This window comes from Lolium perenne, chromosome 1, assembly GCF_019359855.2.
Source record: "Lolium perenne isolate Kyuss_39 chromosome 1, Kyuss_2.0, whole genome shotgun sequence".
Classification (NCBI taxonomy): Eukaryota; Viridiplantae; Streptophyta; class Magnoliopsida; order Poales; family Poaceae; genus Lolium; species Lolium perenne.
In genome coordinates this window covers 77,587,215-77,659,064 of record NC_067244.2, presented here as the reverse complement: position 1 = coordinate 77,659,064, position 71,850 = coordinate 77,587,215, and the positions used below count along the sequence as shown (strand labels likewise).

Sequence of the window (71,850 nt, the reverse complement as noted above, 5' to 3'; positions counted from 1 at the left end):
ACCTTACTTGTCCTTCTGGCTCCGTCAGTATTCTGGGAAAATAGGGCCTTCTGCATAAATTCCGAGGATTTTCCCGAAAGTTGGATTTCTGCACAAAAACGAGACACCAGAACAGTTCTGCTGAAAACAGCGTTAGTCCGTGTTAGTTGCATCCAAAATACACAAATTAGAGGCAAAACAATAGCAAAAGTGTTCGGGAAAGTAGATACGTTTTGGACGTATCAATTCCGAGGGCACTTCCCCGTCCCGGCGGCGTGCCGGAACAGAGACTTCTGTCCCCCGAACTTGGCTTCGCGATGGCGGCGGCTACGTAACTTTTCGTGGAATATGACTGATGTCCTTAGGGTTTTCGCATCTGGGAGAATATATAGGCGGAAGGGCGGCCTCGGAGGGGCCCCGGGGTGCCCTCCCCACCTAGTGGCGCGGCAGAGGGGTGGGTCGCGCCCCCTGTGGTGTGGAGGCCCCTTGGCCCACCTCTGGCCCTTCTCTGGCTCTCTGGGTCCGCCTCGGCAAAATATTGACTTCTGTCTTCGTGGGGTCCAATTCCGAGAATATTTCCTGTGTAGAATTTCTGAAACCAAAAACTGCAGAAAACAGGAACTGGCGCTTCGGCATCTTATTAATAGGTTAGTCCCGGAAAATGCATAAAAATGATATAAAGTGTGAGCAAAACATGTAGGTATTATCATAAAACTAGCATGGAACATAAGAAATTATAGATACGTTGGAGACGTATCAAGCATCCCCAAGCTTAGTTCCTACTCGCCCTCGAGTAGGTAAATGATAAAAAGAATAATTTCTGAAGTGACATGCTACCAACATAATCTTGATCAATACCATTGTAAAGCATATGAGATGAATGAAGTGACTCAAAGCAATGGTCTATAGTTTGCTAACAAATAGATAGTGACTAAACAACTGAATCATATAGCAAAAACTTTTCATGAATAGTACTTTCAAGACAAGCATCAAAAAGTCTTGCATAAGAGTTAACTCATAAAGCAATAGATTCTTAATAAGAGGTTTTGAAGCAACACAAAGGAAGATTTAAGTTTCAGCAATTGCTTTCAACTTTCAACATGTATATCTCATGGATAATTGTCAACACAAAGTAATATAATAAGTGCAATAAGTAAGCATGTAAGAATCAGTGCACACAGTTGACACAAGTGTTTACTTCTAAGATAGAAGAAAGTAGGTAAACTGACTCAACATAAAGTAAAAGAAAGGCCCTTCGCAGAGGGAAGCAGGGATTAAATCATGTGCTAGAGCTTTTAAAGTTTTGAAATCATAAAGAGAGCATAAAAATAAAGTTTTTAGAGGTGTTTGTTGTTGTCAATGAATGGTAGTGGGCACTCTAACCCCCTTGTCAAACAGACTTTCAAAGAGCGGCTCCCATGAAGGACGTTATCTCTACCAGCAAGGTAGATCATCCCTCTTCTCTTTTGTTTACACATGTACTTTAGTTTTATTTATGGATGACACTCCTCCCAACCTTTTTCTTTCACAAGCCATGGCTAACCGAATCCTCGGGTGCCTTCCAACATTTCACATACCATGGAGGAGTGTCTATTGCAAAATTAAGTTGCTTACTGATAAATGAGGGCAAAACATGTGAAGAGAATTATTAATGAAAGTTAATTAATTGGGGCTGGGCACCCCGTTGCCAGCTCTTTTTGCAAAATTATTGGATAAGCGGATGTATATGCCACTAGTCCATTGGTGAAAGTCTGCCCAACAAGATTGAAAGATAAAACACCACATACTTCCTCATGAGCTATAAAACATTGACACAAATAAGGAGTAATAAAGTTTTGAATTGTTTAAAGGTAGCACATGAAGTATTTACTTGGAATGGCAGAAAAATACCACATAGTAGGTAGTTATGGTGGACACAAATGGCATAGGTTTTGGCTCAAGGTTTTGGATGCACGAGAAGCATTCCCTCTCAGTACAAGGCTTTGGCTAGCAAGGTTGTTTGAAGCAAACACAAGTATAAACCGGTACAACAAAACTTACATAAGAACATATTGCAAGCATTATAAGACTCTACACTGTCTTCCTTGTTGCTCAAACACTTTTACCAGAAAATGTCTAGACCTTAGAGAGACCAATCATGCAAACCAAATTTCAACAAGCTCTACGTAGTTCTCCACTAATAGGTTTAAACTACATGATGCAAGAGCTTAAACATGATCTACTTGAGAGCTCAAAACAATTGCCAAGTATCAAATTATTCAAGACAATATACCAATTACCACATGAAGCATTTTCTGTTTCCAACCAAATAGCAAGAAACTCTCAAAACATATAAGTGAAGTAAGAGAGTACTTTCTATAAAATAACTAATAGCTCTGAACAAGAGATACATGAAAACCAAGAGCTAGAAGCTACACAGTGCGAAAACTGAATACTCAACAAATATAAGTGAAGAATAGGAGTATTCAAATGAAAAAGCGGAGCATGTCTCTCTCCCAAACAAGATAGGATCCAATTTATTCAGAGAACTAAGATAAAAAAAACAAAAATAAAAGCACACAGACGCTCCAAGTAAAGCACATAAGATGTGACATAATTAAAATATAGTTTCACTAGAGGTGACCTGATAAGTTATTGATGACGAAGGGGATGCCTTGGGCATCCCCAAGCTTAGACGCTTGAGTCTTCTTGAAATATGCAGGGATGAACCACGGGGGCGTCCCCAAGCTTAGACTTTTCACTCTTCTTGATCATATTATATCATCCTCCTCTCTTGATCCTTGAAAACTTCCTTCACACCAAACTCAAAGCAATCTCATTAGAGGGTTAGTGCATAATCAAAAATTCACATGTTCAGCAAGGACACAATCATTCCCAACACTTCTGGACATTACCCAAGGTTACTGAAATTTAATGGAGCAAAGAAACCCACTCAAACACAGTAAAAGAGGCAATGCGAAATAAAAGGCAGAATCTTTCAAAACAGAACAGTCCGTAAAGACGAATTTTTTTGAGGCACTTAACATGCTCAGATGGAAAATCTCCAGTTCAACGAAAGTTGCGTACATATCTGAGGATCACGCATGATTTTTTTCAGAATTTTTAGATTCTTATACAGAGAGAACAACTCAAATTCGTGACAGCTAAAAATCTGTTCCTGCGCAGAAATCCAAATCTAGTATCAACTTTCTATCAAAGACTTTACTTGGCACAAAAACGAAATAAACATGATAAGGAGAGGTTGCTACAGTAGTAACAACTTCCAAGACACAACAAAACAGTAGCAAAATAAAAACATGGGTTATCTCCCAAGAAGTGCTTTCTTTATAGCCATTAAGATGGGCTCAGTAATTTTAATGATGCTCTCGCAAGAAATAAGAGTTGAAGCAAAAGAGAGCATCAAAAGCAAATAAGAAACACTTTTAAGTCTAACCGACTTCCTATGAAAAGGAATCTTCTAAATAAACAAGTCATGTAAGCATAATGCAATAAGCATAGGAAAACAAGACAAGCGCAACTTCAACATTTTAAGCAAAAAGAGAGGCGTTTTAGTAACATGAAAATCCCTACAACCATATTGTCCTCTCTCATAAAGATTTTCAGTAGCATCATGAACAAACTCAACAATATAACTATCACATGAAACATTCTTATCATGAGCTACATGCATAAAATTATTACTCTCCACATAAGCATAGTCATTACTATTAATTGTAGTGGGAGCAAATTCAATAAGATAGATATCATTATTACTCTCATCACCATAATCATCATATATAGGAGGCATATTGTAAACATAATTAATTTTCTCCTCAATAGTAGGTGGACTGAAAATATGACAGTCATCATTGTAATCATCATATATAGGAGGTAAAGTATCATCAAAGTAAATTTTCTCCTCCATGCTTGGGGGACTAAAAATATCATGCTCCTCAAAACCAGCTTCCCCAAGCTTAGAATTTTCCATAGCATTAGCAACAATGGCGTTCAAAGCATTCATACTAATAACATTGCAATTAGCATGCATATAAAGTTCCATAGGTTTTTTAATTTTCTCTTCAAACACCTCATGTCCTAACTCAAGATAAATACTATAAAGATCTCTAATATTTTTGTTGTTTTCCATTAAGCCTAACTAGTGAAATAAAAACAAGTAACAAAAAGATTTAATTGCAGAATCTAAAGGAAATAGCTTCGAGCACTCACACACCGGCAACAGTGCTAGGAAATAGCTTAGTAGTCGGAGGATGTGAATACCTGATACGTCTCAAACGTATCTATAATTTCTTATGTTCCATGCTACTTTTATGATGATACTCACATGTTTTATACACACATTATGTCATTATTATGCATTTTCCGGCACTAACCTATTGACGAGATGCCGAAGAGCCAGTTGTTGTTTTCTGCTGTTTTTGGTTTCAGAAATCCTACAAAGGAAATATTCTCGGAATTGGACGAAATCAACGCCTAGGGTCTTATTTTTCCACGAAGCTTCCAGAAGACCGGAGGGAATACGAAGTGGGGCCCCCGCGCCGCCTCCAACCCTACCCTTCCGCCTACTTATAGCCTTCGTCGCAAAAACCCCTGTACCGAGAGCCACGATACGGAAAACCTTCCAGAGACACTGCCGCCGCCAATCCCATCTTGGGGGATTCAGGAGATCGCCTCCGGCACCCTGCCGGAGAGGGGAATCATCTCCCGGAGGACTCTTCATCACCATGATCGCCTCCGGATTGATGTGTGAGTAGTTCATCCCTGGACTATGGGTCCATAGCAGTAGCTAGATGGTTGTCTTCTCCTCATTGTGCGATCATGTTAGATCTTGTGAGCTGCCTATCATGATCAAGATCATCTATTTGTAATGCTACATGTTGTGTTTGTTGGGATCCGATGAATATGGAATACTATGTCAAGTTGATTATCAATCTGTCATATATGTTGTTTATGTTCTTGCATGCTCTCTGTTGCTAGTAGAGGCTCTGGCCAAGTTGATACTTGTAACTCCAAGAGGGAGTATTTATGCTCGATAGTGGGTTCATGCCTCCATTGAATCTGGGACAGTGACAGAAAGTTCTAAGGTTGTGGATGTGTCGTTGCCACTAGGGATAAAACATCAATGCTTTGTCTCAGGATATTTGTGTTGATTACATTACGCACCATACTTAATGCAATTGTCTGCTGTCTGCAACTTAATACTGGAAGGGGTGCGGATGCTAACCCGAAGGTGGACTTTTTAGGCATGGATGCATGCTGGATAGCGGTCTATGTACTTTGTGTTATCACCAGATTTTGGTCAAATCCGAAGGTGGGCCGTTAGAGAGATGGGCTTGGAAGATTACACGTGGAAGATCTCTGAAGCGGCCTTGCACGGAGAATTTGGGCTAGTTTGCCCGTGTATCTTTAATTATAGTAGATTGTATCGTAGATTGAAAGTTAGAGTTTGTCTCGTACACGGTGGGGATATTCCCACGTTAGAAAGTCCCCTGGACTATAAATATGTATCTAGGGTTTATGGAATAAACAACAACTCACGTTCAACCCAAAACAAACCAATCTCGGCGCATCGCCAACTCCTTCGTCTCGAGGGTTTCTACCAGGTAAGCGACATGCTGCCTAGATCGCATCTTGCGATCTAGGCAGCACAAGCTCCACGTTGTTCATGCGTTGCTCGTACTGAAGCGTCTTTGATGGCGAGCAACGTAGTTATCATAGATGTGTTAGGGTTAGCATAGCTCTTCGTATAACATGCTTACGTAGTGCAACCCTTGCATGTCTAGCCGCCCTCACATCTGTCTCAGGTGTGGGGGCGGCACCCCGCTTGATCTTTATTTAGTAGATCTGATCCGTTACGATTGCTCCTTGTTCTGCAAGGATTAGTTTAATATCTGCAATAGTTAGGCCTTACAAAGGGGGGGAGGATCCAGCGGCACGTAGGGTGGCGTTCGCAAGTCCTAAACAGGATGTTCCGAGGATCAACTTCATGTTGGTTTTTAGGCCTTGTTTAGGATGGAAACTTCCGATCACCGTGCGTGGCCGCGAGGCCCAACCTGGAGTAGGATGATCCGATTATGCGGTGAAAACCCTAAATCGTCGTAGATCTCATTAGCTTTATCTTGATCAAGCAGGATCACCATATATTCGTGCACCCCGTACGAATCATGGGTGGATCGGCTCTTTGAGCCGATTCACAGGATAACCTGAGAGCCGATCGAGGCTCGTATTTAATGTTTACGTGTATGCCATGCAGGAAACTAAGCGAGGCATCCCCATCACCTTCCTGACCAGGTATAGGTCAGGTGGCACGCCCTTGCACTTCGCATCGCCGCGTGTGACCAGAAGAGCATTGCGGGCCGTCGCTCGGAGGGGTCTCAGCCAGCCGCAGCTCTAGGCTCTTCCCGGCTCTACAGTGTTGACAAGCCGCTGCCCGCCGGTGGGTTTTGGCAGTCAACACATTCTGGCACGCCCGGTGGGACAATCATCTACATCAACCACATCGCCATCTACATCTGAGATGGCGGACGGCACGCCAGTCACCTACGAGGAGCTGCCTGACGAGCTCAAGAAGAGATATGACAAGATCAAGGTCACCCTCGAAGCCGACCTCATCGGCTCTTTTCAGAGAACCCGTTCCCATGGCATCAGATGGAAGGGATTCTCACCGCAAGGTGCACTCGATGGGATAGATCTCTCTGCCCCGTCGGAGGAACGCACCAGGGGCCTGCGGCAGGAGATCAACTACTTGGTGGCTCACTCGCTACACCGCCACTCTGAAAACTTGGTCAACGTGTTGGAGCGTCTCGCTCTGCGCGTGATCCAGGAGATCATGAGCCACCAGTACTCGCCGTCAGGACCAGCTCTCGGGACGCATCAGGGAGAGTTGCCACTCCAGTCCCGTCCACCGCTGCCATATGCGTTGGCAGCACCAGCTGAAGTGCCGGCTACACCGGCATTCGTCGTCTACAAGATCGGTGGTGACCCTAGTGACTACCAGTTCTTGGCTGAGGCGCCTAAGGAGATCCCTCAAGGATACGCGTGTACGTATGTGCCAGATTGTGGCAACTGGCCACTCTCAAACCAGGCCACAACGTCAGGGACTCCGGCGCAAACAGGAGGAACGTCAGCAACAGAGCTTGAGAAGCAGACGTGGCTAACTAAGTACGCCACCCCGACGAAACTCCCGAGCCCAGCTCCTGCAGTTGGCTCAGAGCTGGAAAAGCAAACATGGCTGGCTAAGTACGCCACCCCGGCGAATCTTCAGAGTGCAACTCCCGCAGCCAGCACAGCGGATCAGATCAGTACCATACTGAGAGACCAGTTCGGCATGGTGCCGAAGAGAAGGGCAATCGGCTATTCCAAGCCGTACCCCGACGAGTACGAGATGATCCCGCTGCCACCTAAATATCGGCTCCCTGACTTCTCCAAATTCAGTGGATCAGATGGCTCCAGCTCCATCGAGCACGTCGGCCGATATTTGGCGCAACTAGGACCGGCTTCAGTGTCGGATCAGCTACGCGTGAGGCTCTTTTCACAGTCCCTCACGGGATCGGCTTTTGGATGGTACACCTCTTTGCCAGCAAACTCCATCCGGTCTTGGAAGCAATTGGAAGAACAGTTCCATATGCAATACCATTTAGAAGCTTCCGAGTCTAGCATTGCCGATCTAGCACAACTACGTCAGAAGCGCGGAGAAACGGTGACAGAGTACATCCAGCGCTTCAGGAATCTTAGGAACCGATGTTATTCGGTTCGTATAACTGAAAAGGAAGCAGTCGAGTTGGCAGTAGCTGGTCTTGCAACATAGCTCAAGGACATGGCCTCCCAAGCAGATTATCCCTCGCTGGCGCACATGGTTCAGAAACTATCAGCATATGAACAGCGCCACCCGGACCTGTACCAAGACAAGTTCAAGCGTGCAGTAGTCCTGGTCGATGCAGAGGAAGACGAAGTTCCTGCGGGAGACCAAGAAGTAGCAGTGGCTGAGTGGACTCGGGGAGGAACCCCCGTATCCTGCAAATGGGTAAAGCCACCAGGGCCGCCGAGGGGATTTGATTTTGATGTGACCAAGACTGAACAAATCTTCGACCTCCTGCTCAAGGAGAAACAGTTGACGATTCCTGAAGGTCTCAAGTTCCCCACGGCGCAAGAGCTGAACGGAAAGCCATACTGCAAATTCCACAACTCGCTCTCCCATGCCACCAACGACCGCAGTGGTGTGGCGTCGGCACATCCAAGCGGCGATAGAGAAGGGGCGCCTAATTTTCAACCAGATCGCCATGAAGGTCGACACCCAACCCTTCCCCGCCGTTAACATGGTGGAAGTCACCTACTCCCCGAGGGTTGCCAGCCAGGTCCCTCGTTCAGCATCAACATGGTAGGACACAGGAACCACTCAGCAAAGATGAAGATGAGGGCAGCTGCTCTCATAGCAAGGACACAGAGGAAGCCGCTCCACGCGATCGGCTCCATCATGATGGCAAGCGCTACGTCACAGAGGGAGAGGTGAAGAATATAAGATATCAACAACCTCTCTCTGATCACCTCCTCAGCAAATATGTGAGTCAGTACGACCAACGCCGATGGTCCAACTATGATGATGAAGGAGATCGTCTGGCTAGAGAAGCCAGAAGACATCGTCGGCAGGATCGCGATGAGGAGGAGCATGAGCGCCGTGCCACGGACACATCAAGGGAGCAAGATGACAACGCCAGACACTGGGACTGCCCTTTCTTCAGACACTGCTGGGATTCAGGAATGAGCCGATTGCCCACAATCGGCAATTGCCCAGAATGCAACAAGAAGAAGAAGGAGGCAGCCAATGTGTCTGTGTTCGAGCGCTTAGGGTGTCAACACCCGGATTTTTAAGTCCGAATGCCTATTATGTCATACATCGCAATCCCAGGAATATTGTTGTTGCGAGGCATAATAGTTAAGTATCACAGTCATCATTCATTACAAACCATAAGTCTTACAAATTGGAATCACATGATCCATATTACACGAATAGTTGATCTATTGATCAACGAACAAACACAAGTTCATAGTTCAACATAGCGGAAGCGTAAGATACAAGGACTCTCGAGTCCACAGGCCAACGCTTGACGTCGGAAGGCGCTTAGTTGTCGTAGGCGTCCTGCTGGTCATCTCCTTGTTCATCTTCATACTCTGGCCATTTGAATAGCCAGGGACAAAGCCGTGAGTACGTTGAGTACTCGCAAACTCAAACTAATGTAAGTGCTAGACATCTAGTAGGGTTTGCTAAGCTCTAGTTTATTTGCATAAAGCTAATTTTAGTTCACAAAGTTTTGAGAAAAGCTGACTCAAGTGCTAACTAACTCAAGTGGGAACATTAGTGTCATCCCCACCATTCAAGTGGTGATTTCAATTCAATCCACCACAAATCATTTCACCATCATCTTTCAACATCATTTTCAAAGATATGACATCGGAAACTGTATGGCCTTTCCAACCGTCCGTAACCGTGGACGCGGCTATTCGAATAGGTTTACACTCTGCAGAGGTTGCACACTTGTGCCACAACATTTGATTTCATCCGTCGGGATTTCCCGAATGATCGTAACACAAGACGCGGATCATCAACCATAACCTTTCACTTACGAACCCTAGTATGAGCACCTCTCCCCATGAGCTTGGCCTCCCAGTGAAGACCAACTGTCAACCTGGGAACTGCACAGGGCTTGGGCCGGACATTCACCTCATTTCGCATCATATCGTATCGTTTCTTTTGTGGTAGAGGCAGCTTTCGGCATAACCCCGATGACGCTTGTTTAGAGGGAACCCATACTAAGATGCATAAACTTCCAGTTAAGCCCTACCCATAATCAGGTATTGTGGGGGTACTTGAGAATTGGAAAGGTATCGCATTCAAACCAACATCATGTTTTATCAAAAATCACCATCTTCTCTTGGTCATATTCACCTTCAAAAATCATTCAATGGAATGCATCTTCATTCCAAGGTTTCAAAATCCTTTCAAAAATCACAAGGCTCCCATCTAGAGTAGTCAAATTTAGTTTATTAGCACTAGCTCTAATTCATGAGGGGTGCTATCTTGCCTTGCTTGGAAGAGACTAACTCACTACTCTAGTACCCAACTTGTACTTCGACCAAAGTTAACTATAAAAGTAAATCGTTTAGAAAACAAGTAAAAACTTGGGATGGGTTCACATAAGAAAAGATAAGACACATGGTGCCATGCCCCAAGGGGCTTTGCACTTTGCAAGGGTAAAAGCTTGCATAGTAATTTAGCTTGCCTTGGTAGTTCTCAAACTGTTCCTCTTCCTCCTCCTGGTAGCAACCTTCTTCTTCGGCGTACTCTCCGGTGCTACCGTCTAAATTTGAATACGAGTATAATTACTCACTAATTCAATGGCTATTCCACACATCACAAATAAACACACAAACTACTCTATGCACACACATAAATAAACTAGGGTGCATGGGTGGTGGGATTTAAATAGAATGTGTATTCCATATGTAGATGATAGTTTCCATAGGGTTCTTGAGAAATAATTTCCTCTCATTGAAATCTTCTTAAGATTTAATTTCTCCAACAATCATGGATGAACTCATATTGACCTAAATCAAATGTTCATCATCATCATCATTTGGTAGAATGATTTAAATGAGGTGGATCACCTCATACCATTTAAATAACACTACATTTGATTTAAATCTCAAGAATTTCATATAAGAGAGTTTGGAACCAGGGGTCCAAACATCCCATGAATTCATGTGAGACAAGTTTAAATGAAGTATAAGACTTCACACAATTTATTTCTAATAGTTTTGGATAATATCAACTAGTTAAACTAGTCAAAATATCCATTCACTAAATCATGGCATGATCATGCAAAGTGACCACACCATTTTATTGCATAAACAATTAGTGTAAGTCAAATGTGAGCTATTAGAGTTGGAATTAACTTAATATATCTTTTGGTTGATTTTTAAGAATTATTTGAATAGGGAAAAGTCCCTGGCTTGTTATTTTTGTCACATTAATTCTACAAAGAATTTGACCAAGAGGCCAGTGGCATGTTGTAGAGAATTTCAGTGGCTTCCCAACAATATCAAATTCACTAAATTTGGTTTAGCCAAATTGAAACTATTTAATTTCAAAGTTTGTGCAGTATTGGATTGTTTGGAAAATGTTTAAAACGAATTTGAATTAAACAGGCCGGCGGGAAACGCTAACGGGCCGAGATGGTTTAAACAGAGAAAAACGGCCCAGCAGCGCATCCAGTGCGCGTGGGCCTGCTGACAGGGTGGGGGCCACCCGTCAGTGGGCGTTTAAACCCGAAGCGGTACGGGGTGACGTGGAGCGTAGGATTAGAAGGAGATCCAACGGCGCACGGTCGTCGTCTTCTCCGGCGAGATGCCGAGGTTCTGGCGGCGAGCCTAGGGGGTGGGAGAGCTAACCAGGGCTCCCGCGGTGGCTGGCAGTGTGCGTGACGTAGATGTGGACGACGGCGAAGCTCCTGGCACCGGCGGCGTCTCCTGGATCAGCTTCAATCGACGGCAATCTTCCGCGGCGTCCGGCGGCAGTGAGGTGGCAATTGGGTGGCTGCGGTGGGGAATGTCGATGGTGGAGTGGCTCAGGCGGTCAAGTGAGAAGAGGGGAAGGCGATGGTGTGCTCAGATCGACGAGCGGAGCTCTCCTTTTATAGGCGAGCGAGCGACCGTGGGGGCTGTGGCGAAGTCGACATGCTCGCGGTGATTCCGGCGAGCGGTTGGGCTCGGCGAGGGTGCTGTCGGGTTCTCCTCTGCCAGGCGATGCGTTTGGCGGCGACAGCGCGGTCGGGGGAGGCTGGGTTAGGTCGCATTGCTTCCGTGTCCGTCGCGTCCGCGGCGGACCAGGGTTCTCTTCTCCGGTGACGGCGGTTGCGGGTCTTGGTCGAGGGCGTGTCTGGGAGCGTTGCGGTGTCACGGTGATGCTCAACGTGCTCGCAGGGGGTCCAGGGGGTGCTCGAGGTCGTGGCGCGGCGCGTGGCCAGTGTGTGTCCGCGTCGGGCACACGCGCGACGTGAGCGGCGTCCAGGGCGTCGTGGACGCGTGCTGGTCTGGGCGTTGTCGAGCTCCTCCTCGACCAGGGCTGGGCTAGGGTGGCGTAGGAGAGGCGGTGGCATGCTGTGGCGCAGGGGCCAGGGTTGGGGAAGCAAGGGGAGAGGGGGTGGTGCGGCATGGCCGGCATGTGGCCGGCATGGCCATGCCATGCTTGCTCTCTCTCCCTCCTTAGCTCCATTATGTTTCATTTAGGGTTTAAGGGGACCAGGGAACATTGTAGTATAGTTTTGGTTTAAAATTTGGTGAGGTAGATCACTATTTGCAATAGTTGCAAATAGTGCCCAATTTTGGAAAATGCAAAATTATCCAAATTGGAAAAAGTTCAAAAGGTGAAAGTTTGTGATATGTGAAGGTTGAGATAAGTTGTAATTGACCAGAGATGAATTGAGGTGGTGGTGGAAAAATTAGATTTCAAAATTTGGCCAAAATGGCTAAGTGGAGATTGTTGAACTTGTTATAAAGTTGCAACTTTGGATGAGCATAGCTAGTGCTCAAAGATGAATTTGGCAGGGTGGTCTTCATCAAAGTTGTTCACCTTGATGTTGACTTTGAAATGGTGCAAAGAGTTAGCAAGAATTGGTTTGAGAAAATTGAATTGCAGGGGCTCAAAGTGGTGATCAGACTAAAATTGGCAGATTTGGTCATCATCACATGTGAGTGGGAAAAGTGTTTGAAATTCATTTGAATTGTGCAACCCTGGTTCCAAAAGTTGTAATAAGTGTTTAATAACATTATTCAACTAATGGTGAAGACCAAATAGGTCTAGGGTCAAAATTTATAAAAATGCCATAGGGCATATGTGAGGGTTTTTAGGGTTTTGCATTTTATGGATTTTCTCCTTCTTTGATTTTATTTGGTTGGTGATCTTCACAGGATCATCCTAGGGTTTTAGAGCATATCTAAAACAAGTAATAGCAATCATCATGGCATATCACTCAAATGCACAAGTCCTATGCATGGTACTATATGCAAAAGAAAAGTTTTTTGTTGGTTTGAAATTTTGTTCTCTGGAATTCTCTAACTTTCTTTTCATTGAAATTTGGGGTGTTACAAACCCTTCCCCCTTACAAAAGATCTCGTCCCGAGAACAAAAAGAAAGTTAGGTACTAAAGAGATCTGGGTATTCCTTCTTCATGAAGTCTTCGCGTTCCCAGGTGGCTTCATCCTCGGTATGATTGCTCCATTGGATCTTCAGAAACTTGATGCTTCGGGTGCGGGTGGTTCTGTACGCTTCTTCTAGGATGCGAATCGGCACTTCGCGGTAAGTCAGATCCTGGTTGATATCCACCGATCGGTGATCGATGTTCTTGAACACTTCGGTCTTCTCAGGGACTTCAAGACATTTCCGGAGAAGTGAGATGTGAAAAACGTCGTGCACAGCCGACATTTCTTCAGGCAACTCCGAGTTGATAAGATACTTCACCTCGGCGGCTGAGGACTTGGAAAGGTCCCACATAGCGAGGTGCAAGCTTTCCTTTCAGCTGAAACCTTTGCATCCCTTTCAAGGGGGATACTTTGAGATAGACGAAATCTCCGATCTCAAAGGTCATCTCCCGACGTCTTTTGTCAGCGTAGCTCTTCTGTCTGGATTGCGCAGTCTTGAGATACTCACGGATCTTGTGAACCTTCTCTTCGGCTTCACGAAGAACGTCCGGGCCGAAAACTTGACTCTCTCCGACTTCTGACCAGTTCAGGGGGGTACGGCACTTCCTTCCGTACAAGGCTTCAAAGGGGGCCATCTGTAGGCTGGCTTGATAACTATTGTTGTATGAGAATTCTGCGTAAGGTAGGCAGTCTTCCCACTTGGATCCGTATTCCAGTACGCATGCTCTAAGCATGTCTTCCAGTATCTGGTTTACTCTCTCTCGATCTGTCCGTCGGTCTGAGGGTGATAGGCGGTGCTGAAATTTAGGCGAGTGCCTAGTCCTTCATGCACCTTCTGCCAGAACCTTGAGGTGAACTGTGATCCTCTATCTGACACTATCGATTTGGGGGTTCCGTGCAAGGCGACTATTCTGGAGATGTAGAGTTCAGCTAACTTGGGGCCTTGATAGGTGGTTTTGACGGCGATGAAATGGGCGACTTTGGTCAATCTATCGACCACTACCCATATGGAATCATTGCCTTTGCTGGATTTGGGCAGTCCGGTGATAAAGTCCATTCCTACGGAATCCCATTTCCATTCTGGAATCTGAAGGGGTTGCAACAGTCCGGCGGGTCTTTGGTGTTCTGCCTTGACTCTCTGACAGATGTCACACTTAGCGATATAGCTACCGATCTCTCTTTTCCTTCCGTGCCACCAAAATTGTTCCTTTAGGTCCTGGTACATCTTGGTACCTCCGGGGTGGATTGAGTAAAGGGTGTCGTGGGCTTCTTGCAGGATGACTTGTTTCAAGTCAGAGTCCGATGGTACGCAGAGACGTTCCTTGTACCAAAGCACTCCGGCTTCGTCTACGGTGAATCCGAGGGCTTTTCCTGCGGCTATCTGTTTCTTGATTCCGTCAATGCTAGCGTTGTCTTTCTGGGCTTCCTTGATCTGACCAACCAAGGTGGGTTGCAGTTCTATGCTGGCTAGGAATCCTTCACTTACAAGTTCAAGTCTGAACTGTTCAAACTCTTGGTGCAAACTGGGCTGTTCGGTTGCGAGCATGGAGTTCAACTGGCACGGCAGTCGACTCAAAGCATCCGCTACCACATTGGCCTTGCCGGGGTGGTAGTGAATCTCCATGTCGTAATCCTTGATCAGTTCGATCCATCGGCGTTGTCTCATGTTCAACTCCTTCTGGGTGAATATATATTTGAGGCTTTTGTGGTCGGAGTAGATCTCACATCGATTACCCATGAGGTAATGACGCCAAACTTTCAGGGCTAAGACCACGGCTGCAAGCTCGAGATCATGGGTTGGGTAGTTCTGCTCATGTTGCTTGAGTTGCCTAGAAAGGTAGGATACAACCTTTCCTTCTTGCATAAGCACGCATCCAAGTCCAGTCTTGGAGGCGTCGCAATATACGTCAAAGGGCTTTGCGATATCTGGCATGATCAGGATTGGGGCTGTTGTCAGTCTACTCTTGAGCTGTTGAAAGCTCTCTTCACACTTGTCGGTCCACTCAAACTTTCTGTCCTTTTTCAGCAGTTGGGTCATTGGTCGAGCGATGCTCGAGAAACCTTCGACAAATCTGCGGTAATATCCGGCTAATCCAAGAAAAGCGCGGACCTCGGTTTGTGTGGTTGGGGCTTTCCATTCCATAACAGTTTTGATCTTGGAGGGATCTACGGCAATTCCTCCTGCAGACAAGATGTGTCCGAGGAATCCAACTTCTTCCAGCCAAAACTCACACTTGCTAAACTTGGCGTACAACTGGTGCTGTCTCAGGGTTTCTAGAACAATCTCCAAATGCTGTTCATGTTCCTCTTCGGACTTGGAGTAGACCAGAATGTCGTCGATGAAAACAACGACAAATTTGTCCAAGAAGTTCATGAAGATCTTATTCATGAGATTCATGAAATAAGCGGGGGCATTGGTCAATCCAAACGACATGACGTTGTACTCATACAACCCATATCTGGTGGTAAAGGCAGTTTTTGGAATGTCGGTGGCTCGGATCTTCAGTTGGTGGTATCCAGTTCTAAGATCAATCTTCGAGAAAACTCGGGATCCGGTGAGTTGGTCAAACAAGTCTTCGATCTTGGGTAAGGGGTATTTGTTTTTGATGGTGACATCGTTAAGCTTACGATAGTCTGTGCATAAACGATTTGCACCATCTTTCTTGTCAACAAACAAGACGGGGGATCTCCAGGGGGATGCACTTGGTCTAATCAAACCTTTGGCTAACATGTCATCTATTTGCTTCTTCAGCTCCACAAGTTCGGCTGCGTTCATGCTGTAGGCTCTCTGGGCGATGGGTCCCGTTCCGGGTATTAACTCGATGATAAACTCGATATCCCGGTCCGGGGGCATACCGGGTAGATCATCTGGAAACACATCAGGGTAGCGACAAACGACCCTGATTTGATCCAGAGTTGGCTTGGATACACTTTGGTTGCAGGTAAATTTTCGGGGTAGTTTTTCAGAGACGTGCTCAACTACGATACCGGTGCTGCTAGTCATGGTTATGGCTTTCTTGGCGCAGTCTATCAATCCATTGTGCTTGGACATCCAGTCCATTCCTAGGACAACTTCCAAACCTTTGGTTCCAAGTATGATTAGATTTGCAAAGAAATCTACATCATGGATTTTGATTGGCACATTTTTGCAAAATTTTCTGGCTTTGGTGGTTGATCCGGGGATTTGAACTATCATAACATGCTTCAAACTAGGGGTTGAATTTTACTTGTTGATGCAAAATCTTCGGTGACAAAGGAATGCGATGCTCCGGAATCAAACAACACTCTAGCAGGGGTGTGGTTGACAGAAAACATACCCAGCACAACATCTGGTGCTTCCTGGGCTTCTTCGGCGTTCATGTGGTAGAGGCGGCCGTTGCGGTTGTTGGGGTTGTTGGGGACGAACTTCTTGCCGGTGGAGACACGGCGTTGCTGCTGAGCAGGAGCAGCGGTGTTGCCGGCGAGCTTGGCAAGACGCTTGGGACACTCGTTGGAGTAGTGCCCCACTACACCACACTCATAACAAGTGATAGTGCTCTTGTCCTGCTTGTTCGCAACGGGAATGGCATTGCTCCCGGTTCTGGGGTTGGTGTTGGTGTTGGTGTTGTTGGTGTTCGGGGCTCGGGGTGGAGCGCGGTTGTAGTTGTTGTTGTTGTAGCCTCCTGGCTTGGAGTTTCCTCCACTCCGGTTCTGATAACCGGGGCGAGAGTTCTGCATCGGGGGTTTGTTGTGTCTCGGAGTGAAACCTCCGCTTGAGCTAGGGCGAAACTTTTGGGGGTGGCTTGATCCACTCTGACTTGCCATGCGGCGCTTGCGGTTCTCATTGGCTTGGTTTAACTTGCCCTCCATCTGGATGGCGGAGTCAACAAGGGCTTCGAGGTCGGCGAAGGGGATGTTGACGAGGACAGTCTGCATCTCATCATGCAGTCCGTTCAGGAATCTCTCCTTCCTCATCTCAACGGTGTCAGTCTCATCAGGGGCATACCTTGACAAAGTGAGAAACTTGTCGCGGTATTCAACCACCGTCATGCGACCTTGTTTCAGTTCACGGAACTCATCCCTCATCTTCTTGATAAGACCCGGGGGTACATGGTACTTGCTGAACTTGAGTTTGAAATCCTCCCAAGTCATGAATTGACCTCCGTTCATGGCACGGGTACTTGTCCACCAAGCGCGAGCTGGTCCAGCGAGATAGTGAGTGGCGAACAACACCTTCTCGTTGGCTTCCACTCCAGCTACTTCCAGATTGTTCTCCATAGTCTGGAGCCAATCGTCGGCGTCGAGGGGCTCCTCGGTCTTGCTAAACACCGGAGGGTTGGTGTTCTGGAAGTTCTTGAGCTTGGATCCGGGGTGGTCATGATTTCCATGGCCTTGGTTGGCGATGTTCTGCAAGGCGATGGTGTTGGCTTGATGCTCGGCTCTCTCGGTTTCCCGGTCTGCAAGCAAGGTTTGCAGAAGTTGCATCATCGCGTCGTTGGTGCGATTCGGAGGGGCCATCTGAGGATATAGAAGATCATGAGATAAGAGGGAACATTCTATGGTTCATTTTGGTTAAGTTTGCAAAACATTTGAAAACTTGTAAACTTTTCATGGCAAACATAACATTCATTCATTCATGCAACACATAGTACAAACTACACACATACTCCAATGGTTTTAAGAACCATTCACATGCTACGATACAAAGGACGGGATACAACTCACACCTACTATAAGTGATACTAGTGCAACTACTCCTCATCATCTATATCGATCGGGACGTAGTCATCCTGTCCGGCCTCCAGGAACTCGTAGTCCTCCTCCTCGGTGTTCTCGTCCTCCTCAAAGTCGTCGTCATCGCTCAGAAAGGCGTCTCCTCCCTGAATATCGATGCCTTCATCGTCCTCCTCCATGTGACGAATCTGATCCTCCTGGGCCGTGACAGTGGCCTCAAGTGACGCGATCCGGTCGCGAAGGCGGCGAATCGTAGCGTCCTTCTTGGCACGCTGCTGGCGAAGGTTCCTGCGGTCGTTGTTGAGTAGCTTGATCGCCTCACCCTGCTCGATGAGGTGAGCATGGGTCTGGTTCGCGTAAGCGCGAGAGGCGTCGAGGTCCCTCTGAGTCTGGTAGAGCATGAAGTCCAAGTGATCCACATGGTGCCTCAACTGGGGGTGGAGTGGCACATCCATGGGTCTTCCGTCAGAGTTACGCCGTGCGAGATGCGCAAAGCGTTCCTCACGAAGGGCTTCGGTATTCTGTCCGCACGAGACGAGCAAGTGCTTCCTGAAGAGCACGTGCAAGCCCGTCGAGCCAGTTGCTTTCCCTGAAAGAGAAAAGGATCCTCTCCGAGGTGGGAGGCTCCAGTTTGCCCCTCAAGTCGGCAGTGATAATCCACTGCAGTTCCCCTCCCGGCTGGTCGTCCACCTGAATCCCGTGAAACTCGGGGTGTGGGCGGCCAAGGTGATCCGACAGGGAGTCGAGGTCATGCTCGAAGATCAAGCTTCCTCCGTTTCCAAGCTGATAAAACTTGGTGTTGAGGGGTTCATTTGGCTCCATCTGAAAGAGAATTGGATGAGTAGGTTAGAGAGTGCAAAGTGTGGCAAGGTTTTAAGTTGATTCAAATAAGATAGAACATGATTCATCAAATTTTGGCAAAGTCTCAAGACAAGGGTGTAGTAAATTTTCACAAATAAGTTCTTTCATTTGATTTCAAAGTTAAATTTTTCAGAACGCCCATTCTAACTAAGGTCTTCTAAGGTCAAACAATGGCTCTGATACCAACTTGTCAACACCCGGATTTTTAAGTCCGAATGCCTATTATGTCATACATCGCAATCCCAGGAATATTGTTGTTGCGAGGCATAATAGTTAAGTATCACGATCATCATTCAAGTACAAACCATAAGTCTTACAAATTGGAATCACATGATCCATATTACACGAATAGTTGATCTATTGATCAACGAACAAACACAAGTTCATAGTTCAACATAGCGGAAGCGTAAGATACAAGGACTCTCGAGTCCACAGGCCAACGCTTGACGTCGGAAGGCGCTTAGTTGTCGTAGGCGTCCTGCTGGTCATCTCCTTGTTCATCTTCATACTCTGGCCATTTGAATAGCCAGGGACAAAGCCGTGAGTACGTTGAGTACTCGCAAACTCAAACTAATGTAAGTGCTAGACATCTAGTAGGGTTTGCTAAGCTCTAGTTTATTTGCATAAAGCTAATTTTAGTTCACAAAGTTTTGAGAAAAGCTGACTCAAGTGCTAACTAACTCAAGTGGGAACATTAGTGTCATCCCCACCATTCAAGTGGTGATTTCAATTCAATCCACCACAAATCATTTCACCATCATCTTTCAACATCATTTTCAAAGATATGACATCGGAAACTGTATGGCCTTTCCAACCGTCCGTAACCGTGGACGCGGCTATTCGAATAGGTTTACACTCTGCAGAGGTTGCACACTTGTGCCACAACATTTGATTTCATCCGTCGGGATTTCCCGAATGATCGTAACACGATCGCGGATCATCAACCATAACCTTTCACTTACGAACCCTAGTATGAGCACCTCTCCCCATGAGCTTGGCCTCCCGGTGAAGACCAACTGTCAACTTTGGGAACTGCACAGGGCTTGGGCCGGACATTCACCTCATTTCGCATCATATCGTATCGTTTCTTTTGTGGTAGAGGCAGCTTTCGGCATAACCCCGATGACGCTTGTTTAGAGGGAACCCATACTAAGACGCATAAACTTCCAGTTAAGCCCTACCCATAATCAGGTATTGTGGGGGTACTTGAGAATTGGAAAGGTATCGCATTCAAACCAACATCATGTTTTATCAAAAATCACCATCTTCTCTTGGTCATATTCACCTTCAAAAATCATTCAATGGAATGCATCTTCATTCCAAGGTTTCAAAATCCTTTCAAAAATCACAAGGCTCCCATCTAGAGTAGTCAAATTTAGTTTATTAGCACTAGCTCTAATTCATGAGGGGTGCTATCTTGCCTTGCTTGGAAGAGACTAACTCACTACTCTAGTACCCAACTTGTACTTCGACCAAAGTTAACTATAAAAGTAAATCGTTTAGAAAACAAGTAAAAACTTGGGATGGGTTCACATAAGAAAAGATAAGACACATGGTGCCATGCCCCAAGGGGCTTTGCACTTTGCAAGGGTAAAAGCTTGCATAGTAATTTAGCTTGCCTTGGTAGTTCTCAAACTGTTCCTCTTCCTCCTCCTGGTAGCAACCTTCTTCTTGGCGTACTCTCAGTGCTACCGTCTAAATTTGAATACGAGTATAATTACTCACTAATTCAATGGCTATTCCACACATCACAAATAAACACACAAACTACTCTATGCACACACATAAATAAACTAGGGTGCATGGGTGGTGGGATTTAAATAGAATGTGTATTCCATATGTAGATGATAGTTTCCATAGGGTTCTTGAGAAATAATTTCCTCTCATTGAAATCTTCTTAAGATTTAATTTCTCCAACAATCATGGATGAACTCATATTGACCTAAATCAAATGTTCATCATCATCATCATTTGGTAGAATGATTTAAATGAGGTGGATCACCTCATACCATTTAAATAACACTACATTTGATTTAAATCTCAAGAATTTCATATAAGAGAGTTTGGAACCAGGGGTCCAAACATCCCATGAATTCATGTGAGACAAGTTTAAATGAAGTATAAGACTTCACACAATTTATTTCTAATAGTTTTGGATAATATCAACTAGTTAAACTAGTCAAAATATCCATTCACTAAATCATGGCATGATCATGCAAAGTGACCACACCATTTTATTGCATAAACAATTAGTGTAAGTCAAATGTGAGCTATTAGAGTTGGAATTAACTTAATATATCTTTTGGTTGATTTTTAAGAATTATTTGAATAGGGAAAAGTCCCTGGCTTGTTATTTTTGTCACATTAATTCTACAAAGAATTTGACCAAGAGGCCAGTGGCATGTTGTAGAGAATTTCAGTGGCTTCCCAACAATATCAAATTCACTAAATTTGGTTTAGCCAAATTGAAACTATTTAATTTCAAAGTTTGTGCAGTATTGGATTGTTTGGAAAATGTTTAAAACGAATTTGAATTAAACAGGCCGGCGGGAAACGCTAATGGGCCGAGATGGTTTAAACAGAGAAAAACGGCCCAGCAGCGCATCCAGTGCGCGCGGGCCTGCTGACAGGGTGGGGGCCACCCGTCAGTGGGCGTTTAAACCCGAAGCGGTACGGGGTGACGTGGAGCGTAGGATTAGAAGGAGATCCAACGGCGCACGGTCGTCGTCTTCTCCGGCGAGATGCCGAGGTTCTGGCGGCGAGCCTAGGGGGTGGGAGAGCTAACCAGGGCTCCCGCGGTGGCTGGCAGTGTGCGTGACGTAGATGTGGACGACGGCGAAGCTCCTAGCACCGGCGGCGTCTCCTGGATCGGCTTCAATCGACGGCGATCTTCCGCGGCGTCCGGCGGCAGTGAGGTGGCGATTGGGTGGCTGCGGTGGGGAATGTCGACGGTGGAGTGGCTCAGGCGGTCAAGTGAGAAGAGGGGAAGGCGATGGTGTGCTCAGATCGACGAGCGGAGCTCTCCTTTTATAGGCGAGCGAGCGACCGTGGGGGCTGTGGCGAAGTCGACATGCTCGCGGTGATTCCGGCGAGCGGTTGGGCTCGGCGAGGGTGCTGTCGGGTTCTCCTCTGCCAGGCGATGCGTTTGGCGGCGACAGCGCGGTCGGGGGAGGCTGGGTTAGGTCGCATTGCTTCCGTGTCCGTCGCGTCCGCGGCGGACCAGGGTTCTCTTCTCCGGCGACGGCGGTTGCGGGTCTTGGTCGAGGGCGTGTCTGGGAGCGTTGCGGTGTCACGGTGATGCTCAACGTGCTCGCAGGGGGTCCAGGGGGTGCTCGAGGTCGTGGCGCGGCGCGTGGCCAGTGTGTGTCCGCGTCGGGCACACGCGCGACGTGAGCGGCGTCCAGGGCATCGTGGACGCGTGCTGGTCTGGGCGTTGTCGAGCTCCTCCTCGACCAGGGCTGGGCTAGGGTGGCGTAGGAGAGGCGGTGGCATGCTGTGGCGCAGGGGCCAGGGTTGGGGAAGCAAGGGGAGAGGGGGTGGTGCGGCATGGCCGGCATGTGGCCGGCATGGCCATGCCATGCTTGCTCTCTCTCCCTCCTTAGCTCCACTATGTTTCATTTAGGGTTTAAGGGGACCAGGGAACATTGTAGTATAGTTTTGGTTTAAAATTTGGTGAGGTAGATCACTATTTGCAATAGTTGCAAATAGTGCCCAATTTTGGAAAATGCAAAATTATCCAAATTGGAAAAAGTTCAAAAGGTGAAAGTTTGTGATATGTGAAGGTTGAGATAAGTTGTAATTGACCAGAGATGAATTGAGGTGGTGGTGGAAAAATTAGATTTCAAAATTTGGCCAAAATGGCTAAGTGGAGATTGTTGAACTTGTTATAAAGTTGCAACTTTGGATGAGCATAGCTAGTGCTCAAAGATGAATTTGGCAGGGTGGTCTTCATCAAAGTTGTTCACCTTGATGTTGACTTTGAAATGGTGCAAAGAGTTAGCAAGAATTGGTTTGAGAAAATTGAATTGCAGGGGCTCAAAGTGGTGATCAGACTAAAATTGGCAGATTTGGTCATCATCACATGTGAGTGGGAAAAGTGTTTGAAATTCATTTGAATTGTGCAACCCTGGTTCCAAAAGTTGTAATAAGTGTTTAATAACATTATTCAACTAATGGTGAAGACCAAATAGGTCTAGGGTCAAAATTTATAAAAATGCCATAGGGCATATGTGAGGGTTTTTAGGGTTTTGCATTTTATGGATTTTCTCCTTCTTTGATTTTATTTGGTTGGTGATCTTCACAGGATCATCCTAGGGTTTTAGAGCATATCTAAAACAAGTAATAGCAATCATCATGGCATATCACTCAAATGCACAAGTCCTATGCATGGTACTATATGCAAAAGAAAAGTTTTTTGTTGGTTTGAAATTTTGTTCTCTGGAATTCTCTAACTTTCTTTTCATTGAAATTTGGGGTGTTACATAGGGCCTCTCCCGCCACAAAGCAAACGTGCTGAGTCCCCTCGGTGGGCAGATCTTGAGGATTCCGAAGACGAGGGACCAGAAGAAGAAGACAGGTACCACCGTCCAAGGTGGTGCCCTGACGGACTCAGCCGTTCACAAAAACGCAGGGTTCAGCGGTTGCGCGGCCTGGAGGAAGCCGAAAGGTTATACCTGCATACGCTAAGGAAGGCACGGCCTGATCTGGCTGCAAAGGTTCAGTGAGCCCTGGATGAAGAGGGTCGTCCACGGAGAATGGAGTGGCGTCCCAAGCAAAAGAAAGCCGATGATGAAACATCGGCTGGCACAAACATGGTGCTCGTCTTGCCGACGAAGCTTAGTGCTCCACGATTATACGATGCACTCAAGGTGGACGACAGCAGGCGCATCAAGTCAGAGGTTGGGTTGGTTTTATCCAGCCTGACCGAGTAGCAAGATTGATCCAATGAGCAAACTGGGCGAGGCTGATCCTTGTGATCGGCCCCAAAAAAACTTATGGAGGGGCATTACAAAACCTTCATCGAACGAGCAATGTGGAGGCCGATTCCAGCAATCGGCCAAAATTATCCTCTGCACATATTCTGCTTGTATTCAGCAATGATCCACTGGGCAGCGGCCACGACGGTAGATGAGAGTCAGCATGAATCTTTGCGAAGCCGACGTGCAAGTGCAGTGCCCTGACTAACCATAAAAGCCGATATCTGCAGTCATTTGGCAGATTCGGCTCGGGGGGCATGTAGTCAGATGAACATGTGCAGATAAACATGTGCAAACATGCGTTGCAGTGAAACATTGGGGGGCCGATTAAGAAAAATCGGCCAAATAAAAAAAAAAAATTTCAGCCGATGCAAGGGCATCGACTTCAGAACTAAGAAGCGAAGCCAGACCGGCTGGTTATATGCTCAAAGTTCACATCGACGTCGACAGTCAGTGCAGGGGAGGAGCCGATCTGACCAAGGCGCGAAGTAGACTGGAGAAGCTCGGGGGGCAACTCACCCTGAAGGTTCTCTGCTTTGAGGAGCCGATTTGGTGAAACCGGCTAACTCTGCATAGGCGGCACATTCGGCTGATCCATTACCGTTCTCGCCTCGACTGAGACTCGGGGGGCAGCTGGCTGGTGGCTGCTTTGTTTTGGAAAGCCGATCGGAGTCGCATCGATCGGCCTGCATTGTGATCTCCTCTGAATCGGGATAGGAGGCCGTCAGTTTTTGTTTGTTACAAGTTTGGACCGTCCTGTCGCTGCAAGAGGAGGAAAGGGACTAGATTCTCAAAATAGCCGATGAGTAGTTATCGGCTAAGGGATTGCGAAAAATTATGGTCAGATACCAAATCGCAGCCTGAAATGGAGAAGTTCTTGGCCTACGAGCTAGTCGACATGAGAGTCCGGCTTCATAGGCGTCCAAAAGAAAAGAAATCCGATACGTTGCTATCGGTCTTGGCATGACAGGCAGAAGGAATGAAATTGGAGTAATTGAAGGATGAATCAAAAGAACAGTTTCATTAATTCAGAGGAGCGGCTTTACAAGAAAGAGCCGATGGCTCTCAAAAGAGGGATCTAGTGCCTAGTGCACTGCTACTACTAGTCCTATTCTACTAGTCGTCACTGTCCTCGTCGTCACCGCCGTCGATGTCGTCGGCGCTGCTCCCGGGGAGCTCCTCGTCGCTGCTACCCCAGCCCGTGGCCGGAGCTTCTTCCTCCTCGTCATCATCATCGTCCTCGCTGTCCGCCCAGGAGCGGAAGCGCTTGGTTGGCGGGTACCCGGCGGAAGAGGAAGATTCATCTTCCTCCTCTTCTTCTCCTTCTTCATCGTCGTCTTCATCCTCGCTATCCGCCCACATGCGGGGGCGCTTCTTCGGCGGGAGCTTGGCGGAGGGGAAGGCCTTGGCCTTCGCTACTTCTCCTTCTTTCTTCCCATTATTGGGGGAGAGGGGTTTCACCTTGGAGTGAAGGCTATCCTCGTTCTTCTTCTTCGGCGAGAATTGGGGGAAGAGGTTTGAGAAGGAGGAGGAAGAGGAAGACATGGCTGAGGGAGAAGAGGGTTTTTTGGTGCCGATGGCTGGAACAGAGGAAGGGGTGAAGGAAGCTAATCGATCGGCACAGTTAAATAATGAGGAGCCTGGTGGAAATTTAATGTCATTACAGTTTCCAAGGAGATGACGCCAGAGCTATCAAATTTTGCAGAGAAGCTGAGAAGACAGGGCATAATGATAACGGATACTGCAACAGCTTTGCTTTGCCACGACATGACCCGACAAAGGAAAGCATAATGATTTTGGAAATGATATTTCCAAAACCAGGGGGGCATGTGTTATCACCAGATTTTGGTCAAATCCGAAGGTGGGCCGTTAGAGAGATGGGCTTGGAAGATTACACGTGGAAGATCTCTGAAGCGGCCTTGCACGGAGAATTTGGGCTAGTTTGCCCGTGTATCTTTAATTATAGTAGATTGTATCGTAGATTGAAAGTTAGAGTTTGTCTCGTACACGGTGGGGATATTCCCACGTTAGAAAGTCCCCTGGACTATAAATATGTATCTAGGGTTTATGGAATAAACAACAACTCACGTTCAACCCAAAACAAACCAATCTCGGCGCATCGCCAACTCCTTCGTCTCGAGGGTTTCTACCAGGTAAGCGACATGCTGCCTAGATCGCATCTTGCGATCTAGGCAGCACAAGCTCCACGTTGTTCATGCGTTGCTCGTACTGAAGCGTCTTTGATGGCGAGCAACGTAGTTATCATAGATGTGTTAGGGTTAGCATAGCTCTTCGTATAACATGCTTACGTAGTGCAACCCTTGCATGTCTAGCCGCCCTCACATCTGTCTCAGGTGTGGGGGCGGCACCCCGCTTGATCTTTATTTAGTAGATCTGATCCGTTACGATTGCTCCTTGTTCTGCAAGGATTAGTTTAATATCTGCAATAGTTAGGCCTTACAAAGGGGGGGAGGATCCAGCGGCACGTAGGGTGGCGTTCGCAAGTCCTAAACAGGATGTTCCGAGGATCAACTTCATGTTGGTTTTTAGGCCTTGTTTAGGATCGGCTTACGATCACCGTGCGTGGCCGCGAGGCCCAACCTGGAGTAGGATGATCCGATTATGCGGTGAAAACCCTAAATCGTCGTAGATCTCATTAGCTTTATCTTGACCAAGCAGGATCACCATATATTCGTGCACCCCGTACGAATCATGGGTGGATCGGCTCTTTGAGCCGATTCACAGGATAACCTGAGAGCCGATCGAGGCTCTATTTAATGTTTACGTGTATGCCATGCAGGAAACTAAGCGAGGCATCCCCATCACCTTCCTGACCAGGTATAGGTCAGGTGGCACGCCCTTGCACTTCGCATCGCCGCGTGTGACCAGAAGAGCATTGCGGGCCGTCGCTCGGAGGGGTCTCAGCCAGCCGCAGCTCTAGGCTCTTCCCGGCTCTACAGTGTTGACAAGCCGCTGCCCGCCGGTGGGTTTTGGCAGTCAACACTTTGTCATAATGCCCTGATTAAATCTCATAGTAGTCATCGTGATATGTATGTGCATTGTTATGCTCTCTCTATTTGTCAATTGTCCAACTGTAATTTGTTCACCCAACATGCTATTTATCTTATGGGAGAGACACCACTAGTGAACTGTGGACCCCGGTCCATTTTTTTACATCTGAAATACAATCTACTGCAAACTCTGTTCTTTACTGTTCTTCGCAAACAAACATCATTTTCCACACCATACGTTTAATCCTTTGTTTACAGCAAGCCTGTGAGATTGACAACCTCACTGTTACGTTGGGGCAAAGTACTTTGATTGTGTTGTGCAGGTTCCACGTTGGCGCCGGAATCCCTGGTGTTGCGCCGCACTACACTCCATCACCAACAACCTTCACGTGTTCCTTGACTCCTACTGGTTTGATAACCTTGGTTTCATACTGAGGGAAAACTCGCTGCTGTACGCATCACACCTTCCTCTTGGGGTTCCCAACGGACGTGTGTTAACTACCATGCCAACAGCAAGGATTTTTCTGGCGCCGTTGCCGGGGAGATCAAGACACGCTGCAAGGGGAGTCTCCCACATCCAATCTCTTTACTTTGTTTTTGTCTTGCTTTACTTTATTTTATTTACTGCTTTTTTTGTCCTCTATATAAAAAATACAAAAAAATTAGTTACTAGTTTTACTTTATTTACTGTCTTGTTTGCGTTCTCTATATTAAAAACACAAAAAAATAGTTACTTGCATTTACTTTATCATGACTAGTCCTGTAGTTGTTATTCTATCACCTGAGGAATCGATCTTTACTTTTAAACAAGGTGGTGAAGAGAGTTTTAAAGAAGCTTGGTCTAGAATTTTTGATTCTTATAGTAAAACTGAACCTAAAATGACTCTAAGTTTGCTTCTTAGTAACTTTTATTTTGGGCTTATTCTTCGCTATAGATATGCCTTAGATGCTGTAGTAGGAGGAGATTTCCTTCACTGTGATGGGGATCAAGCTTTTAATGCCATAAGAAAAGTGGTTACATCATCTAGCTCCGCTAATAGTTTTGATTCATCTCTTGCTAGCATTCATAATAGATTAAACACCCTCGAGACAAATATATCTTGTTTAAAGGAAGGGTACAACCAGATTCGCGAATATTATGATTATGTTCCAGTAAGTTTTGAACCTTCAATGTGGGTGCCTACTATTAAAGCTACTATTTGTGGTGAAACTTTTCATGCTCGTTGTGATATTATGTCTGAGTTTTGCCTTATGCCTAAAAGAATTTATGAATCTTTGACAATTTGGGAACTTACTGAAGGAGGAGAAGGAATAACTCTTACTGAGAACTCTGTTATAATTCCCATGGGTATAGCTGAAGGGGTGTTCACAACCTTTCTTGGAAGAACGATATCCACTGATTATCTCGTTGTTGAATGTGTAGGGACAGGACAAATCACACTTGGAAGGTCCCTGCTGAAACTCGTGGGAGCAATCATAGATGTGGGGAAAGGCACTCTAAATTTTACCTCTACGCCCGGATGCGGTCATATATTCCCTAAACCAAAGAGTAAGAATAAGAGTAAGAAGAGTAGGCGCAAGGCCCCTGGTAAGAATGCTAATGCTTCATCTCTCGATAATACTTGATTCACACTTTCTGCGCCTAGCTGAAAGGCGTTAAAGAAAAGCGCTTATGGGAGACAACCCATTGTTTTACTTCTGCACTCTTGTTTTATATTTGAGTCTTGGAAGTTGTTACTACTGTAGCAACCTCTCCTTATCTTTACTTTATTGCATTGTTGTGCCAAGTAAAGTCTTTGATAGTAATGTTGATACTAGATTTGGATTACTGCGCAGAAACAGATTTCTTACTGTCACGAAATTTAGCAGCCCCGTCTGTAGGTAACTCAGAAAATTCTGCCAATTTATGTGCGTGATCCTCAGATATGTACGCAACTTTCATTCAATTTGAGCTTTTTCATCTGAGCAAGTTAAGTGCCCCAGAAAAATTCGTCTTTACGGACTGTTCTGTTTTGACAGATTCTGCCTTTTATTTCGCATTGCCTGTTTTGCTATGTTTGATGGATTTCTTTGTTCCATTAACTTTCAGTAGCTTTTTGCAATGTCCAGAAGTGTTAAGAATGATTATTTCACCTCTGAATATATGAATTTTAAATTATGCACTAACCCTCTAATGAGTTTGTTTTGAGTTTGGTGTGAAGGAAGTTTTCAAGGGTCAAGAGAGGAGGATGATATAATATGATCAAGAAGAGTGAAAAGTCTAAGCTTGGGGATGCCCCCGTGGTTCATCCCTGCATATTTCAAGAAGACTCAAGCATCTAAGCTTGGGGATGCCCAAGGCATCCCCTTCTTCATCGACAACTTATCAGGTCACCTCTAGTGAAACTATATTTTTATTCAGTCACATCTTATGTGCTTTACTTGAAGCGTCTGTTTGCTTTTATTTTTGTTTTTGTTTGAATAAAATCGGATCCTAGCATTCTTTGTGTGGGAGAAAGACACGCTCCACTGTTGCATATGAACACATGTGTTCTTAGTGTTACTCTTAATGTTCATGGCGAAGGTTGAAAACTGCTTCGTTCATTGTTATATGGCTGGAAACGGAAAATGCTTCATGTGGTAATTGGTATAATGTCTTGAATAATTTGATACTTGGCAATTGTTGTGCTCATATAGATCATGTTTAAGCTCTTGCATCATGTACTTTGCACCTATTAATGAAGAACTACACAGAGCTTGTTAAAATTTGGTTTGCATGATTGGTCTCTCTAAGTCTAGATATTTTCTTGTTAAGCTGTTTGAACAACAAGGAAGACAGTGTAGAGTCTTATAATGCTTGCAATATATTCTTATGTAAGTTTTGCTGTACCGGTTTATACTTGAGTTTGCTTCAAACAACCTTGCTAGCCTAAACCTTGTATTGAGAGGGATTACTTCTCGTGCATGCAAATTCTTGAGCCAAAAACTATGCCATTTGTGTCCACCATACCTACCTACTACATGATATTTCTCCGCCATTCCAAAGTACATTACTTGAGTGCTACCTTTAAAATTCTATTCTTTGTCTTCGCAATACATAGCTCATGGGAAAATAGCCTTAAAAACTATTGTGGTATTGAATATGTTGCTATGTATCTTATTTCTTATAAGTTGCTTGTTGAGCGGTAACCATGTTTCTGGGGATGCCATCAACTTTTACACCTTTGTTGAATATCATGTGAGTTGCTATGCATGTTCGTCTTGTCTGAAGTAAGGGCGATTTTCATGATCAAATGGTTTGAGTATGCATATTGTTAGAGAAGAACATTGGGCCGCTAACTAAAGCCATTAATCATGGTGGAAGTTTCAGTTTGGACACTAATCCTCAATCTCTTATGAGAATATTATCTGTTGTTGAATGCTTAAGCATTAAAAGGGGAGTCCATTATCTGTTTTCTATGTTGTCCCGGTATGGATGTCTAAGTTGAGAATAATCAAAAGCGAGAAATCCAATGCGAACTTTCTCCTTAGACCTCTGTACAGGCGGCATAGAGGTACCCCTTTGTGACACTTGGTTGAAACATATGTTATGCAATGATAATCCGTGTTAATCCAAGCTAATTAGGACAAGGTGCGAGCACTATTGGTATTCTATGCATGAGGCTTGCAACTTATAGGATGTCTTATACATAACACATATGATTTATTACTACCGTTGACAAAATTGTTTCTATGTTTTCAAAATGAAAAGCTCTAGCAAAAAAATAGTAATCCATGCTTCCCTCTGTGAAGGGCCATTCTTTTACTTTATGTTGAGTCAGTTTACCTACTTCTTTCTATCTTAGAAGCAAACACTTGTGTCAACTGTGTGCATTGATTCTTACATGTTTACCTATTGTACTTGTTATATTGCTTTATGTTGACAATTATCCATGAGAAATACATGTTGAAGTTGAAAGCAACCGCTGAAACTTATATCTTCCTTTGTGTTGCTTCAAAGCTTTCTACTAAGAATTTATTACTTTGTGAGTTAACTCTTATGCAAGTCTTATTGATGCTTGTCTTGAAAGTACTATTCATGAAAAGTCTTTGCTATATGATTCAGTTGTTTAATCATTGTCTTTACCATTGCTTCGAATCGCTGCATTCATCTCATATGCTTTACAATAGTATTGATCAAGATTATGATAGCATGTCACTTCAGAAATTATCCTTGTTATCATTTACCTACTCGAGGGCGAGTAGGAACTAAGCTTGGGGATGCTTGATACGTCTCAAACGTATCTATAATTTCTTATGTTCCATGCTACTTTTATGATGATACTCACATGTTTTATACACACTTTATGTCATTATTATGCATTTTCCGGCACTAACCTATTGACGAGATGCCGAAGAGCCAGTTGTTGTTTTCTGCTGTTTTTGGTTTCAGAAATCCTACAAAGGAAATATTCTCGGAATTGGACGAAATCAACGCCCAGGGTCTTATTTTTCCACGAAGCTTCCAGAAGACCGGAGGGAATACGAAGTGGGGCCACGAGGTGGCCAGTCCATAGGGCGGCGCGGCCTGGGAGGGGCCCGCGCCGGCCTATGGTGTGGGGCCCCCGCACCGCCTCCAACCCTACCCTTCCCCCTACTTATAGCCTTCGTCGCGAAAACCCCTGTACCGGGAGCCACGATACGGAAAACCTTCCAGAGACGCCGCCGCCGCCAATCCCATCTCGGGGGATTCAGGAGATCGCCTCCGGCACCCTGCCGGAGAGGGGAATCATCTCCCGGAGGACTCTTCATCACCATGATCGCCTCCGGATTGATGTGTGAGTAGTTCATCCCTGGACTATGGGTCCATAGCAGTAGCTAGATGGTTGTCTTCTCCTCATTGTGCTATCATGTTAGATCTTGTGAGCTGCCTATCATGATCAAGATCATCTATTTGTAATGCTACATGTTGTGTTTGTTGGGATCCGATGAATATGGAAGACTATGTCAAGTTGATTATCAATCTATGATATATGTTGTTTATGTTCTTGCATGCTCTCCGTTGCTAGTAGAGGCTCTGGCCAAGTTGATACTTGTAACTCCAAGAGGGAGTATTTATGCTCGATAGTGGGTTCATGCCTCCATTGAATCTGGGACAGTGACAGAAAGTTCTAAGGTTGTGGATGTGCTGTTGCCACTAGGGATAAAACATCAATGCTTTGTCTAAGGATATTTGTGTTGATTACATTACGCACCATATTTAATGCAATTGTCTGTTGTTTGCAACTTAATACTGGAAGGGGTGCGGATGCTAACCCGAAGGTGGACTTTTTAGGCATAGATGCATGCTGGATAGCGGTCTATGTACTTTGTCGTAATGCCCTGATTAAATCTCACAGTAGTCATCGTGATATGTATGTGCATTGTTATGCCCTCTCTATTTGTCAATTGCCCAACTGTAATTTGTTCACCCAACATGCTATTTATCTTATGGGAGAGACACCACTAGTGAACTGTGGACCCCGGTCCATTCTTTTACATCTGAAATACAATCTACTGCAAACTCTGTTCTTTACTGTTCTTCGCAAACAAACATCATTTTCCACACCATACGTTTAATCCTTTGTTTATAGCAAGCCGGTGAGATTGACAACCTCACTGTTACGTTGGGGCAAAGTACTTTGATTGTGTTGTGCAGGTTCCACGTTGGCGCCGGAATCCCTGGTGTTGCGCCGCACTACACTCCGTCACCAACAACCTTCACGTGTTCCTTGACTCCTACTGGTTCGATAACCTTGGTTTTATACTGAGGGAAAACTCGCTGCTGTACGCATCACACCTTCCCTCTTGGGGTTTCCAACGGACGTGTGTTAACTACCACGCCAACAGCAATACCTTTTACCTTACCTCCCCGGCAACGGCGCCAGAAAATAGCTTGATGTCTACGTGTGCTTCTATTCTTGTAGACAGTGTTGGGCCTCCAAGAGCAGAGGTTTGTAGAACAGCAGCAAGTTTCCCTTAAGTGAATCACCCAAGGTTTATCGAACTCAGGGAGGTAGAGGTCAAGGATATCCCTCTCAAGCAACCCTGCAATTAAGATACAAGAAGTCTCTTGTGTCCCCAACACACCTAATACACTTGTCAGATGTATAGGTGCACTAGTTCGGCGAAGAGATAGTGAAATACAAGTAATATGGATGATTATAAGTAGTAATTGCAATCTGAAATAAAAATGGCAGCAAGCGAACATGTAACAGAACTTGTTGGAAACGGTGTTTCAATGCTTAGAAACAAGGCCTAGGGATCATACTTTCACTAGTGGACACTCTCAACAATGATCACATAATTGAATAAATAAATGCTACTCTCAAACACTCTCTTGTTGGATAACAAACACCATTCATTGTGTAGGGCTGCAAGAGCACACCTCAAGCCGGAGTAAACAAGCTCCACAACGTCATAAAGGAATCACACACGATGCGCACACTGTCACCATCACACCGTGGAGAGTGACTCCGGAGTTCATATTAAAGTAACCTCTAGAGTGCATAATAGACAAGAGTAACATCTACATATTCAACTAGATTACAAAGCTCATGATCACATAAAGATAACACCATGGGAGAGAGAGATGAACCACATAGCTACCGGTAGAGCCCTCAGCCTCGGGGGAGAACTACTCCCTCCTCATCATGGGAGACATCAACGGCGATGAAGATGGCGGTGGAGACGATGGAGATGGATTCCGGGGGCACTTCCCCGTCCCGACGGCGTGCCGGAACAGAGACTTCTGTACCCCGAACTTGGCTTCGCGATGGCGGCGGCTACGTAACTTTTCGTGGAATATGACTGATGTCCTTAGGGTTTTCGCATCTGGGAGAATATATAGGCGGAAGGGCGACCTCGGAGGGGCCCCAGGGTGCCCTCCCCACCTGGTGGCACGGCAGAGGGGTGGGCCGCGCCCCCCTATGGTGTGGAGGCCCCTTGGCCCCCTCTGGCCCTTCTCTGGCTCTCTGGGTCCGCCTCGGCAAAATATTGACTTCTGTCTTCGTGGGGTCCAATTCCGAGAATATTTCCTGTGTAGAATTTCGTAAACCAAAAACAGCAGAAAACAGGAACTGGCGCTTCGGCATCTTGTTAATAGGTTAGTCCCGGAAAATGCATAAAAATGATATAAAGTGTGAGCAAAACATGTAGGTATTGTCATAAAACTAGCATGGAACATAAGAAATTATAGATACGTTGGAGACGTATCAGGCGGTGGCCGCTAGCTTCCAGAGCCGGATGATGCATGCGCCTCTACGTCAGCTGCTCTCGGTTGGACGGAGGCTGGCTTTGGCTGCTCCTGTCGGCCGGGGTGGTGTACTGCTTCTGTCGGCTTCGCCGGCTGGAGCTAGAGTGGGCCCCTCCCAGGGAACCTCTGTGCCGGCTCGGGTGTGGTGATGTCGACTGTGCGGTGTCTCTGGGGCCATTTTTGGCACCGTCGGCTGCACCACGAGCAAGGGAAAACACTGGGGGTTTTGCCGGCATACCTTGGGTTGTTCTGCTGCTCGGTGGTGATGCGGAGCAACTCAGCCACGCGCTTCGTCTGGAGGAGCAGCTCTTCGCGCTCAAGGCGGCTTAGCTCCTCTGCGGTGGCTGTTGCCGTGCACACGTTCTTCTCGGGAGTGATGTAGATGGGCCTGCCCAGGGAGACAGCAGGTGTGGCTTCGCCGTCACGGTCTATCTCTTCGCCGAGGGTACCTCCTCGGTGGCGAATCCCCGGGCTCGGCTGGGGCCGTCTCCAGCTGGCATGAAGTCGTGGGCGCGGTTGTACTCGCGAGTGGTGATCTCCAGCTGGCGCTTGGCAGCGTGAACCTCATCCACCTGATGAAGGAGAAGCAAACGGTGAGCCTCCAAGTCGGCCTCGAGGGTGCTCGGGTCGGTGCCGGCAGTGTGATGTTGTGCAGTTGCACACCGTTGGGGAACCCCAAGAGGAAGGTATGATGAGCACAGTAGCAAGTTTTCCCTCAGTAAGAAACCAAGGTTTAATCGACCAGTAGGAGAAAGGAATGACTTCTAAAGGTGTTGCTAGCTGACTTTTGGCAGGGAGCACTACCAGCGTCAGTAACAACGTGGAACCTGCAAACAACACAACCAAAATACTTTGCCACAACTTACAGTGAGGTTGTCAATCTCACCGGTTTTGCTCAAAACAAAGGATTAACCGTATAGTGTGGAAAGAATGTTTGTTTGCAGTGAAATTAAGGAGAACAGTGCTTGCAGTAAGTAAACAGAACAGGTATTTGCAGTAGCTGATTTTATCAGTTTAAAAGAATGGACCGGGATCCACAGTTCACTAGAGGTGTCTCTCCATAAAGATAAATAACATGCTACTTGAACAAATTACAGCTAGGCAATTGGCAGAATAAAGACCATACATGACAAGATGATTACTATGAGTTTCATTTGGGCATTACAACATAATACATAGACCGTAATCCAACTGCGTCTATTACTAATAATCCACCTTCTGGTTAGCGTCCGCACCCCTTTTAGTATTAAGTTGCAAGCAACAGATTATCGCATTAAGCAATGTGTGTAAAGTAAACAATAGAATTATCCTTAGACAAAGCATTGATGTTTTCTCCCTAGTTGCAACAGCACATCTACAAACATAGAAGTTATTGTCACCCTTCGAGATTACTAAAGGCATGAACCCACTATCGAGCATAAATACTCCCTGTTGGATTCACAAGCATATACTTGGCCAGAGCATCTACTAGCAACGGAGAGCATGCAAGATCACAAATAACATATGACAAGTATATAATCGATCTCAACCATAGTATTCATATTCATTGGATCCCAGCTAACACAACATGTAGCGTTACATAAAGATGATCTTGATTATGATAGGCAGCTCACAAGATATAAAGATGAACCATAAATTGGAGAAGACAACCATCTAGCTACTGCTATGGGCCCGTAGTCTAGAGATGAACTATTCATGCATCACTTCGGAGGCGGGCATGGCGATGTAGAGGCCTCCGGTGATGATATCCCTCTCCGACAGGGTGCCGGGAAGAGCTCCGGAAACTTCCCGAGCTAGGGTAGGCGATGGCGGCCACGACGAAAATTTTCATGGATGGAGGCTCGGGTATTTAAGTTTTTCCCGAAAGGTTGAATAAATAGGCAGAAGGGCGAGGTCGGTGGGTGCCCGAGGGGCCCACACCACCCCTAGGCGTGGTGAGGGCCTGGTCCTCGCCTAGGCCAGGTGTGGCCGCCTCGTGGCGCCTCTTCGTCTCTCCTCCGGACTCCATCTTTGTTACAGTAAAAGAGGAACTTCGTCTTTTGTTTCGTTCAATTCCGAGAATACTTCCTTTATAACTTTTCTGAAATACAAAACTGCAGAAAATAGGGAACTGGCATCGTGTCAATAGGTTAGTTCCAAAAAATGTATAAAAGTGCAACGAAGTGTAAACAAAACATATAGAAATTGGTGTAAAACAAGCATGGAGCATAAAAAATTATAGATACGTTTGCAACGTATCAGCATCCCCAAGCTTAACTCCTGCTCGTCCTCGAGTAGGTAAGTGATAACAAAAATAATTTTTGAGGTGACATGAAGCCAACACAATCTTGATCAAGTTATTGTAAAAGCATTGTGAGCTGGGATGAAAGTACTTTAAACATAAGCATGATATATATAATTCTAACAATAGAACTTAGCAACTATGTTACAACATGAGAAGTAACTCAAACAAATGATCAGGAATAATAGTGCACTGAAAGCAACTGTTTGTTTTTGAGCATAGAGAAAGCATAGCAAAGTGGTACTCAGCTTGTCCTTTATGAAGTAGCAAAACATAAATGCTAGGACACCTTTAAAGTTCAAAGGGTGACTAGATACAAGTAATTTGAGAACAAGCAATAACATAATCATGAATGAATCAATAATAAATTTTGGGACTATGCACATTATACTCAGAATGACAACTATGCTCTCTTAATTGGTGCATAAAGTAAGAAGATGAAGACTCAACATAAAAGTAAAAGAAAGGCTCTGCGCATAGGGAAGCAAGATTACTCATGTGCTAGAGCTTTTTATTTTGAATGCAATAGAGGTGCTGAAAATATATTTTGAGAGGTATGCATGACTATGTCAACGAATGGCATCAAATGATCTATCATCCTTTCATGTTTAATGGCTTCAAGAGCGGCTCCCATAGAGACAACAATAAAGTTCCACTTCTCCTTTGTTTAAACAAGCTAAGTTCATGATTTGTCAAGTACATAGTGTTAGGAGATTTAGATTATTGGTTAAATTTTTATTTAGTGGGTGGGCACCCGCGCCTGATCTTTTGCAAAATTAAGGACTAGCACATTGTCAACCCCCGAATTTTTAAGTCCAGATGCCTGTTATGCCATACATCGCAATCCCAGGAATATTGTTGTTGCGAGACATAACAGTTGAATATCATAAGTCATCATTCATTACATACCATAGTCGTCTTACAAATTCGGATCACATGATCCATATTACACAAATAGTTGATCTATTGATCAACGTACACAATTCATAGCGGAAGCGTAAATAGAAGGGGACTCTATAGTCCACAGGCCAACGCTTGACGTCAGGAGTGGTCCTAGTTGTCGTAGACGTCCTGCTGTCCATCCTCTTCATACTGCTGTTCCTCTTCATAGTCTGGCCATTTGAATAGCCAGGGACAAAGCCGTGAGTACTTTCAAGTACTCGCAAACTAATACTAATGTAAGTACTATCAATTCTAGTAAGGGGGATGATAAGCTCTAAGTTTATTTGCATAAATCCAATGTTAGTTCACAAGTATTTGATAAAAGAATCTTCATGTGCTAACTAACTCAAGTGGGAACATTAGTGTCATTCCCACAACTCTGTTGTGATTCAAGTCAAAGTCACCATTTCAGGTTCAAATCACAAGTCACCCTTCACATGTCCCATTTTTGAAAATGGTCTGATGACAGAACAGTATGGCCTTTCCAACTGTCCATAACCGTGGACGCGGCTATTCGAATAGTTCTACACTCTGCAGAGGTCGTACACTTGTGCCACAACATTTGCAATAATCCGTCAGGGTTAACTGGCCCTGATTTATCACACTCCGTGTGCGGACTACCAACCATAACCTTTCACTTACATACCCTAGTATAGGCATCTCTCCCCATGAGCTTGGCCTCCCAGTGAAGACAAGCTGTCAGCCTGGGAACTGCACAGGGCTTGGGCCGGACATTCACCTCATATTCACGTCATATCACATCATTTCATATTCCGTTGGAGGCAGCCCTTGGCATAACCCCGATGATGCTTGTTTAGAGGGAACCCACACTAAGATACATAAACTTCTAGTTACACCCTACCCATATCAGGTATTGTGGGGGTACTTGCAAAATTGGAATGGTATCGCATCCGAACCCAACCATCAGTTTTTGTAAAGTTCACCATGTCATTCACCAGTCATATTCACCTTCAAAATCTTTCAATGGAAATGATTCCTCATTCGAAAGTATTCACCATCATCATTTCACAAACGCATGTTCCCATCTAGAGTAGTCAATTTTAATTTAGCACTAGCATCTAAGTATGAGGGGTGCTAAGTAATTTGCTTTGCTTCTAGGCTAACATGGCTACTCTTGTACTAATCCCATACTAATCAAGTGAATCATGAATCAAAAAGTACTTTGATAAAACAAAAGTAAGTAAAGCTTGTAAAGTAAAACTGGGCAATAGGATCATGAACATAAAGTAAATGGGTAATGCCTTGCTCATGGTGAGCTTTGCACTTTGCAAGAGTATTATCTTGCCTTGGTTGGGGAATTGGTCAAAGTGGTCTTCTTCTCCTTGGAAGTAGACCTCCTCCTCCTCTTGATACTCCTCGGTACTAGCATCTAAAATACGAATACGGGGTACACAATCATCATACCAAACTTATTTACTAAGCACACACATGATTCACACAACTTAAACTAGCATCACACATTACTATTGAGTTAGTGGATGTGTTTTTCTTATTTAAGAAAAAAATTCCTCTCATACTAACTTAGGTGTTATTTTCAATTACTTAGAGAAATAATTTCCTCTCATTATCTTATTAAGATTTAATTTCTCTCATGAATAATATATGACCTAGGTTGACCAAAGTCAACCTCTTCATACTTATCATTTAAGAAAATGATTTAAATGAGGTGTAGCACCTCATACAATTTAATCTTAACATGGTAAAGATTTAATATCATCAAACAATTCATATGAGACCTAAATGACCAGAGTCTCTACCTCATTTTTAATTGTTCATGACAAGATTTAAATGAGAGAAACACTCCCATATGATTTATTAATAGTTTTGGACAATATCTTTGACTAGAAATAGCCCTATAGTCCTTTAATTAAACCAGGCCATGATCATTCAAAGTAATCATTGCATATTGTTGCAGAGACAATCAGTACAATTGAAATGTGCTTTATAGGAGTTGGAATCAACTCAAAAGCATTTTTGGTTGATTTTTAATAATTATTCTAAGTCAGAAAAGTCCCTGTCTTGTTTATTTTTATACTTTAATTCTATAACAGATCTAGGGTTGAAACCAGTGGCATGTTGTAGAAATTTTCACTAGCTTTCCAACAATATGAAATTTCTTAAATTTGGCCAAGCCAAACAGATTCTATGAATTTTCAAAGTTGGAGCCAGTATTGAATTTGAATTGAATTGATTAAACCGAATTTGAATTTAACGGGCTGGCGGGAAACAGAGTGGGCCGAAACTATTTGAAATGCAGCAATTCAGCCCAGTAACACGTCCAGCGCGCGTGGGCTTGCTGACAGCATGGGGGCCACCAGTCAGCGACTGTGTAATCCCGAATCGGTATGAGTTATTGTGGGGCGTAGGATTAGAAAGCAGATCGACGGCTCGAAGCCATCGTCTTCTCCGGCGAGAGAGGGTTACGGGCACGGCGGCGCTAGGGGGTCGGAGGGCTAACCAGGACTCCCGCGGTGGCTGGCAGTATGCTCGGGGAAGGTGTAGTCGACGGCGAAGCTCCTGGTACCGGCGGCGGCTCCTCGAACGGCTCCAATCGACGGCGATGTTCACCAGGCTTCCGCGGCTCCGATCTTCAAATTGCGGCAACTCCGGCGATGATTCGATGGGTGGAGTGGTGGTGAAGAGTCAGGGATGGGAGGAGAGGAAGGTGTGGTGCCTGGATTGCTATGGGGAGGCCGTTATTTATAGGGGAGCTTGGGTGCTGCGGGGCAGGGTTGAAGTCGACAAGCGCGCGGAGATTCCGGCGAGCGGTTGGGCTAGGCGAGGGTGCGGTCGTGTTCTCCTCGTCACGGCGACTCAGTGAGCATCAACGGCGCGGTAGGGTAGGGTGTACGTTGGTCGCGCGCGCGCGTGTACTGACGCTGCCGCGGTGGACGGGCGTGTCCTTTCTGGCGACGGCGGGCGTGGGGAGGTGACGCGATCATGTCCGGCGAGCTACACGTGTCGTGGCGAGTACCCTGGCGAGCGGAGGCGGTCGGGGTACGGCGGAGTACGGCGAGGCAACGCGTGGCCAGTGGCGTCTGCGCGTGTACGGCGCGACGTCATCGGCATGGTTGGGTGATCTGGGCGCGCGATTTCCGGGGATGGTCGGCGTCCTCCTCGACAATGGCGTGCATAGGCAGGTGTAGGGAGGTGAGGTGGAGGTACTGGACACCAGGGCCAGGGTTGGAGAGGAAGGGGAAGAGAGGTGGTGCGGCATGGTGGTGACATGGCCGGCATGGCCTTGTACTTGCGTCCTTAGGGTTTCTCCTAGGGCTCCTATACATGCATGAGTTAGAGAGGGAACCAGGGGACAGGTTAGAGTAGCTTGGGGCAGTTGGTTTGGCCAAAACATTATTTTAAATAGAGTTTGCAATTATTCCATATTTGCCCAAATCCATTTCTTGCAAAATTTGGTTGAGCTCATATGGTTGCACAATTTGAAAGTGGTGAGTTTGGTTAAGTTGTAAATGACCAGAGACAACTATGTGTGGTGGTGGAATTTTAAAAATCAAAGAATTGCAAAGTTTGACAAAGTGAGATTGGTGCACATAATAAAAAGTCTCAACTTTGCATGAGCATAGAATTTGATCCAAAGTGATTTTGGCATGATGGTCTTTACCAAAGTTGTTCTCCTTCATGTTCTCTTGGATTACATGCAAAGAATTGGGAAAGTTTAGTTTGAAAAACTTGAAATACAAGGGCTCAAAGTAGTGACCAGAATATAAATGGCAGTTTTGACCATTATCATATGTGATCACAATTTGAGTTTGAAATTGATTTGATTTGTGTTTCTTTGATTCCAAAAGTTGTAATAAGTGTTTAGTAACATAATACAACTAATGGTGAAGGCCAAATTGGTCTAGGTCAAAGATTTGGAAAAATGGCATAAACCATATGTGAGGGTTTTGTGATTTTCTAACTTTTATTCTTTTATTTTTCTTTGCTTCATTTTTACAAGAGTGAGGTTTCTTTGGTGTTAGATTGAGTTGGGTAAAAGGTTCAAACCATTTTGGGGCAATGTGGGTGCCTAGGTCAAGATTTGATATTTTGGCTAAGTGCCACATATGCCTCTATGCATATGTTTTAATTCATTTTTTTTCTTTTTGGTTTCACCAAGATTTGAGTGGTAAGCCTTAATTTAGGTTTGTTGAGGTATTTTCAAACCATCTACCAATGTAGATAAAGCAAAGTTGAGCATTTGCAAAAATAGCCATAGGCTTGCATATGTTTTTTTCTTATTTAAAATCTTTTCTTTTTATTTTGTTTTTCAAAGGTTGGTGACAAGAGGGATGAGGTTTAGGGTTTAGTGGGTTTCACCATGGTTCACCACCATTTAGCAAAATAAGAAAAGTAGGGTTCAAGATTTACATATTAGGGCTATATGCCCACATATGTCTTTTTCTTTATTTTGGTTTCTCAAAATAGATCCACTTGGATTTGAGAAGGTTAGGGTTTAGGGTTTTTCTTATTTGATTTCTTTCTCTTTTATTTTATTTGGTTTGTGATCTTCACTTGATCACTTTAGGGTTTTAGGGTTTATTACCTAAGCCTAAGAACACTCATCATGGCAAAACACAAGTATTAGGTATGAGCACTCTATGTAAGAAAAGTTTTTGTTGGTTCTCATTTTTGGAAAAAGGAAATTCATTTTCTCTTTGTTTTAAAATTTGGGATGTTACAAACCCTTCCCCCTTAAACAAATCTCGTCCCTAGATTTTAAGATAAGTTAGGTTCCTAAGAGAGATTGGGCGATATGATTTAACAGGAAAACATACTTGGCATGGCCTGAGGTGCTTCCTGGGTATTGTTGGGGCCATTCTGGGGCACCATACGGCGCTTACGGTTCTCATTGGCTTGGTGCAGTTTCCCTTCCATCTGGATGGCTGAGTCCACCAGGGCTTCTAGGTCGGCAAAGGGAATGTTGACTAGCACTGTCTGCATCTCATCGTGCAGTCCGTTCAGAAATCTCTCCTTCCTCTTCTCATTGGTGTTGGTCTCATCGGGGGCGTACCTTGACAAGGTGAGGAACCTGTCGCGGTATTCTACCACTGACATTCTGCCTTGCTTGAGTTCACGGAACTCGTCTCTCTTCTTCTTGATCAGGCCTTGGGGCACGTGATACTTGCTAAACTTCAGCTTGAAGTCTTCCCAGTTCATCATCTGTCCCGCATTCATTGCGCGGGCGCTTGTCCACCAGGCTCGTGCAGGTCCTGACAGGTAGTGGGTGGCGAACAACACTTTCTCTGCGGCTTCAACTCCTGCAACTTCGAGGTTGTTCTCCATTGTCTGGAGCCAGTCATCGGCATCGAGGGGCTCTTCGGTCTTGCTGAAAATAGGTGGGTTGGTGTTTTGAAAGTTCTTCAGTTTTGACCCAGGGTGGTCGTGGTTTCCATGGCCGTTGTTGTTCTGAGCAATCTGCTGCAGTGCAGCGATGTTGGCTTGGCGTTCAGCTCTCTCGGCTTCGCGGTCGGCCATCATCATCTCTAGCATCTGCATCATTGCGTCTTGGTTGGCGTTGCGGGTTGGTGGGGCCATCTAAACATCGGAGTAGATGATAAGATAAGAGGGAAATTTCTATGGTTTGTTTGATTTAAAGTTCAAAAAGTTCAAAACTTGAACACTGGAGTAGTGTTGAGGGGGTAAAAACCAGCAACACTTTTTCATTCATACCAAACATCACACATTACAAATCTAACACACCGTTGGTTTGAAGAACCATTCATTCGCTCTACGATACAAGGGGATCCTGATACAACTCACACCTACTTAAGTGCTGGAGTGATACTACTCTTCCGGGTGGATTCTTCGTCTTCACGGGTGATGTGCTTGGCGAGAGGCGAGGGCGTTGTCCAAATCCCTGCGGGTTTTGTACAGCCTGAAGTCCTGGTGTGCTACATAGTGGTTCATCTCCGTGTGTGGTGGCATGGTCATCGATCTTCCCATGGAGTCATGTCTTGGGTAGTAGATGAAGCGAGTGTTCCGGATCTTGTTCTCATTTTGTCCACATAGACGGGCAATGGCTTCTTGCATAGCTCTGACTAGTCCTTCCTTCCAGGTGCTTCCCGTTACAGAAAACCATATGGTTTCCCATATCAGGGCTCCATGCTTTCTTCGTAGATCTGTAGAAACTTCCCATCGAGGGGGTCCTCCCAACTGATCATTGAGAGGTGTTTCGAAGAACTCGGGATACGGGTGTCCTAGATATTCCACTAGTTGCTTCAAATCCTTTTCGAACCTTAGGTCGCCTCCGTGACCAGGCTGATAGAACTCCCATTGGTACTCCATCTGTGAGCAATTAGGATAAGTAAGTTAATGAAGTGATCAAGTGTGCAAAATTTTATGTAGACTTACCAAGAAAGGTAGAGCATGGGTTTCTTAGTTTGGAAAAGATCTCAAGGGTAAGAGTGAGAATAAGTTTCATAAATATTCACTTTACTGGTTTTGAAACTAAGTTTTTCAGACGTCCATTCTAACTAGGGTCTCCTAAGGTCAAACAATGGATCTGTACCAACTTGTCAACACCCGGATTTTTAAGTCCAGATGCCTGTTATGCCATACATCGCAATCCCAGGAATATTGTTGTTGCGAGACATAACAGTTGAATATCATAAGTCATCATTCATTACATACCATAGTCGTCTTACAAATTCGGATCACATGATCCATATTACACAAATAGTTGATCTATTGATCAACGTACACAATTCATAGCGGAAGCGTAAATAGAAGGGGACTCTATAGTCCACAGGCCAACGCTTGACGTCAGGAGTGGTCCTAGTTGTCGTAGACGTCCTGCTGTCCATCCTCTTCATATTGCTGTTCCTCTTCATAGTCTGGCCATTTGAATAGCCAGGGACAAAGCCGTGAGTACTTTCAAGTACTCGCAAACTAATACTAATGTAAGTACTATCAATTCTAGTAAGGGGGATGATAAGCTCTAAGTTTATTTGCATAAAGCCAATGTTAGTTCACAAGTATTTGATAAAAGAATGTTCATGTGCTAACTAACTCAAGTGGGAACATTAGTGTCATTCCCACAACTCTGTTGTGATTCAAGTCAAAGTCACCATTTCAGGTTCAAATCACAAGTCACCCTTCACATGTCACATTTTTGAAAATGGTCTGATGACGGAACAGTATGGCCTTTCCAACCGTCCATAACCGTGGACGCGGCTATTCGAATAGTTCTACACTCTGCAGAGGTCGTACACTTGTGCCACAACATTTGCAATAATCCGTCAGGGTTAACTGGCCCTGATTTATCACACTCCGTGTGCGGACTACCAACCATAACCTTTCACTTACATACCCTAGTATAGGCATCTCTCCCCATGAGCTTGGCCTCCCAGTGAAGACAAGCTGTCAGCCTGGGAACTGCACAGGGCTTGGGCCGGACATTCACCTCATATTCACGTCATATCACATCATTTCATATTCCGTTGGAGGCAGCCCTTGGCATAACCCCGATGACGCTTGTTTAGAGGGAACCCATACTAAGATACATAAACTTCTAGTTACGCCCTACCCATATCAGGTATTGTGGGGGTACTTGCAAAATTGGAATGGTATCGCATCCGAACCCAACCATCAGTTTTTGTAAAGTTCACCATGTCATTCACCAGTCATATTCACCTTCAAAATCTTTCAATGGAAATGATTCCTCATTCCAAGGTTTTCACCATCATCATTTCACAAACACATGTTCCCATCTAGAGTAGTCAATTTTAATTTAGCACTAGCATCTAAGTATGAGGGGTGCTAAGTAATTTGCTTTGCTTCTAGGCTAACATGGCTACTCTTGTACTAATCCCATACTAATCAAGTGAATCATGAATCAAAAACTACTTTGATAAAACAAAAGTAAGTAAAGCTTGTAAAGTAAAACTAGGCAATAGGATCATGAACATAAAGTAAATGGGTAATGCCTTGGTCATGGTGAGCTTTGCACTTTGCAAGAGTATTATCTTGCCTTGGTTGGGGAATTGGTCAAAGTGGTTTTCTTCTCCTTGGAAGTAGACCTCCTCCTCCTCTTGATACTCCTCGGTACTAGCGTCTAAAATACGAATACGGGGTACACAATCATCATACCAAACTTATTTACTAAGCACACACATGATTCACACAACTTAAACTAGCATCACACATTACTATTGAGTTAGTGGATGTGTTTTTCTTATTTAAGAAAAAAATTCCTCTCATACTAACTTAGGTGTTATTTTCAATTACTTAGAGAAATAATTTCCTCTCATTATCTTATTAAGATTTAATTTCTCTCATGAATAATATATGACCTAGGTTGACCAAAGTCAACCTCTTCATACTTATCATTTAAGAAAATGATTTAAATGAGGTGTAGCACCTCATACAATTTAATCTTAACATGGTAAAGATTTAATATCATCAAACAATTCATATGAGACCTAAATGACCAGAGTCTCTACCTCATTTTTAATTGTTCATGACAAGATTTAAATGAGAGAAACACTCCCATATGATTTATTAATAGTTTTGGACAATATCTTTGACTAGAAATAGCCCTATAGTCCTTTAATTAAACCAGGCCATGATCATTCAAAGTAATCATGGCATATTGTTGCAGAGACAATTAGTACAATTGAAATGTGCTTTATAGGAGTTGGAATCAACTCAAAAGCATTTTTGGTTGATTTTTAATAATTATTCTAAGTCAGAAAAGTCCCTGTCTTGTTTATTTTTATACTTTAATTCTATAACAGATCTAGGGTTCAAACCAGTGGCATGTTGTAGAACTTTTCACTAGCTTTCCAACAATATGAAATTTGTTAAATTTGTCCAAGCCAAACAGATTCTATGAATTTTCAAAGTTGGAGCCAGTATTGAATTTGAATTGAATTGATTAAACCGAATTTGAATTTAACGGGCTGGCGGGAAACAGAGTGGGCCGAAACTATTTGAAATGCAGCAATTCAGCCCAGTAACGCGTCCAGCGCGCGTGGGCTTGCTGACAGCATGGGGGCCACCAGTCAGCGACTGTGTAATCCCGAATCGGTATGAGTTATTGTGGGGCGTAGGATTAGAAAGCAGATCGACGGCTCGAAGCCATCGTCTTCTCCGGTGAGAGAGGGTTACGGGCACGGCGGCGCTAGGGGGTCGGAGGGCTAACCAGGACTCCCGCGGTGGCTGGCAGTATGCTCGGGGAAGGTGTAGTCGACGGCGAAGCTCCTGGTACCGGCGGCAGCTCCTGGAACGGCTCCAATCGACGGCGATGTTCACCAGGCTTCCGCGGCTCCGATCTTCAAATTGCGGCGACTCCGGCGATGATTCGATGGGTGGAGTGGTGGTGAAGAGTCAGGGATGGGAGGAGAGGAAGGTGTGGTGCCTGGATTGCTCTGGGGAGGCCGTTATTTATAGGGGAGCTTGGGTGCTGCGGGGCAGGGTTGAAGTCGACAAGCGCGCGGCGATTCCGGCGAGCGGTTGGGCTAGGCGAGGGTGCGGTCGTGTTCTCCTCGTCATGGCGACTCAGTGAGCGTCAACGGCGCGGTAGGGTAGCCTGACGCGGCCGCGGCGGACGGGCGTGTCCTTTCTGGCGACGACGGGCGCGGGGAGGTGACGCGATCATGTCCGGCGAGCTACACGTGTCGTGGCGAGTACCCTGGCGAGCGGAGGCGGTCGGGGTACGGCGGAGTACGGCGAGGCAACGCGTGGCCAGTGGTGTCCGCGCGTGTACGACACGACGTCATCGGCATGGCTGGGTGATATGGGCGCGCGATTTCTGGCGATGGTCGGCGTCCTCCTCGACAATTGCGTGCATAGGCAGGTGTAGGGAGGTGAGGTGGAGGTACTGGACACCAGGGCCAGGGTTGGAGAGGAAGGGGAAGAGAGGTGGTGCGGCATGGTGGTGACATGGCCGACATGGCCATGTCCTTGCCTCCTTAGGGTTTCTCCTAGGGCTCCTATACATGCATGAGTTAGAGAGGGAACCAGGGGACAGGTTAGAGTAGCTTGGGGCAGTTGGTTTGGCCAAAACATTATTTTAAATAGAGTTTGCAATTATTCCATATTTGCCCAAATCCATTTCTTGCAAAATTTGGTTGAGCTCATATGGTTGCACAATTTGAAAGTGGTGAGTTTGGTTAAGTTGTAAATGACCAGAGACAACTATGTGTGGTGGTGGAATTTTAAAAATCAAAGAATTGCAAAATTTGACAAAGTGAGATTGTTGCACATAATAAAAAGTCTCAACTTTGCATGAGCATAGAATTTGATCCAAAGTGATTTTGGCATGATGGTCTTTACCAAAGTTATTCTACTTCATGTTCTCTTGGATGACATGCAAAGAATTGGGAAAGTTTAGTTTGAAAAACTTGAAATACAAGGACTCAAAGTAGTGACCAGAATATAAATGGCAGTTTTGACCATTATCATATGTGATCACAATTTGAGTTTGAAATTGATTTGATTTGTGTTTCTTTGATTCCAAAAGTTGTAATAAGTGTTTAGTAACATAATACAACTAATGGTGAAGGCCAAATTGGTCTAGGTCAAAGATTTGGAAAAATGGCATAAACCATATGTGAGGGTTTTGTGATTTTCTAACTTTTATTATTTTATTTTTCTTTGCTTCATTTTGACAAGAGTGAGGTTTCTTTGGTGTTAGATTGAGTTGGGTAAAAGGTTCAAACCATTTTGGGGCAATGTGGGTGCCTAGGTCAAGATTTGATATTTTGGCTAAGTGCCACATATGCCTCTATGCATATGTTTTAATTCATTTTTCTTTTCTTTTTGGTTTCACCAAGATTTGAGTGGTAAGCCTTAATTTAGGTTTGTTGAGGTATTTTCAAACCATCTACCAATGTAGATAAAGCAAAGTTGAGCATTTGCAAAAATAGCCATAGGCTTGCATATGTTTTTTTCTTATTTAAAATCTTTTCTTTTTATTTTGTTTTTCAAAGGTTGGTGACAAGAGGGATGAGGTTTAGGGTTTAGTGGGGTTCACCATGGTTCACCACCATTTAGCAAAATAAGAAAAGTAGGGTTCAAGATTTACATATTAGGGCTATATGCCCACATATGTCTTTTTCTTTATTTTGGTTTCTCAAAATAGATCCACTTGGATTTGAGAAGGTTAGGGTTTAGGGTTTTTCTTATTTGATTTCTTTCTCTTCTATTTTATTTGGTTTGTGATCTTCACTTTATCACTTTAGGGTTTTAGGGTTTATTACCTAAGCCTAAGAACACTCATCATGGCAAAACACAAGTATTAGGTATGAGCACTCTATGTAAGAAAAGTTTTTGTTGGTTCTCATTTTTGGAAAAAAGGAAATTCATTTTCTCTTTGTTTTAAAATTTGGGATGTTACACACATGGTGCATGCTAGTCAAAACGTGAAGCCATAATGAACATGAAAGAGATGATAAAGCATTCAACACTTCCTCATGAGCTAAAACAAAACACAAAACATGTAATAATCTTTGAAGGTTTAAATGTAGCACACTAGCAATTCACTTTGGAATGGCAGTGAAATACCAGATATAGGTATGTATGGTGGACACAATTGGTAAACTTTGGTTTTTGGTAGTTGGATGCACGAGTAGAGCTCATACTCAGTACAGGTGAAGGCTAGCAAAAAACTGGGAGCGACCAACTAAGAGAGCAATAATGGCCATAATTTTGCATAGCGACAAAACATTATTAATCAAAGCATAAAGTGATATTACAAATCAAAAACTAAATGATCATAGAGGCTTTAGGTGATAGGTTAGTATTCATAACATGATGTAAACATGTGCCAAGTCAACCCCATAAAGCATCAAAGGAGAATACCACAATATTTTGCTTTGTATGATGGAAACAACACATGATTCTTTCAATGACACATTAAGCACTCTCAGCTATTTGAGACAAGTCATACTACAACAATAACTACTAAGCATATGATTAAAATAACATCCAACATGACATGCCAAAGTCTATGACACATTCTAAACAAGCTTCCTTTTGCATCACTATAAACATGAAACATTTTACTCGTCTCCAACACCAATCAACTTATTTGAAACAACTCTCATAGATAATAATCAATAAATACCAGAGAGCTAATCATACCTAACAAAATAAAACTAACAAGCTCTGAACAAAATACGAGTGGAAAACCATAGCTAAACGCAGTACTAGCAAAACAGAACACTCGCAGAACAATAGGAGTGAAAACTAGAGTGTTCTATGCAATTAAAACGGAGTGTGTCATTCTACAAAACAAATATGTTGGGATCCAACCATATGCTACAGCAAACAAAACAAAGAAAAATAAAAACAAAAATAAAGACGCGCCAAGAACAACACATAGCATATGAAGCAATAAAAATATAGCATCTAGAAAGATGACCTGATGCTTTGTTGATGAAGAGGGGATGCCTTGGAAGCTCAAAACTATGTTCTGGCTGAGAATAAGAATTTTTCAAGGAAATAATAAGGAGAGGTTATTACAGAGGTAATAACTTCCAAGTCTCAACAAAAGAAAAATTATAGAAATAAAACATGGGTTATCTCCCAAGAGTGCTTTTCTTTAACGCCTTTCAGCTAGGCGCGAAAAAAGAGCTCGCATCAAGTATTTTCAAGTGAAGAAGCATCAAGATCAATGCCAGAAGTCTTTTCAACAAGGAATTGTATTTTATCCATACAAGTTTTAGAAGAACCTCTCTCAACACTTTTAGGTTCACTAGTTTCATCAAATGGTTTTTTAGGAACAATCCAATCAATATTATTTTCCAAAGCTTCACGCATTCCTACGAGTTTGAAAGGTATTGATATTTTGATTTCCTCCCTGTTTTCAGGTTTGATTTTGTCTATCTTTTCAAGTGTACCAATAACATCTACACATGAGCCTACCATCTTAAACCAATCAAAGACTTTCCTAGCTTCTATAACAGCATCTCTAAATTCTTTAAGAAAAGTTTCCAGGATAAAATCTCTCTGTTCATCATCCTCAACTTCATGAAGTTTAAGAAACATTTGCTGCATTATGGGGTTAAGGCTAACAAACCTAGCCTCCAACATTTGAACTAAATTAGCTGCAGCAGTTTCATAATTAGGAGCAAGTTCTACTATGGATTTATCGTCAATATCTTTATGCTTACTAACATGATTAAATAATTTTTCAATGTTATCTCTCCCAATTATAGAATCACTACCTATTAATAGGTCTTTCAGAACGTACTTAGGGATCAACATAATGAGCTAAAAATAAAGCAACAAAATAACAACTATAAAGGAACTAATTTTTTTTGTGTTTTCGATATAAAGAAGAAAACAAGACAAAGTAAAATAAACTAAGAAAAAATAATAATTAAGTAAAGAGATTGGAGATGAGAGACTCCCCATGCAGAAATCCTCTTTCTCCCCGACAACGATGCCAGAAAAAGAGCTTGATGTTGTGAAGTTGCACACCATTGGGGAAACCCCAAGAGGAAGGTATGATGATCACAGTAGCAAGTTTTCACCCAGTAAGAAACCAAGGTTTAATCGACCATTAGGAGAAAGGGATGACTTCTGAAGGTGTTGCTAGCTGACTTTTGGCAGGACGCACTACCGGCGTCAGCAACAACGTGGAACCTACACACAACACAACCAAAATATTTTGTCCCAACTTACAGTGAGGTTGTCAATTTCACTGGTTTTGCTGAAAACAAAGGATTAACCGTATAGTGTGGAAAGAGATGTTTGTTTGTAGTGGAATTAAGGAGAACAATGCTTGCAGTAAGTAAACAGAACATGTGTTTGTAGTAGATGATTTTATCAGTGTAAAAGAAAGGACCGGGGTCCACAATTCACTAGAGGTGTCTCTCCATAAAGATAATAACATGCTGGGTGAACAAATTACAACTGCGCAATTGACATAATAAAGACCATACATGACAAGCTGATTACTATGCGATTCATTTGGGCATTACAACATAATACATAGACTGTAACCCAACAGCGTCTATGACTAATAATCCACCTTCCAGTTAGCGTCCGCACCCGTTTTAGTATTAAGTTGCAAGCAACAAATTATCGCATTAAGCAATGTGTGTAAAGTAAACAATAGAATTATCCTTAGACAAAGCATTGTTGTTTTCTCCCTAGTAGCAACAACACATCTACAACCTTAGAAATTATTGTCATTCCATATTACTAGAGGAATGAACCCACTATCGAGCATAATTACTCCCTCTTGGAGTCACAATCACATACTTGGCCAGAGCATCTACTAGCAACAGAGAGCATGCAAGATCACAAATAACATATGATAAGTATATAATCGATCTCAACCATAATATTAAATATTCATCAGATCCCAGCTAACACAACATGTAGCATTACATAAAGATGGTCTTGATCATGATAGGCAGCTCACAAGATCTAAACATGAATCCTAAATTGGAGAAGACAACCATCTAGCTACTGCTATGGACCCGTAGTCCAGAGATGAACTACTCATGCATCACTTCGAAGGCGGGCATGGCGATGTAGAGGTCTCCGATGATGATCTCCCTCTCCGGCTGGGTGCCGGGAAGAGTTTTAGAACCCTCCCGAGCTAGGGTCGGAGATGGCGGTCGCGACGGATCTTTTTGTGGATGGAGGCTCGGGTATTCAGGTTTTTCCCAAACAGGTGAATAAATAGGCGGAATGGCGAGGTCGGTAGGTGCACGAGGGGCAGGGCCGGCCCTAGGGGTGGGCGGGAGGGGTGGCCGCCCCGGGCCCCTGGGACCAAGGGGGCCCTTCTAGGTCTTCATACGTGGCAGGGATGAGCTCGGAGCTTGTGTGGCGGGCTGGCGGCGGGGCGCCATTAGAGACGCTCGAGCTCTTTTCTTCGGTCCGTTCAGGGAGACGAGGACAAGGTTACCTCTTTCCATTGGGCTGGAACATGGGCTTTTTGATTCGTTAGTACGGGCCTTTTCTCTTTTGTTAGCTTTCCGCTGAAAATAAAAGAGAGAAGTCCAATTTACCCCCATAAACTTGTCTCAAAGTTCAGCTTACAACCCTCAATTTTAGTTTGGTTCAATTTTCAACCTTGAATTCTAAAAACGGTTCAGAATCACCCCTTGTATTGTATTAAGCTGGTTTTTCTTGTAGCGTGTATGTTGTATGTTGATGAGTTGGCACAATATATAGGAAGAAAAACTGCTAACTGGCGAGAAAAACCGGTTCAAAACATGTCAAAAAGGGTAGAAGGTCCAATTCCGAACGGTTTATAGAATTCAGGGTTGAAGATTGAACCAAAGTAAAGTTAAGAGTTGTAATCTGAACTTTGAGACAAGTTTAAGGGGGTAAATTGGACTTCTCTCAAAACAAAACTACGATGTGATTAAGTATTCTTCGCTCAAAGAAAAAAAGTTGTTAAGTATTTAAGTGGTTATGGCAAGTGGGATAAACTATGGGCACAATAAAGTTTTATGGCTTGTTGCACAACACACAATCAGCACATTTCCAATTCTATTTCCCCCTTCCAAAAAACCCTTTTCTTCTCACGTTGATTGTTCTAGCTGTTGCAAAAGGTAGAATACCCAAACCTACTATGATAAACACAACCAACTCCCAACACGCCGGGTATTAATTAGAGGTCATTGCGACACACAACGCGAATAATAGGTGGTTGACCGCCCATCGGACGGTGTCGAAAACAACTAGAAGGTGTGATCTAAAAAAAATGCGTCTAATTATTCATATGTTATTGATATACCATCACAGGCTCTCATACGGCCACACCACGAGAAAACCTTATTGCGTCCACTAGCCACTGCGATGGCATTATTCGAGTCAAAGTTAATAATTAGTCACAATGATATTGATATGCCATCACATATGAGTTTGTATCTAGAAATGTTACAAGAAATTTTTCATCATAATATATATAAGTTATCTAGATTTTATGGATAGTTTAAGTGTGCTAAAATTTTACGGATACTTGTATTAATTGTTATTATGCTGACTGTATTAAAGGGTCCTAGGTTACCGTTTCACCCTAGGCCCTCGAAACATCAGGACCGGCCGTGACGAGGGGCCCACACCACTCCTAGGCGCGGCCAGGGCTAGGGCCGCGCCTAGGCCAGGTGTGGTCGCCTCATGGCGCCTCTTCGTCTCTCCTCCTGACTCCATCTTCATTACAGTAAAGTAGGAACTTCGGTATTTGTTTCATTCAATTTCTGAGAATATTTCCTGTATAACTTTTCTGAAATACAAAACAACAGAAAATATGGAACTTGCACTGTGGTATCTTGTCAATAGATTAGTTCCGGAAAATGTATAAAAGTGCAACGAAGTGTAAACAAAACATATAGAAATTGATGTAGAACAAACATGGAGCATCAAAAATTATAGATACATTTGCAATCAGATAAAACTATCTTAGGGAAAATATGGGCCAGGAAACCACGTTTCTAGGTCTGGTGAGATCACGCCGGCTCGGGAGCAGTGTGGAGCGGACCACAGTTATGGTGATAACCAAATATGTGTGGACTATTTAGTGTCATCCTTGCATACATTTCATACCTACAAAAGAAATTTAGATCAAGTAATTCCAAAACCAATTACGCCGAACCAAATAAATAAAGTAAAGAGTAATATAAAAATGCCACAAATTAATCAAAGCTGTCGCAAACATGTGAGTTACAATGTTTGAAGCATTCGACCGGACAGGAAAAAAAACATGACTTTGACCATGATAGCCACTCGAGACCATGAGGTTACCAGAATTATTATTTCTTGTCGACTAGTATTTTCGATAAGAGCTATTTTCTGGTGCAAGTGATTCCGTTGGTAAAGTTCTACCTAACTCGCAAAATAGTCGTGAGGGCAAACAAACACCGAATAGGGAACCATAATAATTAAATTTGGAGGGATTATATAAATAAATGGAAATGTCCGAGTAAAGTTTAGTTGTAACCAATACACATTCTAGCAGTGAGTAAAATATATATACATCCGATGAAAAAGCTATCCAATGTCTTGTTATGTGCACGTACAAATCCATCCACGGGAAAAGATATCTGTCATTCACCATGTGGTGTAGCAGTTAAACAGGATCACCCCTCTTTTAGCCAAACCATCACGGTACGATGTATCTTGAACATAGCTAGTAGGAGCTGGCAATCAGGGGAGCAGCCAGCGATGCATACATGGGCACGTCATACTCTGGATAGATGTGCGGCAGTGGGAAATCGAGTGAAGTTCTTCTCCAGTCCGCCGCCCAGGCAAGCCTCTTCCACCTATCTCTATTGCCAATTCCCCACCGAAGACCAAAACCTAAATCCATGGCCGGTGTTGAGAGAGCCGACCAAGCACCATGTAGCAGGATTAGGGAGGGACGGACACCACCGGAGCCCAAACAGAGGAGCAGGGAGTTTACCTGGATTGGAACCACTGCTCTCGGGTTCGCGGGTGACCACTTCTATGGACATCCGTCAGGCGGAGACAATCGACAAGCAACAACAGGCCGTGGTGGACACTCTGAATACTAGGGGGCATCGCGGGGCGTTCGTCTTGGAGCTCGCCAAACCTGTCGGCAACCGTTGTCCACACTGGCGCTGGTGAGGAAAATCATCTGGAGCTTAGGCGACCAAAGTCCTCTCAGGCACATTACTACTGTCCCCAAGTGCCCACCCATTCAGGTATACCTTACACTTGACACCAAAAATCTGAATAGATGCATGTCTGGTTTGCTCGTGTACTGATCTGTTGCATGAGTGTGAACAATAGAGATTTAGATGGTAGACGATAAGCATGAGAAACTAGGAATTATCCCGAGAAGAATACTCATTATATACATTTGTATTGTTGTCTGAATACTGCAACTCTTCATCTCTCAAAATATATGAAAGCTTACTCGTGGATGCTTAGAACCGTTATGGTGCTGTCCTATAAATGAGGCCATTATTTCTTGTTTAATCAAAAGTGTAGGTACGTACTAAAATGAACTATAAGGTAAGATGCAGATCGGTTTGTCACAATAGACTATAACATATATATCTGAATATACAAACTTCGTAGTGTGTACTGTTCTGAAACTGAAAACTGACTGCTCTGTTTATAAGTCCATAGCTTGCATCCTTGCGTAGATAAGTCAAGAGATGAGTAATGAAGGGAATTCAGTTACTTTAGGATCAGAAATAATCTTATACCTAAATATTATTTCCTGGATAAAGCGTCTATACTTTAGTACCCCAAACTATATAAACTTGACCAGGTTTCAGTAGAGAAGCACATGTACTGTAGCATATCTTCAGGTTTCAGTAGAAGAACTAAATCCCAGGAAACCATCAGGTTACACGTAAGAGAGATAAGCAAGCTAGACTGATGATTAAAATTTGGTTACTACACTTTGGCTTGAGTGTGTTAGCTACTGATGTCTAAAGACTTCTAACCAATTATTTACCGAATAGATTCAGATGAGACCACCGGCAATTAAAGTGACAAACTTAGTGACCTCACTATAATAGTTCAGAATTAGAGTCGTGTACAATGGTCATTTGATCGCTAGTGCCGCACACCTTCAGTCATGCATATTTGGAACCAAGCTAAATTAGATGGTTCAGTTTAACCCTCTTTGACCTAAGACCCAGGGAACTAACTTCACTATGCCATAGGAACGATAGTACCAAAAATAACATCAAGCATCTGGTTGTTGCTGTACTGGTATATGCAGGTCCACTTGTCACTACCAATACCACTAGGTGATCAATAGGATTCAAGCTTAGCTTAGAGTTAGCTAACTGGTCTGATTCCTTGGCCATAATTAGCATCTCCTGTGAGCAAATAAATCCACAACAATCTCAATCGAGTTTAGTTAGCTGGACCAGTAGAATAACCCTGTTTTCTGTTGTCCAATTATTTCGGATAAACCTATGACAAAACCTGAAACTCAACTTGGTATACCTTTGCTATCATGTGAATTAAAATGTGTTGGTGAACTGAATGTGTCTCATCCTGTTAGCATGTTTTACATGGATTGTGTTCATTGCTTGATGTAATGCACTATGCAAGGTAATGAACAACCAAGACTAATCTGTTAATCATCAACGCTTCACTATGGATAAGTGTACTTGTAACATATATTTGCATCATCTTGGTTGTGCTCACTTTGATTGGACTTCATTCACCTTCTTACAGTTGAATCTTCTTTGGAGTTCTTATGGTTGAATTGAATCTTCTACATTGACCTTCAATGATTTTGATTGCGCTCCTGAGTATCTCAGGCAAGTCCATTCTTGCACATCCTTGATTATTTTTATCAAAGTATTTGTCAATCTATTATTATGTATCACCTGCATCAAACAAAAATATATCTTATAAATAATATGACATGCATGTTGATCGGCTGATGGAGCAGCCGGTGAACTATTATGGCTGGTAGTCGAACCCTGTGTGGAGGCTGTGAAGCCATTGGAAGGCGGGTTCGACTACAAGGGATATCACCATTAGGATCTAATCAACAATTGCCTTCTTGAGCTCAAGCGCCGTAGTGACCGCGTTGACCATATGACCCTGACTGGGAAGGGCGGAGCTGAAGTAATTCCATCTTACGGCATATCTCCCAGGGATGGCAGTTGGGGTGTGACCTCTACTATAGGCGACCAACTGTCTAAACAAACTAAAGGCCTCTACTGAAGGCATTAAACTGATTGGGCGGGTAGCTGGTTTTGCCAGCTAGATGTGAGATATGTCAAAGAAGGGAGTGTGAATGGGGCTAGCTACCTCAGGAACACCACCATGGGCGTCCGTGGGTAAAGTAACGCACCTCTGCAGAGTGTATAAAATTGTGGCATTGTCACTCCCTGTTCCGGGAAGGAGCTGCGAACGGGGCGAGAAAGGAATCCACAGGGGATTCTAACAGCTCGTGAGGCAAGAAGATCATAGATTTCAGAATAAAACTTGAACTCTTTCATCATAAATGTTTTCGAAAATTTGTGAGTTGATGGACCATTGGTCCTAGTAGTTGATAGTGCATGAAAACTGTTTTGTTATATATCCTAGACTTGTTGATTACTTCGTGTACTCATCCCCTCCTACAAAATCTCCCTTCTTAGATTGTGAACCAGTAGATGCGGGAGTGGATTACCCAGATGTCCAGGAGGAGGAGTTCGAGAAGAAGAAAACCATCGAAGGAGGAGTCAACTACTACATGTACTTCAATGAGCAGGCTAGTATTGATCCATAGAGTTAGTAGTGTAGATTACAGGAAGGGAGTACTTGAGAGTCCTTCGTTGTAGTATAACCTCAGGTTAAGATTTCCTTGTTCTTTTGGAGTTCTTTTTGTTGTAGTTGGTAGCGGAACCTTGTAATATGTTCCAGTTTGAAGCTTCTTCGAATCTTGTAATATAATTTCGTACTTTGGACCGCTCCAGTTGCTTATGTTGTGCTACTCTGATCGGCATATTGTTCGAGATACTTCACTTCCCTTGCAATATGCCGAAGGCTTGCATGTTACTATTTTGTAATATGTCGGGTCGCTTCACTCAGCTTCGCCCTGGCCGCCTCCAGCATGGACGGCGGGGGCGGAGGTGGTGGATCGTAGCCTGAGGTGCTGTTGGCGTTGACGTTGCGCTCTAGCGCGGGGCCACGGTTGCGCGTGGACTTGGTGGCATTGTCGTTGGTGGCCATAACCTCCTGCACGACGTAGGGGCTTGCGGTGATGCTGCTGACGCCGGCTCCGCAAGGAGGGCTGGTGTAGCTCCGCACATGGCGCCGGTAGCGCGGCGGCCGACGGTGGCGACTTAGACGCGATGCGCGCCGAAGGTGATGATGTTACCGCCGGCATGGAAGGGCCTATCGGCGAAGCAACCAGCGTTGTCGTTGATGCAGTCCAGCGAGCCAAGCATCCAGATCAAGCCTGAAGCGACTCGCTCGCCGGAGGGTAGAAGGAGGCCCGTCCGGAAGAAGACTCCAGCCGCAGACGCTGCATGCCCCATGGTGGGCGCCAAATGTCGTGGATCTATCACGGCATATGCCATGGGGTGGCTTAAGTCGAGTGGTTGAGGCCTTATGGCCTAAGGCGGACTCCGGATGCGAGTATGAGTACAAGCGACACAGCAATGTACCTAGGTTCGGGGCCCTCGTATGGAGGTAACATCCCTACTCCTGCCTAGAGATGTATATAATGCGGAGATAGTACAATGGTGCTTCTTGAGCTGTGGACGGCTTGAGGTAGACGAAGACCTCTCCTCCCAAGCGGTTCTGCTATGTGTGAAAGTATGGAATGGATCGATCCCCCCAACGGGGGACGGGGGGGGGGGGGGGGGGCTCTACTGGAGCTTATATAGTGCCCGGAACAATTACATAGAAGTCCCTAGAGGCTATGGCGCTGGCTCCGGCTTCCTCGCGTGGTCCCGAGGTGCTGGGGCCCCTGGCTGCCGCCCCTGTCTTGTCCTCTTTGTCGTTACCAACAGGGACATGACAGAGCAATGGACGGGCAGTAGGCCGGATCTAGCTCATGTTCGTAGCCTGCGGCCCCTAGGTAGCGCCGCCTGTAGCCTGCGCTGCCTCGGAGAGCCGGGCCATGATGACATGTTGTCACGCAGATCCCTGTTGCTCTGCAGTGTTCCGGAATCAGCGGGATGGGACGTCCTCGTGGACTTTGGCACCCGGATGACCGTTCAGGAGCCTTTTCCTACAAGGATCACCAACTTCTGGAGCCGGCCAAGGGAAAGACGAACCCGGCCGATGAAGGGGCAGCCGGCCTAGCTATGCCGAAGCCGGCCGACCCCATGTTAAGCCGGATAGGGTACGTGGAAGCCGGCCCTGACCATGGCTCCAGCCGGCTGCTCCTCGGCCGGCTTTGGCAGCGGGGCAGCCGGCCCTAAGCCAACTGTTTCCAGTTCTTTACCATACCCGGGATCTTTCCCCCGATAAAAATCTCGCTATGAGGAGATATGTTCCATTTTGCCTGAACATTTTTTGTACGTTTTCAATTTATCGACATAATAAATTTTGGTATAGTGAAATTTTAATGCGTTTTAAGCAAAACTGAGACGCTTGAGCCACTCAAAAACATACCGTAGCCATAATTTTTTGTCGTAGTTCTAATTTAAATTGGTGAACTAAACCTTTTTAAAAACTATTCAACGGAGGAGTATTGGGACAAAGAAGGGATAAGGTTTCGAGACCAAGCTAGACCACGTACATGCATGTGTCATTTTTTCCGCTCGGTCGGCAACAGGAAATACACAGCAACAAACCAGGTGTAGCATAGTTTACACAATTATTAGTGCATTTCTTGTAAAAAAGAAATTCATGGAACTGGGACACTTCAAATCCTCCACGCACAGCAGCAGCAGCTGGACCATGCCATACCTTCCATTAGCACCATGCAAATCTTCCACACAAAGAAACCTTGGAGGAGACAACACGTAGGGAGGGATGGAATTTTACGCCTAGACAGTAGAGAGGTGTGAATTCTCCAGCTATGATTAGCAGCTTCTCCGGCGACGTCACCATCTTCCCTCTTCCCCACTATATAAACTGCTCCTCCCCACATCGCTTCCATCCTCCCTCCATCTCCCTCTCCGTCGAGAGCGCCATTAGTACACCTATTGTAGTTGCTAATTTACTGACCTAACGCAAAGCACTCTCTGCTACTGTATCACACGTCACCCGTGCCGTGCTCTATCTTTTCACACAGGCCGCCATATCAGAGCAAGGTACGTGTCCTCCTTGATTGGCCAGCGTGTTGATTTGTGATTAGTTAATCCTTGCTGGATATTTTTATGTATGCTGATGAAGTCCAGCGTGTTGGTTTGTGATTAGTTAATCCTTGTTGAATATGTATGCTGATGAAGTCTTTGCTTGCCGTTCTTGTGAAGAAGAAGAAGAAGAAGAAGAAGAGAAGGCGGTTGTTTGATTTCGGTTATCGGAGATGACGGTGACGCCGCAGATCACGGTGAGCGACGGGAGGCTGACGGTGCGCGGCCGCACGGTGCTATCCGGCGTGCCTGACAACGTCGCGGCGGCGCACGCTTCCGGGGCAGGGCTCGTCGATGGGGCCTTCATCGGCGCCACAGCCGGCGAGGCCAAGAGCCACCACGTCTTCACCTTCGGAACCCTCCGGTGAGTATTATTAATTGGCGACCGCTGATTCAGTCATGTGCCTGTTGCTTTTTTTTAGAGGTGTGCCTGTTGCTGTTGGGAGGAAGAGATAAAGGCAAAGTTGGATAGATTAGTTACGCAACGAAATGTGGCGGGTCGAACACGTGGTACCAAACTCTCTAGAATGTGCTGGGAGTAGTACGGATTTTGGCAGCATCTTGTTGGTTTTGTGACTCTACTACGGAGTACCATTTTCTAATTCTACTAATTTTGGGATGTAGATTTCTTATGAGTGTCAAGGTTTGGCTTAGATTTCCCTGGAATTGTTTGTTTGATGCAGGGATTGCCGGTTCATGTGCGTGTTCCGGTTCAAGCTGTGGTGGATGACGCAGCGGATGGGCAACTCCGGCCGCGAGGTCCCGCTGGAGACCCAGTTCATTATCATCGAGGTCCCCGTCGCCGCCGGCAACGGCGACGGCGACGGCGACAGTGGCGAGCCGGTGTACGTGGTGATGCTACCACTGCTGGAGGGGCAGTTCCGCACGGCGCTCCAGGGCAACGACCAGGACCAGCTCCAGATATGCATCGATAGCGGTATTCTCGTTTTTTATTTTATTTTACCGGGATAAATCGTAAATGCAGTCGATTTTTCTGATTTTGTTGTGCGTGTGATGAGCAGGGGACAAGGCGGTGCAGACTGAACAGGGGATGCACAGCGTCTACATCCACGCCGGCACCAATCCGTTCGACACCATCACCCAGGCGGTCAAGTACGTCGTCTTCTACGTTGCACGTCTTGATAGTTCCAAGTTCCAAGTTCCAACGACTGCAGCTATAACTCGATCATCTTTCATGTCTGAAATGCAGGGCCGTAGAGAAGCACATGCAGACGTTCCACCACAGGGACAAGAAAAATGTCTGTACAACTTTGATTTGATGCTACTACTACGATTCGATTACAATTAGTACTAGTTTGTTCGATGCCAAGTGATCATCTGATTTTGTGGATTGGCGTATGCATGCAGCTGCCGTCATTCGTGGACTGGTTCGGCTGGTGCACCTGGGACGCCTTCTACACCGACGTCACAGCCGACGGCGTCAAGCAGGGCCTCCGCAGCCTGGAGGAGGGCGGCGCGCCGCCGCGGTTCCTCATCATCGACGACGGCTGGCAGCAGATCGGCAGCGAGGACAAGGAGGAGGAGGAGGGGGACCCTAGCGTCTCCGTCCAGGAAGGCGCCCAGTTCGCAAGCAGGCTCACGGGCATCAAGGAGAACACCAAGTTCCAGAGCCACAAGCAGGAGGAGACCCCGGGGCTGAAGCAGCTGGTGGAAGAGGCCAAGAAGGGGCACGGCGTCAAGAGCGTCTACGTGTGGCATGCCATGGCCGGCTACTGGGGCGGGGTCACCCCGTCCGCGGCCGGGATGGCGCGCTACGAGCCGGCTCTCGCGTACCCGGTGCAGTCGCCGGGCGTCACGGGCAACCAGCCGGACATCGTCATGGACTCGCTCTCCGTTCTCGGCCTCGGCCTCGTGCACCCGCGCAAGGCCCACACCTTCTACCACGACCTCCACGCCTACCTCGCCGCGTGCGGCGTCGACGGCGTCAAGGTGGACGTGCAGAACATCATCGAGACGCTCGGCGCCGGACACGGCGGCCGCGTCGCGCTCACCCACGCGTACCACCGCGCGCTCGAGGCGTCCGTCGCCAGGAACTTCCCGGACAACGGATGCATCTCCTGCATGTGCCACAACACCGACACGCTCTACAGCGCAAAGCAGACCGCCGTCATGCGCGCCTCCGACGACTTCTACCCGCGCGACCCGGCGTCGCACACCATACACATCTCCTCGGTGGCTTACAACACGCTATTTCTCGGCGAGTTCATGCACCCCGACTGGGACATGTTCCATGTAAGCTGCATCGTGTGTCTTCCACGTTTATTTCTTTCTACTTCCTGTAATTTTCTATCTGATTCTGACGGATGGATTCTCAATTTGCAGAGCTTGCACCCGGCGGCCGAGTACCACGGCGCCGCAAGGGCGATCGGCGGCTGCCCGATTTACGTCAGCGACAAGCCGGGGAACCACAACTTCGACCTGCTCAAGAAGCTCGTGCTCCCCGACGGCTCTGTGCTTCGCGCGCAGCTCCCTGGCCGGCCCACGCGCGACTGCCTCTTCTCCGATCCGGCGCGCGACGGCGCAAGGTGAGCATCAGCCTCTCGAATTCTCCCAAACTAATTTCTAGCTAGTGTGCTCCAGTTCCTCTGTTTTTCTTTGCAGCCTGCTCAAGATATGGAACGTCAACAAGTGCGCCGGCGTGGTGGGGGTGTTCAACTGCCAGGGCGCGGGGTGGTGCCGCGTCGTCAAGAAGACTCGCATCCACGACGAGGCGCCCGGGACGCTCACCGGCTCGGTGCGCGCCGAGGACGTCGACGCCATCGCCCTGGTCGCCGGCGGCGTTGACTGGGACGGCGAGGCCGTGCTGTACGCGCACCGGGCGGGGGTGCTGGTGCGGCTGCCCCGTGGCGCCAAGCTGCCGGTGACGCTCAAGACGCTCGAGTACGAGCTGTTCCACGTCTGCCCCGTCCGCGCCGTCGCGCGGGGCGTGTCGTTCGCGCCCATCGGCCTGCTCGACATGTTCAACGCCGGTGGCGCCGTCGAAGAATGCACCGTCAACAGCGACGGCAATGCCGGTGTGACGCTCAGTGTGCGGGGCTGTGGCCGGTTCGGCGCCTACTGCTCCCGGAGGCCGGTGAAATGCTCCCTCGACTCGGAAGACGTGGAGTTCAGCTATGACGCCGACATGGGGCTCGTCACCATCGACGTGCCGGTCCCGGAGCAGGAGATGTACCGGTGGGCGCTGGAGATTCAGGTCTAGGCTGCCGGTGATGCCCGTGTCCATAGGGTGGCTCGACCACTCTCAGCCGTAGGGCTGTTGCCATTGGTGGTGCTTAGGAGAGACAAGAGATCATGCTTTGCTCTATTATCACTATCGCCTAGTATGCAATAATGTTACCGCAGCTGTATTATTTAGTAATTTGGGGTAATGGATATCTACACTACTTAAAAAGAATGAACTTGTTTCGTATTCTGCCAAGGATCCAATACGTCAAGATTTTGGTCGTTCGCTTCGTCGTTCCGCACGGGCTTAACTGGGCCGAAGCCCAGCTATACCAGATCGTCGTGAACTCGTGATGGAACCTAAAACCAGCACCCGAAACCCTCGCCCCTCGCCCCTGAGCTCGTCATCCTCCCCCCGTGATAGAAACAAAAGAGTAGGGTTCCTCCCACACATCCTCCGCCGCCGCCGCACCTGGCTGCTTCGGCCTCCGGCCTCCGCCTGCCCCTGGCCAGCCAACCGTCGCCAAGTCGATCCCCGTCTCTCCCCGCATCCATCCCATGGAGCAGGGCCAGCCCGCGGCCACCCCCATGCGCGTCTTCGGCCCATAAAGCGGAGCTCGAGCTCGTCGGATGACGCTCCCTCCGCCGCGGCCTAGGACCGGCGATGCGACTCCAGCCCCTCACTGCTGCTCCCTCCGCCGTCCTCCTCAAGCCGGAGTCCCGCCTACGTACACCTTGTCAGTCTGAATCCAGGCGAGGTCGACCTCATCAGCCAGGTCGCGATGTACCGCGCATCCTCATCGGCGTCTTGACCGGGATTTGTCCATGCGCGACGTCCTTGCCGCATTTCCTATGCCGCGGCCGACGCGGCCGTGTGCACAACTGTATCCCTCACGCCCCGTCTCCTCGCGGAACTGAGAGCATGTCAAGATACGGGCGGGTGCCAAGGTAGGCAGTCCCAACCTACTGCCATTTCACTAATACTGCATATTATGGTTGGAGAGTTTTCATAATTCGTGAGATAGTAAGAAAGACAATGAAGAAAATCTGCAGCATTTTTCTTCAAAAAAGGGAGAGATATACTTTTGTCTTGTGAAACTTGCACGTACAAGCTAGACTGCTAGATTGATGTCGGTAGCACTCACGCACGTACAAGCTGGCTATCTTGGTATATTGTCTAGATGTATAGAGCTAGCATTCAAGCACAACACCTACAAGCATCTTACTATATCGGCCACATTGATGCACTGAATATATGGTAAATTAAGCTTCTGTAGCTCTCTGATTTTTTGTTTATACAATGCAGGTTTCATGGTTCAGAGCATGTACCTCTCCTCCACACGTGCCCCAGTTCACCATCAGTGGTCAACGGAAGCTGACGGGGTCGTCGTGTATCCCCCGGTAACATCATTTCTCTATTTCTCCTTCTCTTCCCAATGTTTGCTTTTCCCAGGATATCCCATTATTTTAAATTAGTATAACTGTATAACTGGGCCATGTATAACTGGGCCAACCCTTGCGCAGTTAAGTCTGACAAAATTGATTTATACTATGATTTTGGACACACAATTTTGTCAATTGTGGAAGTGCAAGAGCCCTTTGTTGTGTGACATAGCATTTTTACATTTTGATCTTGCTCAGTTTTATAGAGTTAGAGACACCAATTTGGGTTTATTTATTCGTACTTGGAGTGTATTCGCTCAACGCTGTTTTCTTTGTTGTTTCATACCTGCAGCTTACTTCCACAACGTACTAGGAAATTTTTTGTATCAGCCGAAACTACTTAAGTTGATATATTCTAAAAGACTAAAAGTTCTACTTCAATTCATATTTTTGTTTGGTCTGAGATCTGAATTGTGTTTACCCTTTCAATGGAATATTTGATGTTTTGGTGTAATCACTAAAGTGCTTGCTACATGAGAATCAATGATTTTCTCTTCTGAAATAGGCTTGTTGCACGGCCATTCATCAGGGGAAAGAAAATGGGGAACTTACATGAGTGTCAACTCTGAATTTGTGCTGAATATAGGTACTTGTTCCCGGAGCACGCATCGACAAGAAGCTGATGGAGAAATTAATCGGACGTGTTCTCCTCTGGCACCGTGCTCTTGGAGCTCATCACCGGCCGGAAACCTGTGGACTCGTCCTGTCCCCTCGATGATGAGAGCCTGGTGGAGTGGGTAAGATGATATAGCAGTAGTGGCACTTTGTTATTTGTATCAGTAATTGTGACAACATGATGTATCCAAATTTTTAACGCAGTCGAGGCCGCTGCTCACCCGCGCGGTTGATGAACATGACTTTGAGGAGGTGGTGGACCCTTTGCTCGCCGATAACTTTGCCGATGTGAAGATGTTCTGGCACTCGGCTGCAAGGAGGCTCAAGATTGGGCAGGTACAGACTAAAACACCATAACAAGCTGGCAACCACAAATTTTTACGGTGCATATCTCACCATGGACCTTCTTGGACCATCTTTCAGGTTGTTAGGATTCTAGAGAGCCCAACCCTGAAAAATGTGGACCTGACCAACGACATGCAAACTGGGATGAACCAGATGTTCAACGTCACAGCGGACTCAGTCAAATTTTGAGGATGGCCTTCAACGGCACGACGGACTCAGTCAAATCTAGAGGATGGCCTTCAACGGCCGTGATTTCATATGTATTTCATGTCGAAGCTAGATTGGTAATGTATCAAATTGGTGCAGAAGCTCGCCACGGACCATCCATGCCCGCCTCCTCCAGGTGACTCTCCACTGGATAACAAGTTCTTTCTTGATTTATTTGGCAGCTTTGGACGGCGGACGGTGGTGAACAGGTGTGGTTCATTTGACATCTAATAGAAACTCATTTTCAGCCCATTTGCAATAGAATCAGCGTGTGTGGAGGTTATGGTAGCGAGCCCTGCTGCTCCACATCAGCAATTTATTTCCAATTTCTTTTTTTCTGTTTTCTTTTCCCTGAAAATCCCTACTCCCGCGATAAAAACCCATTTACAACACATTTGCAATAGAAGCAGTCGTGTGTGCTATTGTAAATCCTTCCAGCCCAATCAAGTTCTTACTATTCTCTTTAAATAAAACATTATAGGTAGTTAGTGTTTCTATTCTCTAATTTTTGGGTGTGTGTGATATGCAGCAAACATGGCTTGTCATTTTCACCATGTGAAGCGATAATAACCTCAATGTGCACAGAGGTTTGTTTTCTTTGTTCAAGAAAAACCCATGTTTCTTATTTAATTTATTCCTTACACGATGTCATGCAACCGATCAAGTTAAATCACATGGTATTTTTTACCTTTCTATGATCTAATCTATTTAGACCCATTTAACGAATGCTTGTTCAGAATAATGAGTTAACTTTGTGCACTGATAATCTATACTTTCCACTACCACACAATTCTTGCCATTCGTAATATCTCTTTGTTGTCAACGGTTGCTACTGTCTGACATCCATGAAATGAAATGCTAACATGTTTGCAGAATTTTTTGTTGTTGTCCAATACTTAACTTTCTAGCAAATAATATCCATTTGATGTAGTAATGTTTACAGCTAATGAGGAGCCCTGAGATTATGCAGCTGACGGAATCAGCAAGGGTGCAACATTAGCCTTCTACAGCAACTTCTCCCAACAACCGCTTTGTCGTCCTTGCGCTATCATGCTCTGTGGCTCTCTGCCCCCTTTGTTGAAGGTGAGCCCGATAGGAACTCAACTAGGATTTTGGATCAACGCGATATGCTATTTTGTGTTGAGTAGATGGAAGCTCCAAAGGATAATCTTGGATGCTCATACAAGCTTATTCTCCTTTGAAGTGCAATGTAATCTTGGATGCTCATACATGCTTATTCTATATAGGAAAGAACAAAGTGTATAGGAAAGAGAGGCACTCTATATTTTTTATTGACTTGCATTTTGTGTTATTGTTTAAGATGGTCAGGGTCATGCTAGCACTGTAGAGAACGCTGGTGTTGTGCCTGTAGGCGCTGATGGTGGCAGTGTGCAGAATAGTAATATTATTAGTGATCAGGAGAATTCACAGCATGGAAGCCCAAGATCAGGACATGGCAAAGATTCAAAAGTTCAGACTACCAGTTCAGGTGTTGGTACTGATCCTGTAGGAGCCCGGCCAGGGAGGTGGATGGCAAGGAACTGCCAGATTGCCTTTCGAAGGAATGCAGTGAATGACATATTCTTCCCAACATGACAACTGACGAGGGTAGTAAAGTAGGCGAACACCAGTGGGTGCAGATGGATACTGATGAGATGACGAATAGTTCTGATTTGAAAGAAATTAGAGAGGTGACAATTGTTTTCGAAGACTCTAGGGCTGATAATCTAATTTTGGTTGAGGAGCTTGTGGGTCTTCTGGGAGGATGTTGTACCCACTGTTTCTACTGAAATAGGTGTCGAGGATGCGCATGAAGAAGCCCTCATAGCTTCACATGACGATTGGGGAAGCTGACGGAATTGGCAGAGAACTTGTTCAAGAACATGTACATACAGCTAAAAAGACAATCGAGGAAGCTGTCGCTGCGTTGGAATTGGATTTCTCTGTTGGAAATGTTGATCTAGCTTTTTTTGGTGGTGCTGTATCTCAAGGCTTCTCGCCATACCACCACCAGTATATTTAGATTTATATGTATGTGACGACAATATCGAGGGATTTTCTTCAATTGCGGTTAGATGAGGTTGCACAGCTCTTTTGCTTGAAACACACTTAAGTAGGTTTTGTTTTAAAATATAATTTGATAAATTATACTATGGTAGCCTTGACTTCAATTTTTTTTTGCTTTGAATATGCTCAGCTTAATGTACATTAGTGGATATGTGCATCGTGTTTTTTGAGTAACATTTTAAGCAGAGAAGAATGTTGTTATTTTTTAAATATTATGTTGCTCTCTCTTTTTATATACGTAAATTTTCATGTGTATCAAATATTATGTGGCCGCCGCTCACTTCGGACTATGGTCCGCGCTCCGTCCCCAGTCCGAGCACGACGATGGCAACGGTGCACGCTCGCCTCGCCCTCTCTGCCCTCCGCCTTCAACCGTCACCAAGGACGACATGCTCCACACGCGGTACGCTACCCTCACCCGCGGCGACTGGCGGCTAGAAGGGGCCAAGGTTTGCTGATCTTGGCGGGATGGAGGCGCTGCTTGGAGAGTTCGATGATGGAGGTGGTGATTCCGCTGTGCCATCCGGAGCTGCCGCGGCGGCTTGGTATTTGGCCCCGTGAGCCAACACTGCTCTCCCTCTACCCATATGCGTCCCCGAGTTCACTACCCCAGGTGAGAAAAAACACACTGATTAGTACAGCAGTTGCTCATCTTAGAAGATATCTCGTGCAAAACTCTGTTTAATTTGCATACTATTCAGAAAAGCTTACCTCATTGGCAGTCCAGAGCCGAGGTAACCGGTAAACTTTTGAAATATTTTGAAATAGTTATTAGTTTTTTTAGATAAGGGGAGTACCCCAGCCTCTGCATCAATTGATGCATGCAGCCTCTTATTAAACTTATTTAAACGGTCTGAGTTACAATCTTAAAACAAATCATGGATCACACAAAGTTTCCACATAAAACAGCCATTTAAAGGAAAAGAGGAAAACAAGCCGCCACAAGATCTTCATGTGAGCCGCCTATCAGTACGCCAACCGCACCGGCTGTATAAATCCCGTGCTACCATCGCCAAGCGGTTGCACCCAATATCCATGTCCAGGCGCGCATCCTCCGGCTGGAGATAGGACCACATATGGATCCATTGAGTAACTAGTGGAATAACCTGCAGAAAAGATGGGAAACTTTTTTTGTTAAAGATATAATTGTTGCGGACATTCCATATTGCCCAAAGTAAAGCGCACACACCAACTCTAATGTGGCCTTTATTTTTCTTAGTTACACCATTTAACCAATTTCCAAACAGATTAGACACGTTAGCAGGAGGTGGAATATTGAAGGTCATGTGAACAATACGCCAAAGGATCTTTGTAAACGGACAAGTAAAAAATAAATGTTGAATTGTCTCATCTTGATCACAAAAACAACATTTAGAACACCCCTGCCAATTACGCTTCTTGAGATTATCTTTTGTGAGAATGACCCTCTTGAGAAGGAACCACATAAAAATTCTGATTTTTAGTGGAACCTTGATTTTCCAAATATACTTCTTGAAATCACCAACATGACCATCTAGTAAATCAAGGTACATAGATTTAACCGAAAATTGACCTGATGCTGTGAGATTCCAATGAAAAACATCATCATTATCTGAGAGCTGAACTCCCATAAGACGAACAACAAGGTGAGCCCATCTATCCCACCTATTACCCGAGAGTTCCCGTCTAAAACCTATATTTATGGGGGTCGCATTCCAAACCTGGGCTACCGAAACATTAGTCTGATTGACAATGCAATACAAAGAAGGATATTGCTCGCAAAGAGGTCTATTCCAAGCCAAGCGTCCTCCCAAAATCTAGTATTCTGACCATTCCCTACCTCCATCGACCCTCTCATGAAGAAATCATCTTTTACACCCATTAACCCTTTCCAGAACGGAGAGTCTGATGGTTTCGCAATAACTTGAGATAAAGTTTTATCTTTTAGATACTTATTCTGCAGTAATTCTTGCCAAACACCTTGCTCATTTATAAGTTTAAATAGCCATTTGCTAAGGAGGCTCTTGTTCTTTAACTCGAGCACCTCAACGCCCAAACCCCCCTGTTCCTTTGGCCGACATATAATCTCCCATTTCGTCAGTCTATATTTTCTCTTATGCCCATCACTTTGCCAAAAAAAAGGGATCGAAAGAAGTCTAATCTTTTCCTAACCCCAACCGGAATCTCAAGAAAAGACAGCATAAACATCGGCAGACTCGTGATTACAAAATTAATAAGTGTTAATCGATCTCCGTAAGAGAGCATCTTGCCCGCCCAACAACTGAGTTTTTTCTCAAAACGATCCTCTACAGGTTTCCACTCCCCATTTCTTAACTTTCGAAAATGGATTGGAATTCCCAAGTATCTGAATGGCAGAGACCCAATGTCGCACCCAAATAAAGTCTTACAGTCTGATTCCATATCTTTGGCCTTCCCAAAACAAAAAATCTCACTCTTGTGAAAATTTATTTTGAGACCGGATAGCTGCTCGAAAAGACATAGAATTAGTTTCATATTAAGGGCTTTGTCTAAATCGTGCTCCATAAAGAGAATTGTGTCATCGGCGTACTGTAGAATAGAAATTCCACCATCAACTAGATGAGGAATAAGCCCACTAACCTGATCATCTCTCTTCGCTCTCTCAATCATAATAGCGAGCATGTCAGCGACTATATTAAAAAGAATAGGAGATAAAGGGTCTCCCTGTCGCAGCCCCTTCTTGGTCTGAAAACAATGACCTATGTCGTCATTCACCCTAATATTAACACTCCCCTTCTCAATATATCATTGAACCCATTGACACCAAGTAGGGTCGAAACCCTTCATACGCATAGTTTGCTGTAAAAAATCCCAATTAACTTTATCATACGCCTTTTCGAAATCAATTTTAAAAAGTACTCCATCCATTTTCTTCCTATGAAGTTCATGAATGGTCTCATGAAGAATTACCACCCCTTCTAAAATATGTCTACCCGGCATAAAAGCAGTTTGTGTTGGCTGTACAACATTCTCTGCGATACCCGTCACGCGATTTGTCCCAACTTTCGTGAACACTTTAAAGCTAACGTTGAGGAGGCATATTGGACGATATTGCTGGATTTGAGTAGCATTCTCTTTCTTAGGCAAGAGAATAATCGTCCCAAAATTCAAGTGGAACAATGGCAGCTCATCATTTTGAAAAGCAATAAACATCGCCATGAGGTCAACTTTAATCACATCCCAGAAGCGTTGATAGAATTCAGCTGGAAATCCATCAGGACCTAGGGCTTTATTCTTTTCCATTTGCGAAATAGCCTCAAAAACCTCCTTTTCAGAAAATGAAGCCGTCAAAATACTATTTTCTTCCGCAGATATCTGAGGAATATCTTGTGTCATAGACTCATCCATAACACAAGTATTCGGAATAGGAGGCCCGAAAAGAGTTTTATAATAATCCGAAATATAGTTTTTAATATTCTCTTGGCCTATAATCGTTCCCTCGTCTTGCTCAAGTTGGAAAATTTTCTTTCTTCTATGCTTCCCATTAGCGATTAGATGAAAATATTTGGTATTCTCCCCTCCTTCCTGGACATGCTTAACTTTAGCACGTTGAGCCCATTTAGATTCTTCATCCCGACGGAGTTTGGCGATAGCGTCCTGAGCACTACGCAAGGCCCGTCGCTCATCCTCATCAAGAGGAGCAGATTCAGCTTTACAATCAAGAAAATCGATGATGCTAAGAAGGTGCTCTTTTTCGGCCTTATAGGACCCACAAAGGTTTTTCGCCCATCCCCTCAAAAACTTCCTGAGATGCCTAATCTTATTTTGCCACACCTCCATCGGGTTAGAACCAGAAGTGATAGAGGCCCACTCACGAGCCACTATCTCAGCGAAACCATCATAATTAAACCAAGCTAGTTCGAAGGAAAAGTAAAATTTATTCCCCTTAAAGGCATGTTCTCCCGAATCTAGTAATAACGGGGTGTGGTCTGACCCTGATCCTGAAAGCGCCCGTACTGAAACTAGAGGAAACTTTTGCTCCCAAGAAACACTAGCAAGAATTCTGTCCAACTTCTCATACGTGGGGGTTTCACGGCGATTTGCCCAAGTG

The 71,850-nt window shown here is 45.1% G+C and overlaps 2 protein-coding genes and 1 long non-coding RNA gene across 7 annotated transcripts; all 3 read left to right on the top strand.

The window, feature by feature from the left end:
* The first annotated feature begins 54,260 nt into the window (after window positions 1–54,260).
* On the top strand, window positions 54,261–57,635 carry LOC127293933 (uncharacterized). 2 transcript variants are annotated; one of them, XR_011755642.1, is made up of 3 exons: window positions 54,261–54,854; window positions 56,353–56,438; window positions 57,270–57,635. It is a non-coding gene; the product is annotated as an uncharacterized lncRNA (long non-coding RNA). The 2 variants fall into 2 exon arrangements; XR_007846261.1 differs by having other exon boundaries at window positions 56,353–57,635.
* A 1,897-nt stretch (window positions 57,636–59,532) lies between these two features.
* LOC127293915 (probable galactinol--sucrose galactosyltransferase 2) lies at window positions 59,533–63,336 on the top strand. 4 transcript variants are annotated; one of them, XM_051323643.2, is made up of 8 exons: window positions 59,533–59,879; window positions 60,068–60,285; window positions 60,605–60,858; window positions 60,944–61,034; window positions 61,132–61,180; window positions 61,290–62,174; window positions 62,265–62,467; window positions 62,544–63,336. In XM_051323643.2, the coding sequence occupies exons 2-8, from the start codon at window positions 60,095–60,097 to the stop codon at window positions 63,139–63,141; spliced, it is 2,271 nt and encodes a 756-aa protein (XP_051179603.1). In that variant the 5' UTR covers window positions 59,533–59,879; window positions 60,068–60,094; the 3' UTR covers window positions 63,142–63,336. The 4 variants fall into 4 exon arrangements, with proteins under 4 accessions (XP_051179603.1, XP_051179606.1, XP_051179593.1 ...); XM_051323646.2 differs by having other exon boundaries at window positions 60,048–60,285; XM_051323633.2 differs by having other exon boundaries at window positions 60,045–60,285.
* A 432-nt stretch (window positions 63,337–63,768) lies between these two features.
* On the top strand, window positions 63,769–67,885 carry LOC127293906 (proline-rich receptor-like protein kinase PERK8). Its single transcript, XM_071822369.1, has 6 exons — window positions 63,769–63,832; window positions 64,411–64,505; window positions 65,183–65,284; window positions 65,367–65,498; window positions 65,586–66,797; window positions 67,036–67,885. The coding sequence occupies exons 1-5, from the start codon at window positions 63,769–63,771 to the stop codon at window positions 65,694–65,696; spliced, it is 504 nt and encodes a 167-aa protein (XP_071678470.1). The 3' UTR covers window positions 65,697–66,797; window positions 67,036–67,885.
* The last annotated feature ends 3,965 nt before the right edge of the window (window positions 67,886–71,850 follow it).

Bases quoted from the DNA above. Each gene is read 5' to 3' on its own strand.
- LOC127293906 (XM_071822369.1), top strand. From the start codon at position 63,769: ATGCGACTCCAGCCCCTCACTGCTGCTCCCTCCGCCGTCCTCCTCAAG. The intron at 65,285-65,366 runs GTAAGATGATAT...TTTTTAACGCAG, and splicing joins ATGAGAGCCTGGTGGAGTGG to TCGAGGCCGCTGCTCACCCG. The intron at 65,499-65,585 runs GTACAGACTAAA...ACCATCTTTCAG, and splicing joins GGAGGCTCAAGATTGGGCAG to GTTGTTAGGATTCTAGAGAG.
- LOC127293915 (XM_051323643.2), top strand. From the start codon at position 60,095: ATGACGGTGACGCCGCAGATCACGGTGAGCGACGGGAGGCTGACGGTG. The intron at 61,035-61,131 runs GTACGTCGTCTT...TCTGAAATGCAG, and splicing joins ACCATCACCCAGGCGGTCAA to GGCCGTAGAGAAGCACATGC. The intron at 61,181-61,289 runs GTCTGTACAACT...GTATGCATGCAG, and splicing joins ACCACAGGGACAAGAAAAAT to CTGCCGTCATTCGTGGACTG.